This window comes from Prunus dulcis, chromosome 1 (genome assembly GCF_902201215.1).
Source record: "Prunus dulcis chromosome 1, ALMONDv2, whole genome shotgun sequence".
In the NCBI taxonomy this organism is placed as follows: domain Eukaryota; kingdom Viridiplantae; phylum Streptophyta; class Magnoliopsida; order Rosales; family Rosaceae; genus Prunus; species Prunus dulcis.
The window spans coordinates 40893378-40965133 of NC_047650.1; the positions used below are offsets into that span (position 1 = coordinate 40893378).

The window sequence follows — 71756 nt, forward strand, 5'->3', positions numbered from 1 at the left end:
GGAGCTTTATAGTGTCTTTTTTTTTTCTCTCCTCATTTTGGAGCTTTATAGTTTGATCCGCAATAATATGACTTTATTTTATCTTCCTTTTCCTTTTCTTTTAAGTTTTATTTTATTTTATTTCTTTTTTATGAAAATGAAGTCTACTCCAAAAAGAAAAATAAAACTGTTTGACTTTTAAGAAAAAAAATGATTGTTAGATTAATTTGAATGGAAAATGTATACGTTGACGTGCTATGTCTATAGCAGTCAATAATTTCTCTAATTTAACAAGTGTGAGAGAATTGATTGACGGTAAAATTTAATATGAATTTGAGGATCAAAATAAAATTCCGATACAAGTTGAAGGACTAATTTCGATAAAGAAAACCCATTTACAAAAGTTTTCTATATCCAACATCTCCAACTGACCAAACTAAATAGTAATAAGAAATTGAAAACTAAAGTAAACAGGTGTCATCAGCATGGAGGTACATTTCATAAAACAGCAATTGTAGCGGTACAGCAATTCATGCAGGAAAATCCAAAACTTCTTCCATCCGTCACCCCAAGAGCTTGCCACCAACACGTGTGCTCACACCTCTCATTCCATGTAATCGATTGTGGTGTTCATCATCATCATCATCTGCCACTGCGGCACTGCGGCACTGCTCTCTCTCTCTCTCTCTCTCTCTCTCTCTCTTGATCTTATCTCTTCCTTCATGTTATTAGTTTGGATCATCATCACCAGTTACAAAAGCAAAGCCCTTCTCTTGTGTTCATTTGTTGTAGTTAATAGTTTAGAGCTGTTTGGGTGTGGGTTTTGAGGCTTTTTTTGGGAACCAACCAAACAATGGATTTGTTGAACTCGGTGCTGAATTGGGTTGTGCCACCGGCAAGTTTAGTGATGATGGCGTTTGCTTGGCCAGCATTGACCTTCATCACTGGTTGTGAGTGGCTTTACAATACGTTCAACAGTGAACCTATGGAAGATAAAGTGGTTATAATTACAGGAGCTTCTTCTGGCATTGGGGAGGTAAGTCTCTCTCTCTCAGCCCTCCAACTTTCCTATTTTTGTGCTTTTTTTTTTTTCCATTAATCTGGATAATTTTCTAACATTTTTCAACCTGATATTTATTTATATATATTTAATTTTATAATTTTATTGCTTGTGATCATTGTAAATTGATAACAAGAGTTGGGCACTATTTTACAAAGCCGGAACCTAATTCTTAGCCCAAAGTTAAATGGGCCACTAGGTGAGGCCTAGAAAAAGTCGGCCTAGCTTGGCTCCATTTCATTTAGAGATTTTTTAAAATTAAGTACTTGAATTATTTCAGTCTAAAAAAAGGAACTTGAATTGTTTAGATTGAAGTTATAATTAGTTACCCCAACAGGGTGTAGCGGAGTGGAAAAGGATTTGACTTGCATACCAGTGATCTAAGGTTGGAACCCCATTTCACCTTTGTAGTGTGAGAAACCCCTAGTTCAGACCATCACATTTACAAAAAATAAAGAGAGTTATAAATAGTTATTCAATTGGACAAGGTCCTATGGATCGGCCCTATCCTGGTCCGTGGTAAAAAGTTGATATAACCCATCCTTTAGCCAATTTAGTTGTCCTAGGTCTTTTTGATAATAGCTCAAGTGGTAAAAAACAGTTACACTCACACACATGAGGTTCTACATTCGATTCGCTCTCCCCTCCCCCAACGTTACTTGTTTTGTTTTAAGAATTATACGCACTAGATCACAGATTTTGGTAGTTTGATAATAGTGGTTATAACTTCTAAGTGCATGATGCCTATGATTGCAGCAAATTGCATATGAATATGCAAAGAGGGGGGCAAAGCTTGTATTAGTTGCAAGAAGAGACAACAGACTGCGACTGATCAGTGAGAATGCAAGGCATATGGGTGCAAAGCATGTCATGATTGTAGCTGCAGATGTTGTCAAGGAAGAGGAATGTAGGCGATTCGTCAATGAAACCATAAACTTCTATGGGCGAGGTACTCAAATTTTTTGGGCACAAGTTTGGTAATTGAAAATGCCATATTTCTTACTACCAAAAGTTTTATTCTTGCAATCACAGTAACAAATTATTGTAGATATTCTTGAGTGATATGTACAGTATAGTGTCAATGCCATAGTATGGTAATAATGATGAATTGAAAACACAGAGGTGGTATAGATTCATGAGCATGAAAACTAATGACTGCATCGTTTCGATAACATTACACAACATTTCAGCACATTTATCTCATTAGCTCACCCACAAACTTCTTATCACACCAGAACAGCTCATTAGTATATTCCCTCAAAGAGAATGATGTTAACGGCTGAGATCAATACACATTAGCCATCTGCTGTTTCTGTAACATAATTGCATCTTTGAGATTTCTAGAATAGTCTCTCAATTGTACATGATACTATCTACACAAAATTCAATGAGAAGCCTTTCCTCCCTCTCTCTTTTTCTGTCTCTCTCTCTATTACTTTTCTGCATAAAATTTAAGCTGTAATTTAGTACAGTACGTTTGTGTATCACATGGGCCTACAACTACGAAAGTTACTGTCACGCAACAAGCAATTGAGATAGAATTCCACTAAGATAGAATCAGTTATGGAGCCTTATGGGATACCTGTAATTCACACTTAATTAATTTTGTGGTGCAATAGGGATTGTATATCACATTTGTATATCCAAAGACAGCAACTGTATGGATATACTTCTGGGTATCCAACGTCTATTGGTAAATTTTATGTGTTGAGCACAAGGTAAACACAGTTGCTTCAATAGCAGTTGTGGTTTTCTAGCAGCCATGGCTGCTGCAACTGCTGTACTAAATAATACAGCAGCTGATCATCACTAGCAAGATAAACTACTCTACTGAGCATGATTAATTCAAGGATCAGTATTCTCGGTTAAGTTATATAGGAATAGGATTGCATTGAATTGTTGGAAACTGCAAATATAATACTGCATAGTTCAGCTTGTGAAACAAATGCACTCAGTGTCTTCTTGGCAGTCAATTTTGTCTCTTTCAATCTTTATGATCAAGTTATAAATTTGTCAGAAAGGTCTAGTGCATTCATGCATGTCTGTTCTGAAAGTAAATGTCATCCAGGTAGAATCACGTTTAAAAACAAAATCATCATTTTTCTGTTTCAACCCTTTAAATTTGTGTCCAATTTTGCAGTGGATCATCTGGTAAACACCGTAAGTTTAGGACATACGTTCTACTTCGAGGAAGTTACAGACACCACTGTCTTTCCCCATTTGTTGGTAAGGATTGCAAAACTGAATGCACAGAACTCCAAAAATGTTGCTCTTCCTCACCTACGTCAAACCAATGGAAAGATCATTGTTAATGCATCAGTTGAGAGCTGGTTACCCCTGCCGAGAATGAGTTTGTATGCAGTGAGTATGCATTAATAAATCAGGCATTGCATGTTGTTGTGGGAAAGTTGAATAAGTTATTTTCCACATATTGCTAGAGATATGATTATTGAGTCACAAATATCAAACATCGTATTCACTGTCAAATTAGAATAAATAAAAAAGTGCATGTGATATGTACTACTATAGTAACCCATCAAATGCTCTCTGTGAAACTAATTTAGTGTCCTTTTGTTGTGCTTTGAATGATCACTAGGCAGCAAAGGCAGCTCTGGTAAACTTTTATGAGACACTCAGACTAGAAGTAGACCATGAGGTAGGGATAACAATTGCAACTCATGGATGGATAGGGAGTGAACTGACAAGAGGCAAGTTCATGGTAGAGGAGGGTGCCGAAATGCAATGGAAAGAAGAAAGGGAGGTAAGCTGTTAATATTTCATTATGTTGGCCCAATGAAGTACACACCATTAAATTGGACTAGCTAGTTTTAATTCCAGGAGCAGACCTGCTAATTAAAGAAACACTACTTTTACTATGGTATCATGTATGATGACAGATATATTTGTATTGTCGTAGGTACATGTGACCGGTGGGCCTGTGGACGATTTTGCAAGATTGATTGTAGCTGGGGCTTGTCGAGGAGATGCGTATGTTAAGTATCCAAGCTGGTATGACATCTTCCTGCTTTACCGGGTGTTTGCACCGAAGGTTCTCAATTGGACGTTCCGCCTGATTCTTCCAACACATGGCGGAAGGAGGACTTCCCTTGTTGGCACTGGGAGGCCTATTTCAGAAGGGTATGGAAGGCCTTTGTTCGAAGGCTCGCCTCCGAGGAAACTTCCCAGCACATTCGCCCCCCAGAGTCCCCAGCAGCTTAAAATGGAATGACAAGGAAAATAGCCATGTTGTTAGCCTCTATCTGGATATTCAGTTTGTTCAACTTGTGTTCTTTAGCCGTCACGGAGATTTTAGAGAGTAGGAACACAGTTATTGAATTCAGTAGTTCATGTAATAAACTCTTTCGATCAGCTTAATAAATTCCATAAAGAGCATATCTGATCTTAAGATTGATATGAATAGAGTGCTTTCAACATGTTCTCTTCGTTTTTCAATAATTCTCCTGCTCAGGTGAAGGATGTGACAGAGTAGTCGTTTGTTTTTCTGTTTTCTCATTTCTGATAGTAGACGAGAGTGTTATATATGTTTGCTTAATTGTTCTGTTGTATCACAAGTATGTTTGCTTAAAAATAATTCTTTTGTAATACTTTTCGTATTAAAATACATTTAATGAGCGTATAGCCGCGCGGCTATACTCTCACTCTGTGAATATATTAAAATATTTTAAGGGAATAGACGAATACAGTTGAACATTTAAGGAGTATAGCCGCGCGGCTATACTCTTTATATATTAAAATATTTAACAAGTATCGCCTCACAACTGTACGCTTTTAATAAATTTGAATATTAAATAGTATAGCCGTGCGGCTATACTGTTTACACACTAAAATATTCACAAAATATAGCCTCGCGGTTATACGCTTTTAATAAATTCCAATATTTAAATGGTATAGCCGCCCGGCTATACGCTTAAAATAAATTCGTATATTTAAAGAGTATACCAGCCCGGCTATACTATTTAAAATTCAAACGTGTATCATTTTCTTTTTTTAAAATATAAAAATAGTTTCTTCAAGTCAATAAATAGTTTTTATATATTCTTTTTTGTAATTAAATAATATCTTAGCCTTATTTAATTATTTTCATTAGTAATTATGTTTTAATTATTATTTCTTTATTGAGTAATTAATTAACTCCAAAAATTATATTACTTAATAAATAGTTTTTAATTTTTAATTTTTTTTACTTTAATTTTTCATTGGTTATAAAATTTTCTTAGGAATAGCTAATTGCTTAGTATAACTAGCCTATTTTGCATTGTTTTAAGTTTATTATTTTTCCTTCTTGGGGCTTTTTTCTTTTTCAGTTTGCTTAGTTTTCGTTTGGTAATTGCTTTTTGGGTGGACTTATTTGAATGCCTTTAATTCTTATAACTATTAACGGGTTGGCGATCCAAGTATGGGTTATCTTCTGGAACCTTTTGTTGACAAAACTTCGTTACACAGCTGGTGAAGGCAATTCTGAATCAAGTAGTGGAGAAAGTTCAGGTATGAGCAGTTGTAACGCTGACCCTGCTCATGGTCTGCAAATTGTTGGGATGAGTGCAACCATGCCAAATGCGACAGCAGTGGAAAATTGGCTTCAGGTAAGTAGAACTATAGAACATGAACTATGATCCTTCTTGAACAAATGTTTGACTGTAGGCAGTTTGTCATTAACACCTGCAGGTCCCTTAGTGTTGCCTATCTGTGGGTGTTTGGCAATTGATTTAAAAAATATAGATACAAAATTCTTTACTTGGATTGTGGAACTTAATAATGGGATCTTGAATTCCACTCTTAATGTAGTTGTTCTGTATATGATGAGTAAACATCTCATAATAAGTTCTGTCTTTCAAGGGAAAGTTAATGAAATAGTTAAGTCTTGTTTTGGTAGAAGAAATTTCTAGACACCAATGAATCAATTAGGTAATCAACTAACTTGATTTAGATTTAACGTTTACAGTGATTGAAAAGTACCACCATGTTTTAAAATTTTTGGTATTTTCGATTCTTATGGGCAACTTGATATTGGAAGAATTGTTTAACCTGCATCAAGGTACATCTCTTGTTCTCTCTTACGCGTTCCCCTTCTTTTATTCTCCCTAGTGTAGAGCTTCACTTTCTTTTCCTTCTCTTCCATTTTTTCATCAAATTTTCTTGTTGGATCAACTGGGGCTCTCTAGAAACCATGTAGTTTACTAATTGACAAACGACAAACTTCCTTCACAACTGATTTTTCTTACCGCAAATCCAAAAGGGATTAATTTCACAACACATCAATATCAATATAGGGATTATTTTCACAGAACAACAATACCAATATGAGGCTAAACTTCTTGTTGAATCCAAGAACAAAAAGTATTGGACGTGTGAGGCGCTAAAGTTAAACTAGAACGGGGTACTAAAACTTTCTGATTTCCCACCTTCATGGATTAACGGGGGAGGATAGCTGACCCCCTCTTTGCTTGGCGACCACGCCACGTCGCTTGAATGGAAGTTGCTGCCAATAACTCCTCTTGAGAGTTTTGCATCTCCTTGTTGAAATGCCACCAAAACCTAGAGACAACAGTCTTCAAGTCGTAGGCCATGAGAGCAAATGCTTCAACTTTTGTGTGAGACTTGACAATTCTGGTCGAGATGGGTAAGTCGGAAAAGGAGGTAAACTTTGATGCCCAATCTAAAAGTTCTTCTCCATAGAAATCATTTTTCCCAAGAAGACGAGTGCTTGAGGGAGAGCCACTACTCTTATTAGATGTGTAGTCCCATACAATGCCTTGCGTGATGAAGAGCATCTTATCAAGTGGTTCCCCTTCTCGAATAATATGGATGTCCTCAGTATACATGACTGGCTTAAGATTCTCACAGATTACTTTCAACACTTGTTCATCCACCGTTTGAAGCATTGGCACCTATATATATGCATGTATAGGTAATAATCAAATGACTAGGAACATGATTATTATATATACTCGAATTAAAGTCTTTTTAACTGCTTATCTACTGACATGATTACCAACTAACTCTTAGTCAAGTGATACTTCTCTTGCCAATGTTGAACGAAGTCTCAATCGTTGTTCAAAAATGTTAAAAAACTAGTAACATGATTGGTTTAGATTATCAGTTAGAGGCACTGAATTTTCTGATAGATAGAGGAGTGTATAACTTACTTTCTTTAGGATAGCCAAGCAGAGATGGTACTTGATATTGTTTTTATGTTCCAAAGGAAGAATAGAGAGCATATTCTCTACATGAACATCTTTGTTTTCTTCAAGCTTTCGTAGTAAGTTTTCCATGATCACCGTCTTCATTTCCTTTGGGAGGCCATTTTTAGATAACCATAATTCTATATCGAGATCTTTCATTTTCATCTTCCGTCTAAGTTTCTCTGATCTTGTAGTTGACAACTGCATATAGGTCTGTTCCGCAACAAGAAAGGTAATTCGTTAGTTCATGTCAACACCATTAATGCTGAGACTGATCATCCAATAGAGAAAAAATTTTAACCCCAAAGAAAAAGTTTACAATAGAGATTTATTCCAACACCAACCTGTAAATTTCCAATGAGATATAAGAATAGTAGCAAGCCAATTATAGAAATAGACACCGCAAAGAGGTTTTCCCATGCATAGGTACTGGTCTGGAGATTTTGACCAAGAGAACTGCCAAAATGAAAAAAAAAAAATTTATATATATATACAGCCCCAACAAACCAGTTAAGAAAATTCTGTTCAGATAAATCTTATGCATACCTTAGATTCCGTAAACCCCACCAGAAACAATTCAAGAACTTATCTAGATAATCCTTTGACCCCAACACCTTAGACTGAATGGCCTCAAGAAATATACCAAAATCAAATGTTGTTGCATTTGGTGGGTTTACAGGGCAAAATTTATTCAGAAATGTTACTCTAGATGTTACGTCTCTAGATGTATCGTCATTACAATAAAAAGTACTAGGTTCACATCCATCTGTTCTACAAGCGTACTGCCAGCAAGCTGTTTCTCGTTGAATAGAAAACAAGTACCAAAAGGCTCCGAGTACCTAATTGACCATCGAACTTTAGCTATAGAAAGTTCAGAAAATTGGGGAGAGGAGGGAAACAATGTAACTGCAAAGATTTAGGGTTCTTAATAAATATTACTTTAAAGCAAATTTTAGGAAGCCAAGACTGAAACTTACATGACTAGCAAGGATATAGAGAAAGAAATTGAATAAACCTTTAACCCATATTCCAGTCTCCATGCTAGGATTCTTGTTAAGCTTCTTACACGATAGGTAGATGCAAAGAACCCGGGGCACATATTGCAACAAAACAAGAGAGCTCAGGAACTTCCTTGTATTCAAAGATCTCGAGTCCCTCATTTTCAAAAAGAGAATTAAAATTACAACCTGCACATGTGACAGTAGTTTAAGCCAACAGAGTAGTTGTGATACATGTTCAGTAAATTAAGGTACCATCTAAAATTTATCACATTTGGTCAACAATTTCTTTGTTCTTGTCATAATCTGCTGCCTCCATGCAGCAAATACTACAATTTAAGGCTTCTCTTACCTGAGGAAGGGGAAGAACAGATAAAATGTCAATCAGGATGCAGGATCGCCAAATCTTCTTAGCTATAATCAAACCATCCTTAACTAGTTTCTTTCCTTTAGAAGAAACTACTTTGGATGCTTCAGAGGCCCCAGATGTGTCAACTTCTTTAACTAGTGTTCTAATTTGAAAAATAATGTGCACTATATAAGATAGGTCGGTGATTGATCTTAAAATAAGAGCAGCTTTCTTCAAATTTTGGTCCAATCCAAGGCACTTGCGATCCTCATCGATGATAGGAATGTAAAAGAACAAAGGATCCAGTGAGACTGCACAAACACATGATACTATAAATAACTTGTTCCACATTGGAAGGAACGACCCTTGTGGATCAAGAATTTCCTTCATTAAATTTGGCCATTTTTCCCAAGGTTCTCCATCTTTCATGGCAGATTTTCCATTTGCAGCTTCTAAAGACAGAGCAGTTTCTGGATAAATCCTGAAGAAGACAAACCCGAAATTCAAAATTTGCAATATTATGATCATATATTTTCATTGTGATCACAAACATGTTGCATCTTAATGAAGGCTTGACACAACAAGAATTTTCCTTACAACCATCAAGAAAATAACTAGATGTTTGGCTTGTCAAATGGTAAAGTCAGATACTTGATACAAAATAAATTCAAAAGAAGACAAATAGTATTAGAGAGTGAGAAACTAATAACCTCAGGAAAAAGGTTTTCTCCTCTGAGCGCTTCATAACTAAAGTTATTTCAGGGATGTCCACAGTTGAAGCTTCTTTGTGATACAATATCCTCTTCACTGTTTCATCCTTATATATTGCCTCTGAACTCTTGATAGAACTAAATTCAAGCATGCAAGGTACAAAAACATTGTTCACAATTTACTTTACATAATTGTTTTTTTTTATATATACAAATATTCTCTTATGTAGACGTCTGGACGTTATTACCGGACGCCATTGTACACATGGAGGAAAGCAGGGAGGTAGTAGAAAATACATTAATTGTACGACATGCAATGACAAGTTTTATATCAATTAAGATTTCATTAGGAAATTAGAAAATTTGTAAGTACTAAGGCTTAGGCAGAAAAACAAATGTAACAATAAGTTAGTGCCGTTTTGATCCTTAGCCTAAACAAAACAAAAAACAACAAAAGAAAATTGCGACTATGGTTGTAATTGCCTTGTCCCCAAGTATCAACAACAACAGCAAATTTAGTTTATTCCTATGTGAAATTTTTGCAGGTACCTTTTTCTACACTTGTGGATAGCAGGCGACTTTGACAACGAAGTGGTTGTGCCGGCTACAAACTGATCCCAACCGAAACATATATATGTTTCCACAAAAGGAGATGCTGATGTCTGAGATAAAAATTTCTGTTTGATTATAACTTCATAATTAATTTTGACTGCATTTGAAAAGTCAACAAAAGTAAAAAAAATTTATGAACTACACTTTGGGAATTCTGGAATTGGTTTGCTACATTAATTCACACACCTTGAACTCAAGTTGAGAAGAACTGATAGATGGCAGCAGTACCTCAAGTGGAGCTTCAATAAAGATGGGGCAAAGTGCTAAGAGGAGTGGCAGAGCAGAATGTGGCACCTTAAACTCGTTTTTTTAGTTATTTTGGTCCTTCAACTCTTGCAGTGTTCCAAATTAGTCACTCCATAGTATTTACTGTTGATTTTTAGAAAATAATTATATATAAATCCAAATTAACATTGTTATCCTTCAAATAGACGGAAAAATTCACATAATTTGATGGATGTACTAAATTAGGGGTTCGAAAACTCCCTAGGCACTAACATTCGAATTTGGTACAAGAATTCGGTCCGATTCGATCGGTTTGGCGGTTTGAAATTCCACCTTAGACATGACACCTTTTGAAATTTATAAATGCTAGCCTAAATACATGCAATGCATGTCAAGAGTAAAAAATTGTTCATATAAATTTGCGGCCACGTGGCATGTTAGAAGGTGGAAGCTACAAAGACATATTGCGACGCACGTCTTGATATACAGCATGCAATGCAAGCAAAGCAAAAACCAAATTCCACTCACTCCTCCATCACTTTCTTCTTCTCAGCTCAACCTATCTGAATGGATGCTTCTTCTTCTTTGCAACTCTCTCTCTCTCTTCCAAAACAGAAACAGAGAGTCAGAGTCAGAGTCAGAGTCAGAGTCAAGAGTTTCCTTCCTGTCAAGTCCTCAAAACCTTCGGTCCCTCGCGTTTCTCGGGGCCATGTACGCCCGCAAATCTCTATCTCTCTCTGCCAACCTCCAAATCACAACACACTACGTTACCCTCTTTTTTTTTCCCCTCTGTTTTTTTCCTTTCTTTTGTTTTTTATTTTTTTTGGATTTTCCATTCATGTCCTCTCCTCCCTCCCGTTCCTACTTCCTGGTTTCACAATCAACAAACCAAAGGCAGTTTAATTTTTATTATTTTTATAGGACATTAATCGATAATTAGAAAAAACAAACAGAAAAATCTGCAAACCCAGAAACGCCAGGCAGCCCAGCCAGAACTCCTGCAATCCACGAGCACTTCATTTCTTCATTTTCAGGTGCAGGGATTTCTGGTCTGGTTTTTGGGTCTCCTATCTCTTTGGGTATATATAAATTTATCTGTATTTCCTCCTATACATTAAAGCTTTGACATTGGGGTTTTGAGATTGGATTTTCCACACCTTCTGGTTTCTGCCACATTCTTTGATATATAGAGGTTTCTTTCTGCCTTTCCTTTCACATTTCCCGGATTCTGAAATTCCATGGAATTTGGGTATCTGGGTAAGGGTCAATAATCATCAAAAGGCTTTAGCTATGTGAATTCAGGTTATTTATTGGGTGGAAAGAGATACCCATATTGAGAATTTGAGGAGAAATGATGGATTGAAGGGAAACTCTTGGGTTTCCCCGGTAATGCAGGCAACATATTTGATTAATGATCTCACTCACATATTTTGCAAAAGGGGTGATTAGTTTGGAAGCATTGGAAACAGGGGATTTTGGGAGGCGCAAAAAACTATGGGCTGCATTTGTTCAAAAGGAGCCTCAGAACAGGAAAAGGTGGAGGATACTGACACGGTAGAACACCCTTTGAAGGATTATTCGGTTCAATTGGTTGCTCCTACCCCATCATTGAGAGATGACTTTGTAGCCGAAGTAAGTGGTCTTGGTGGTGGTGGTGGTGGTGGTGGTGCTGATGGGTCAGTGCGCTTGTTATCAAACACGGCCTCAAGAGCCAATAGGAGAAGCAATGCTGCTAATGATGAAGATCCTAATAAGAGCCAAGTCATCTCAAAACCTGGGAATTCTAATCATCAAAGATGGGCAACAATGGATATGGAAGCAAGTGAAAAGCAAACGGTGATGTCTAGGATAGTGAGCATGCCACATGGTGCAGAAGGAGAACAAACTGCTGCTGGATGGCCATCATGGCTAACTTCGGTTGCAGGAGATGCTATCAAAGGGTGGGTGCCTCGACGGGCAGACTCGTTTGAGAAGTTAGACAAAGTTAGTTCTAATTGCTATGCCTGCTCTGCTTCAATTCTGTTGTGGTTTCTATGTCATGACATGTTATGTGATTTCAAAGATAATGTTAATGACTGGTAAATGGATTTCAGCATGGGCTGAATGTTTAAGATAGAACAGCATCATGTGCATCTTTGTGTGTCTATATTTGTAGTTGTGTATTTTACATTTGATATAAAATTACCGTCTATGTATTTGGGACGTATGTACATTATTTATGTCAGGTTTAGTTTGTATTTGTAGGCAGAATTTTTGTCTCAGGGTGAAATAGCTGTCCAGTTGACTATTAATTCAGCCATCTTATGTTTAACATTTCCAATGAATGTTTTCTTTGCAGATTGGACAAGGAACTTATAGCAGTGTATACAAGGCTCGTGACCTGGAAACTGGTAAAATTGTTGCACTGAAGAAAGTACGATTTGTAAATATGGACCCGGAAAGTGTTCGCTTTATGGCTAGAGAAATCCATATTTTACGAAGACTTGATCATCCAAATGTTATGAAACTCGAAGGGCTAGTCACTTCAAGAGTGTCATGCAGTTTATATCTTGTCTTCGAGTATATGGAGCATGACCTTTCTGGTCTTGCAGCAACACGCGGCAACAAGTTTACAGAAGCTCAGGTACGCACTTTTGTTTTGCTTTCAAACATTTAAAGATTTTCATTGTGGCCATTATTTGTTTAATGAATCAGGTTGTATGGTTTGACATGTTTTACCTATGAATTAAGTACTAATTGAGTATAATGAGTTCTTTTTTTAATGTTAAAGATTGAAATTATCAAATTCTGTAACCAAACAGAGAAACAATCAAATTCATTTTCTATTTCCTTCCTGGGAAATATTTCAGTGAAATCAAGAGATGGGGCCCCTTCTTCTCTTGTACCTTTCTCGTCTGTCTATTTATTTACTTCGGCTTCTTATCATGAGTAGTCCCTGTACCATTTCAGACATATCATTTTCGTCCTTATTCTTTCAAGTCGATCAATGTCATCCCCATCCTCTCATGTAGCACATCAATGTCATCCTCGAAGTCAGTTCCGTCCAATTTTCCGTCAAAGGAATGCTATTTCAAGCAATACTAATGTTTGGAATTTCTGTGAACTTGTTATGTTGTCTGTACTCTCCTTTTTCTTCCGTTGAAATGCCATTTTGTCTCTGCTTTTACTGTTATTTTAAAACTGAAGAATACTTGTTTGCAACAAAATATTGTTAAACTATAATTCATGTGATGGAATTGCAGATTAAATGTTATATGCAACAATTGCTTCTTGGACTTGAACACTGTCATAGTCGAGGTGTCCTGCACCGAGATATCAAGGGTTCAAATCTTCTGCTTGACAATGACGGAGTCCTTAAGATTGGTGACTTTGGTCTGGCGACCTTTTATGAGCCTGGTCAAAAGGAGCCATTAACTAGTCGTGTTGTAACTCTCTGGTTTAGGGCACCTGAGCTTTTGCTTGGTGCCACTGCGTATGGAGATGCTATAGACCTGTGGAGCACTGGCTGTATCCTTGCGGAAATGTATGCTGGAAAGCCTATCATGCCTGGTAGAACAGAGGTAAAGGAGTTATTCCTATAAATCAAATGACAATTTGTAATGATGAGTTATGTTTACATTCTTAGTTTCATGAGTTACTCTTCTCCTTTTGTTTGCTTGGTTTATGATAAAAATTGCCAAAACTTATAGAGCAGTCAATTTATTCTGCATGGGTTTTCTTCGAGAATAAGTTATCAATAAGTTTCATATCTTCTAGTTTTATATATTTGCGCATACAAATTATCTGTAAATGTTTTACACATTAACTGAATTTTCTCTTGAGTTTTTATATAACTTACATAAATTTAGTAATAGTTGTAAAATCAAATCTGTTGTATTAAGTGGCAGTTAATATTTGTTATTTTTCAGGTGGAACAAATGCATAAGATTTTTAAGCTTTGTGGTTCACCGTCTGAGGACTTCTGGAAGAAAACAAAATTACCACATGCAACTAGTTTCAAACCTCAACAACCTTACAAGCGTCGTATTGCTGACACTTTCAAAGAGTTACCTTCTTCATCTTTGGCTCTTATTGATAGACTCCTTTCAATAGAACCAGAGAAGCGGGGATCAGCTGCTTCGGCACTTAGCAGTGAGGTAAATTCGAGTTTCTTCTTTTAATATTAAAACCATATATGCCTTCATACTGCTGTTTAATGCTATATATCTTCTGGTTTTGCATTAGTTTCACCAACTTGAAAATATTATATCATGCAATTGTTCCTATAGTTTCCAGAAATTTCATGTCCTCTGTGTTTTCATAGGAAAACAATGGTCTTTAGTTCTGGGAATAGCAATTTATTGACTAAATGAAGTTCTGAGAATTGAAGAGATATTTTCTTTAGCTTATTGGATATGGCTTCGGCTACTTAAGAAAAAAAGTTCCGTCCCATATCTGACTTTTTCTCATACTTTGCGTAACAGAAAAACTATACTTTGTCAAGAGCTGAGGGAAATGACAAAGGCATAAGGATCACTTATCTTGGCAGGAAATTATTGAAATACATTTAAGTTGTTTCTCTTATGCATATCCGAATTGTATAATTAACTGGGTTATCATACACGCCAATGTAGACCACATTTTGGAGAAATTGTTTGAACTGTAAGAAGGCCTTGGTATAGTTCATTTTTCCATTAAAACCTACGCAACCAATATTACCTCTAGTCAAGAAGAGAAAAGTATATTACTTGTTATATAGCTAACCAATTATTTAGAAAAAATTGAAAAAATTGCAAACATGGAAAATGATTTTTTGTTCATTGCTCCTGTCAATATCCTTTTGATATCATTTATGAATGTGGTTCAAGTGTAAATATTGTTAATTTAATTTGGATATGTTTATTTCAGTTCTTCACTACGCAGCCACTACCTTGTAATCCATCAAATCTACCAAAATATCCTCCAAGCAAGGAGTTTGATGCCAAGCTTCGGGATGAGGAAAAAAGGTACATCTCCAGGAGGCCTCTATTTCTTTGAGTCTCGTGTAGATATTGAAGATAAGAAAATATTAACAATCTTATTCATTTTAGTTTCTCACAGTTTTAGTTGTAATATTGTACTTCTCAGTTTATTTTCCTCTTATTATCCTTTCCCTAAACTGATAAGTTGATAGTATATTGGGAGAGAATGAATAAGTAGAAGTATTAGAAGTATTGTTAATTATTTTTACTTGAGGCAGGCTTTGTTTGGCACTTAGAATTATAGCTTCTAGGATTACTGACACGCAGGTGTGAATTTTGGATATTTTTACTCAACCCATTTTTGTAATATATGATGGTGATATGATGATTTATAACAGAAGAAAGTAACTAAGCTGTCACTATAGATATATAACTCTACTAGGTTCCAAATCCCTCCCAGCTTTTGCTTGGAGATAAGTTTTCTGAGTGAAGCTTAAATTAAAAACATCTGTCTCCTTTAAGATTAGTAAGAAGAAAATTTTATAACATTTCTCAAAAGGTGATGCTGTCAAAGTTCCTCGACTCTTATATATTCGATCTCTTATTATATTTCAGGCGAAAAGTAGATGCTTTTAAAGGACGTGGTACTGAATCTGTTAGAAGAAGTTCAAGAGATACCAAGGCAGTGCCAACACCAGAGTTTAATGCTCAGGGAGATGCATCTTTGCAGGTATTATAAATGGCTCAACACATGTACCCATTAATTAATTCTTGTACTTGATATTTTGAGTTTCACTTTGGCTAACATAAGTATAGCAGGGACAGAGAAACCTGAAAACCACAGGTCACAAGTACATGCCCCAACGAGACAGTGTCTCTGGCTTTGCAATGGAACCATCCGGAGGAGCTAGGCAGAATGGATACTCGCATTGTAGTTCAATGATACACCCTAGTGCAGTAGAATCATCATTGAATAAGACAGTTTCTACACTACATAAGTCAGAGCTAAGGACACAGAAATCTCACAAGCCTCAAGCTGGAGCAGACTTTTTTATTTCTTCCAATAAGAAGGATGAAAGAGTGTATATCAGAGATTCCAGAATGGTAAGGAATTGATTTTGTTTCTTCTAATGTTGTCAACTAATCAGGGATCAGACAGGACCATTTTAACACAATGTGGCATAGATTACTAAAGAATGTGCAATCTTTTTTGTAATTTTGCCCATATGCCCTTTTCAAATTCCTTTTCCTTTTTGTACTCTTGTTTTCTGATATAACGGTATTCTTGAATTATGAACCGCCTTATTTGTATGGTTTCAGGGCTATGTACCCAAAAACAGAATCCATTACTCTGGACCATTGGTGCCCCCAGGAGGAAACATTGAAGACATGCTCAAAGAGCATGAAAGGCAAATCCAACAGGCTGTACGTAAAGCACGGGCGCGTTGACAGGGGCAGACCAAATAGAGAACTTTGATAACAACCATGGAAGACATCGGTGGTCCTGAACAGTCGCTATTCTGCTGCCTCTCTTGTAACCATGCTATCTGCTCACCAAAAACAGCCACTTGCACCTGCCAAGTTTGCTAGTGAACTATAAAAGCCAATGAGAAATGTTAGCATGGAGGCTGAACCAAGATGAACGTAGTTATATATTCAGAAATGAAAAGCAATGTATGGGGTGGATGATATATTCTTTTGTACCGCTGAAGTGAGAAGCGATAAGGATTTGTGGGTTTTTTGTTGGTTACTCAACAATTATAGGTTTCGGGCTTTCGCCTTGTACAGAGGACGGATGTTGTTGATGTACATTGTAAGATATCGATTTTCTTTTCTTCATGATTCAGTTTTCTTGTAAGTTACGAATACGCTGGATTTTACGTGCTGATATGCATTCTGGGCTAATCTGTCAACAGTTTGTACGCAATAATAACCAGTTTTTGAGGCAACATGATCAACTCCAGCGATGCTACTCTTGCTGTGGAAAGCAGCATTAGAAGATGTATTTTTTTCCTTCCTATCTAAAAGGGGAAAAAAAAATTAACAAAATAGTTATCTCAAATATATCTTTAATGTGACACCAGACTGTAGGGATAAAATCATTTTTTACCACGTTCCAAGACAACCTATTAACATCCACAAATAATGAGACAAATATGGGGCACCGCCATCGTCCACTCGAAGCTTCCCTCCGCAATCCTAAAACAGCAATACAACCACAACTGGACGAGGCTCCTATAGTATTTCCCACCGTTCATGTAATGGGAAAGACGCCAAAGCAACAAAGCTGACAAACCCTAGTTGTGAGACTGGCGGCGCTAGAAAAACCCTAACCTATAGGACGTTATATTTTGCTAGTATCTTTTGATAAATAGTCCGTTCATTTTAGAGAGAAATGTTAGGAATTGAAAGGGTTTAGGGAGCTGATGAGAGAGGAGACCAATCCATAAATTAAACTTAGGGTAACCCCAAAAAAAAAAATTATCCTCGGACTGTTAATGGAATAAAACAATGAAACCAAATTGACAAAATTGAAACGTCCGAATCAAATGCCTTCTAACATAGTGATTAGAATGTAGTTTACCATTATTATTTGTAGCTAAAATGCATGGGAAGTATATGTAAGAAAGGAGGGGGAGGAGGGAGATGAAGAAATGAAAGCTAAATGCATGAAACAAAGACTTGAAAGGAAAAAAGCCAATTAAAACTATTTAAAAAATTTCCAATTGTTGTGAATTAAAGAGAAATTGGTGAGGGAATTGAGACAGAGAAAAATGTAGAAACTGATTTCTTCATTCTAGATGTTTTGATCTCTCACTATTACAAGAGGGATGTGTTCTATTTGTAGGCAAAGCCTTCCAACATGTGGGCTCCACCTTATAATTTACAACATTCCCCCTTGGAGACCACAAATGATATGGAATATGCCTCGTTAAAAACCTTGCCAGTAAAAACCCAGTGGGATAAAAAAAAAAAAAAAACTGGTCGAAGGGAAAAAGAGTACATAACCATGTGGAACATAAAATTCTGTGTAGATTGACACGGGTGCAACACTGCCTCGTTAAAACCTTGCCAGGAAAAACCCAGTGGGATAAAAACCTGGACGAAGGAAAAAGAGTACAATGTGTAAAGGTCTTTATTGATAGCACGCTCCCCCTGGTGCTTGGCATAATATCTTGAAGTCATACTGTTGATCATCTTTCTGAATATCATAGTTGACACTGCTTCTGTGAGTCAATCTTGAGCGACACTGCCTCGTTAAAACCTTACCAGGAAAAACCCAGTGGGATAAAAACCTGATGAAGGAAAAAGAGTACAGTGTATGAAAGTCTTTATTAATACCATGCTCCCCCTGATGAATATCTCTCCCTGAAAACTTCATGACTAGCTGTTTCTAGTAAGCGACTATAGAGATTTCCAGAGTCCGCATATCTAATAACACTTGGGCTATTTATAATTTCACTCAAAAATATGCCCGTATATAGTGTTATGCTTAGATAGCATCAAATATGCCTCACATCATCCAAAATGATGGAGTTGAGCTCTATCTGGAAAATACGATGTCCGGTCCAATATACTTCCGGAAAATCCTTCAAGTGTCCAACGAATAATCCGCATAAAAATGCTTCAATACTTTCTTAGTATAAGCAATAATCTCGTTGGCATAATGCTTGATATTTCAGTCTAGACAAATATTTCTGGAACTCTTGAGAAGCTTTAATGTGTTTGCAAACATATTAATGTACTCACTGAGGCAATTTATGCATATTAGTATTGAGTACGGATTTTGTGCTTCGGGCACATGTCATTCAGGGACTTGCTTCATGCAATTTCAATCCTATCAAGGATTTTGTTTAAAGGGATTAAACTTTATGACACATTATATAGCTTTAACCTAGCTATTTATACATCTTTAGGAACGCTTCTGGCAATATGCTCCGTGCCTTTAATAACCTTTAGAGATAACATGTTGGTCTCCATGTGCAATAAGGAGGGGCACAATTGAATTTTGAAAATATGGAGAAAACCCAACATTCCTTGTTTCTGCCAGAAATATTGTGTCATACAAAGTAGGTATATTCCCTTTTATTCCGAACACCCAAGTATAACTTTTAATATTAACATCTTTTGGGGTTCGTACTGTGGGTTTGTTCTTTCACGTTCATTCTCATCTATAATGGAATTGCCTCAGTCCATTTTGCCCAATGATATTGTCGACATTTAATAACTGAACGTGGTTCCAATCAACACAGCCCATTGATGATTTGAGTAGCTACTCCAAAATCAAAATTTGTCATTCATCAATTCATGATTCCACCATTCTCATGTGCATGCGCATGCATCAATTATAAGCATTTCTTTGCTTTTTGGGTACCCAAGCCACTGCAGGGGGCTTTTATTATGTGAGAATGTGGATTATAACCTCCATTGGAGCGTTATTTTATAGTAGGGCATGGATAATCTCCATTTAGGGAGTTGGAACATTTAGAACCCATATATCTGTCTGCTGCAGGCATGCCACAGATTAATACATACATGTCAATTAATTTCTGGGACTTTAACCCATACATTTTCCTACGCATTAGGCGTGCACAATATCAATATTGACATGTCAAAGGATTGTCCATTCGGGACTTCAATCCACATCATTTGCTATGCAACAGGCGTGCATCATAATTATCACTGCTATACCCATATTCTGTTCTTATGGGACTTTAATCTGTGCAGTGGATTATCAATGTATCCAACTTGCAATTTGTAAAATTTGCATTAATAATTCATGGATACATACAAGCCATTCTTTTGGAACGGACTTATCTCCCCATTTGGTTAGCTTTCAAGATAAAATATCAAATAAGTATATAAGCATAAAATAACACAAGTATTGCTTACATCCTTAGGTGGGAGAAACTTTTCTCAAGTATCATTCAAGCTCGTATCGGCCTAGTAAATGTAGTGCTTGATGATCGAGTTATATCCTGCAGAACCAAAAGTCACAGTTCTTCTCTCTGTCAAAAAAAAAAACAAATAACCCTCAGAGTTAGGATCACTTCATGGATTTTTTTCTTCAGATGTTCGTTCTAAAGAAATAAAAGTTCTTATGAACAGAGAGCTGCAAAAGAGAAAAAAGGCAAAAAAATTGTGATATTGATTGCAAGATAAGGTAAGCAATCAAGAAGCTGGTGGGAGCAGACAACAAGCTCTCAATTTTCCTAGTCTAGAAGGACCTCAGGAGATTAGAGCATAAGGCCGCCTTCACAGTTCCCTGATCTTGCAGAAACATGATCAGGGATAGTCTTGCTTCCTGAATGGATGATCAGAGATAGTCTTGCTTCTCAGGCATATTAAGTGCTTACTGATAAGAAAAACAAGTAGATATGGCATCACTAGGTATGGAGTAAACTGGATGTCTTCTGTAAAGGAAATTTCGTTAGTAACACATTTATACACAAATACAATGAATAGATAGAACCGGTGACTTTCAAATTAACCATAGGAAAACTTGCGAGATTCTCGGGATACTTCTGAAAAAGTAGCTCCGTGAAATCCGTAAAACAAGATCGGCTTTGACGAAAATAACACTTGAAAGCGCCGAAAGTGCCGACAGGCATTATCAGAGGCCACGTGAAGTTTTGGACTCTGGGAAAGAAAAAGATAATATGGGGATTCGAGAAGATATTGGGATCCTGGAAATGTTGCCACATTTTTGTCTATAGATATTGCCTTAGCAAAACTTGATTGGAGCAACTGCGTTTCAACTCAACTTCCTTCATTTTCTGAAACTTTAGTTTTGTAAGACTTTCTCCAAGCCTTCTTAAAATGGCTTCCTCTTCTTCCTGCCCAAATTATTTCAATTTAAATGATGCTCCCACAACAACCAGTGACGCCAAAGTTTGGCGTCCATCCTTTGTATCTCAAAATCGTCATCTCACAGTTAATGATTCTGTGATGATGAATGATGCTACTGCTGTCATAGTAGCTAGGAATTTCATTACTCCAATGGATGAAATGTTGTTGGCAGGGAGGTCTGAGGAAGAGGCTATTGATGACTCAATGGTTTTTAGCATTCAGAGTGCTGCTTCTGTTTCCAACATGGCTGATCGTTTGCGTGCTAGAGCAAACGAGGTTGAGAGGCTAACAACTGAAAATTCGTCTCTTCAAAGACTGCTTCATGAGTCTCAACAGGAGATTGAGAAACTTAAAGGAGAGAATAATTCCTTGTTGAAACTGGTGAGTTCATACTCTGTTGATACACTGAGAAGGCTAGACATGCTGCAGGTCTCAAATGAAAGAATTTTGGGAGACCATGAGAGGCTCATGGCTAGGCTGAAGAGGCACCGTCCTCTTCCTTCAGAGGCTTCCAGAACATAATATAATTTTATAGATTTTACAGGGCCTGCACCTTCATTGCAGGTGGAAAAAATCTATCTATTATATGCTCCTTTCCTGTTATAATAATTGCGCACGTTCTTAAACTTGCACATGTGGTTTTTGCATCTTTTCAAAATGACGGTTTGGAACCTTGTGCCTTATAGGTTCAAATAACCACATTGTCTCTCCCAAATTTCATATTTTATCGCATGGTAGCCGGGAACTTTTGGCCTGGGCTAAACACAAACTCAGAATTTATTTGCCCTTTTCAAATGGACATGAAATATAAATTGAGTAAAAGCCATGATAATATCGCAATATAGTAGTGAAGAGCATTAACTACTATATACCCACAACTTCAAGTTCAGGATCTCTCATATGTTTGGATCCATGAGCTTCCGACCCAGATATAATAAAATATGTGGGGAGTCTCAACACATCATTTGAGGTTTATATTGATATTATCCATTTGGCGATGTATTCTTAACAACCGGAATTCATAAAATATATTTCTTCCTTGAGGTGTCGATTATAACAAAATCGAACTTTATTAAATTCATCATTCTCTTATGCCAAAGAAATATGTGGTGTACCACAATTCGCAATAATACCTCAAGGGTTGTCCATTTAATTGTTGGAACTTCAGGTTCTCAACACTGTTAGATTTTTAACTTCAGGTCAAAATCACATATTCTCATGGTATGGACATTTTTACAATTTTCTGTACATATTTCGGGACTTCAAGTCCTTACATAATTGTCCATATTTTGAGGAACTTCTGGCATCTCATTTAATTGCTCATTCATGAATTTAAGGAACTGCAGGTACCCTTTTGTATATAGTGACGGTTTACCCAAAATGGTTAATATTTATGCATACGTCACTATTCATGTGAATAGTACTGTTCATCAAGTCATGAATACATATCTATTCATGTGTACAGTACATCTGCCAGTACAGTTATCATCCATGTGTACGGCACTATGAATCAATACGGTACTGTTACATCATTAATGAACTCCAGGTCCTTATTCACATGTCAGGGATCAAGGACCCTCAAGTCCAATCACATGTTTACAAATACAGTACCGGAGAGACTGCCAGCTCTCATATTAATATCATCATACAGCACAATTAATCCATAAAATAAATTTGCTGGTAAATAAATTACTGGTATGGACGATAAACCCGCACCATACTTTAAATAAATGTAAATGTGCGGTAAAATAAATTCATAAATTAAATTACTTGCTGTATGGGCGTTAATTCCGCACCATACTTTAAATAAAAGTAAATATGCGGTAAAGGAAACGTGCTTGTATGGGCACTAATTCTGCTCCATACATTTAAATAAAAGTAAAGGCGTGGACGATAAACCCGTACTACCCTTTTAAATAGATACTGTTGTATAAATTAAATGTGCGGTAAAGTAAATTCATAAAGTATGAGGGTTAATTCCACATCATACTTTAAGTAAAAGTAAATTTGCGATAAAGTAAATGTGCTTGTATGGGCACTAATTCTGCTCCATACATTTAAATGACAGTAAAGGCGTGGACGATAAACCCGCACCACCCTTTTAAATAAATACTGTCGTATGGGTAATAAACCTACACCATACAATAAATAAAATGCAGTAAAGTAATTTCATAAAGTATGAGGGTTAATTCCACATCATACTTTAAGTAAAGGTAAATTTGCGATAAAATAAAACTAATTATTTGTGGGTTCATATCAACACCACAATCAAATAATATAGTAGATAATATTATTATCGCTTGTAGAAGGCATCATGATTGTCTCTCAAATCAAATACTTTCCACCTATAATCTGTATTAAATAGTATAAATTAATAATAAAATAATCAACAAGGGAGCTTAGCCTTCTCGGATGTCCTTCTCCTCGGTAATGACCACATGCCAACCCACGCGATGTCTAGCCCAAAAAGAAAAAATCCTTCATCATTGCACCATGCATTGTCTCCCACCAAAGAGACATTAAAGAAAGAAAAATTAATTCTTTCTCCCACAACTTTCAACACTTTCGGCTGACACAATTTCTGGCAGCAACTATGAAGACACATGTGGGGTGCAATTTAAGCCAGCAAAGTCAACAATAGTTGCTAAATCACATGCCATCAAATTTGAGTCAATTCCAACATTTTAGTGAACAAGAACATAACAATTTGGATCCTGTTGTTGAGTTTTGTTTCAGACCAGAGAATTGTTCTTGCCTCTCTCGGCGTCTGGCAGCAGGAACCCAAGTGCTCATGACGTGGGTTTGGCACTGAAACCCTCGGCTCTTGCAGCAAGTTCTGCACCTCATGTGAGAGCAGTCTATCTTGGCTTGGTTCCCGCAGTCTTGGCAATTCATGCCGAGGCAGTGATTATGGTGTGGATGAGAGGTATGTCATGATGATTCTGCAAGCTTGTCTGTGAAGATATCCACCATATTTCTTTGAGAGCTCGAAGAGAGCGATGTGGGGTTCCCAATCCAAGGCAGCCTTGGTGGGGATGGTGGCAGTTTGAGTTTCTGGTTTTTCCCACTTGACGAGGATGATCTTGTAAGTGCAAACAAAATGAATATTGAAAGGAAGAGAAGAGGAAGCAGGAAAAGATTGCTATGTAGGTGCTGCCATATTTGATTGAAAAATGAAAATACAGCCATTGCTTTAATTTTGGGTTATGGAAACAGAGGATTGGGATTTTGAAGAAGGATCGAGTGTGGACGAGGCAAGTGGGAATATTTATTTATCTTGTTGTCTGTTTGTTTGTCTGTGAAGAAATCCAGTGTTTTGGATACCTCGTCTGCGTGGGCGACAAATACTGCCAGAGAAGATGCTGCATCTGCCTGGGGGAAAATCCAGCAAGCCTCTACTTGAGTTTTGCGGAGAGAAAGATGGAGAGCGTTGAGGCTCTGAATTTAGAGATAGAGAAATCGTGCTGATAACGTGTTGTGAATTAAAGAGAATTGGTGAGGGAATTGAGACAGAGAAAAATGTAGAAACTGATTTCTTCATTCTAGATGTTTTGATCTCTCACTATTACAAGAGGGATGTGTTCTATTTGTAGGCAAAGCCTTCCAACATGTGGGCTCCACCTTATAATTTACAACACCAATTGGTTTTTAGTTTGTATTTATGTATCATTCCTAAGACAATTTACAGTACTGTCAAAGAGATTCTGCAGTACATCTCTTGAGCTAGATAAGAAGACATTGCATACAAGAACCACACAAATAGCAACTTCTTTATTGAGAAGGAAAATAGAAAACCGAGAGAAAGAAAAGGAAAAAAACAACAAAAAGGAAGAAATAAAACAAGATGTACTAACTTGAAGAGCCAGCAAACTTTCTGTACAATTGGCTTAACATATACATTAACTGCACGACTCGCTTTATAACTCTAGAACTAGTTTTTGTTTAGTGAGCACCAACGATATTATAAATTAGACTACATATCCTGCTGCTTAGGCTTTCGACTCAATTCAGAATACTGGCCACCCATTAGCTGCAAAATTTCTTCCCACAAACTTTCTGACGAAGACTCTGATGAAGCCCCGTAAATCAAATTTGAGCTGCAAGCAGCCACGTACCAATAATCCGATTCAATCTCCTCTGTCAACTGATCCAGCTGCCACCCAGCATATCCAACAAAGAATCTGAAATCCTGGGGCTTAACAAGACCCTTCTTTACTAGCCCAGCAGCTTCATCCAGGCTGTTACGAGCACCAAAACAAAGGCCAGGGATCACTTCTTCAAACCCAGGAAGCTTTGTCTTGCCCGCTGTTTTTAACAAAAACATGCTTGCCTCGAGAGGCCCACCAAAATGCAAAGAACAATCAGAAAATGTGGTTGCAAGATCAAGATTTGTGGGCTTCATGTGTTTGATCCTTTTGTGGAGTGGCCTGTTGATAACAACTCCAAATGGCCCCTCTTCTGGGTGTCTGGTTCCTGATCTGAGGAGAAGAACAACAGTTCTTTCAAAGGTGCGCACTCCATCAAGCTTTTCTGTGGCAACCAGGACACAGCCTGTCTCAGGTACGGAAATAGGATGAGCCCACTTCAGGCCAAGAGGTTTTGATTGGTAGGGAGTCCCACCTTGGTTCTGAGCATCAGATTCCGCTTGTTCTCCCTGTTGAAAGTTTCCAGTGTAAACTTGACAATTTATGGAGGATCATCAGAGATTTTATTTGGTAACGATGCTAGAATTACTAACATCCTGTGAGGACCAACATAACTTACAAGCACATTATTTGGATCTGGCCATTAGACTTAATAAATGCTAGACTTCAGATAAATATGATCCTAAGAAAGTGCAAGAAAATTTTACACAGGCAACGTAATGCTAGATCAGGGGGTATTCCAGGAATATCACTTGTTTCTTTCCCGGAAGGAAACTCCCTAAATGTATATGGAATGATGCACTAAAAACCAACAGGCCACAAACCAATACCAGTTGTGAAATAAAGAAGGAAAAAAAAAAGAAAAAGAAATCTATGCTAGGGTATTTACACTTCTACAAGGCTCTGCATCATCATCAACTTAGAACAGTAAAGACAATGAAATACATAAGGGGGGAGCAACGCAAGACCGAAAAAAGTTTATCAAAGGAAAACACAGGAAACACGGAAAAGCAGTCCATCAGGTGAATGGTCCATGTTAATGAAAAGTGGACAGGTTGGGTCAAATGTTGATTTCTCATTTTGGAAACCCGGAAAAACCAACTGATCTACATAGATTTTCTATCTGTGTATTTGTAAAAACTCAAATCAGAAGGTCAACTCAAGCCCATCCATGTTACCTTTGCATACCCTCTTCTGCCCTTCAGCCTCCTCCCACATATCTCCTCTATTTCTCTATCTCTCTCTCCTGATTTTTCAATCAGATTTCTTTTACTTAGATTTTCAAATAAGTTGGAGATTTTCTTTGTGTATTTGTGTAGTAAGATATTTGTGATATGGTAGGTCTGTGTCAGTGAGTTTTGCTTTATCTAAAAAAACAGGAGTATCGGTATGGGTCATGTGGCTGAGAAACCAAATTTAACTGAGAGAGCAAATAACACATGTAAACTAATCAATAACAAGATGTTTGGAAATTCTATAAGGCTCATTATCACCTTGAAATAAAAAAAGATTAACTAAAAGGGGAGAGGAGTGAAACTTCCTATATCTGATGAGTATCCTATAGGACACAATGATTACACATTTTAGTTTAAGAGGACATTAGCCCTTCAGGAAAGTAAAACATCACCTGCCACCCAGTATATAGCTTTGCTCTGAACTCTCTCCAATCCAAGTTTATACGATAATTTTTCTGGGAAGAAGTGTCTCTGAAGTTTTCTGAAGAATCGTTTTCTTTTTCACCATCACCTTCTGGAATAGAACGGTCACCATTTCCTGTATGAAATATCACCACCATACATGACGTCATACATTAAGTTGTAACAGAAAAACAGTAGTTAGTTTTGCAATAGGTACAAAGTTGGTCAGGACCCTAGACCATGCTCAATGAAAGTAATACGTGAAAGCTAAGACCTGCCTTCAGGTATACATACATACATACATACGGAGGATATGTATTTTGGATTGATTTAGGATTTTATGAAGTAAAAACAACACAAGAAAGAAAGAACCATGTAGATAATCACTTAGAAAAAAGGTAGAACCCGTAGAGCTGTAAGTGTAAGGGAAAGTAATATTATTTAAAATCCCAGCCACAAGCCGAGGATATTCTCTCAATAGAATAAACGGAAATAGAATAGATCATTAAGCACTTGGGGTTAGCCCAAGTGATGAAGGAGGGTGGGTGATGAATTAGGATTAGGATAGCTCAAGGGTTCAACTCCCTCCACAACCAATAAAAAAACAGAAAAGATCATTAGCTTCCTGAAAGCAGTGAAGATATATATTAAACTGGACAGAAAATTTCAAATTAAAGACACTTTACCCTTCTGGCCATTCTACACCTGACTATTGGGATCAACAAAATCTAGTAAACTACCACCAAATACATGATCCTTTAAAGCAGTAACCATATATGCTAAAAATCTACAGCTTGGAAAAGTTTTAAGCTGAGAAGTGATTGGTGAGCTAAACCAATAGAATTGAGTACCCAGGGAAAAAAAAAAAAAAAAAAAAAAAAACACTAACATTCAAGTTGGTGTAGATTACAAAATGGGTTTCTGCAAAGAAATATAAGTTTACAAGGGAACCTTTCTCTATTGTTGGATAGAACATATTCATAGGCTCTTTGAGGTATAGGAAGTGGTGTGTGGAATTGAGAACAAGGATTATATCCTGTAAATTCTAAACAACGAGTTAGTAGTTGTATCCATTGTAAAGAAAATCTAGATATTAACTCTTCTTTGCAGGAACGCAGTATCTACAGATACTCCAGTCCTTGCACGGTTTCCCTTGTTATTTTAAGCAAGCTCTGATAATGATAGGTCTCAATTTCTTGACATTTCAAGATCAAACTAATAGCTCTTTGACCAAGAATTGATTTTAAAACCACAAAATGCACCAAACAATCACTGTCTATCACAAGTGGGGACACTTATGTGCCAGACTCTAATTCGACGAAACAAATGAATCTTTTGTCAATGTTGTCCAAACAGTCAAGTAAATTGTATAATGCTGTAAGAGTAGAAAATATGGACACTGCGCCTAATATAAAGCATTACACATCTCTACCTTGGATGCTAAAATTAAAAATAGAATAGCATCGTAAAAATGACAAATAGATAGGGGACAATGATAAGAAGCTTGGCTTCCTTCTAGGAGTAATCTAGCAATACCACCAACTATCACTGTCTTGAAAACAAGAAATGAGGTTGGCAGTTTAGCTAGTCTTAACATACTTAACTCCTTCAAACATCCAACACAGCTTGATACTGTCTTGAAAATGCTGAGAACTTGAGCAGAAATACAATAAGGCTTTACATAAATTTACCTCGAATATGAGTTTCCTTCCTTCCTTCCACCTTTTCCCTTCTTCCAAAGGGAAAAAAGGAAAAAAGAAAAAGAAAAATAGGGTGTTGCGCAGACCAAATTATGCCACCGTACCCGCATCGTGTCAACTAACCCCATGACCCAGCCCAGCTCAATATGCACAACATAGATTTTGGATCTACTATGTCTACTAACAATGAAACTTTAACGGGTTGAGAAATAAGAAAGCATCTGTAAGCTATATAGTTACTCCAAGAGGCAAACAATTGTGATGAGAGATATGATTGATGCTGGATGAGTTGCATTATCTAATGCCGCAAAGTATAGTTATTAGCATATTGCAAAAGGCACTCCCTTAAGACATAATTTATACAGATCATCTTTACAATGTTAACTACTTTGAAATAATATTAAAAAATATTTCATATGAGTAAACAGTGGCAGTTTGCATCCCTTTTTGCCAATCTAATTTGGCACCCAGTATACTAGTTATGTACATCGTATATTCCAAACCCCAAAGGCTTTATTCAGTTGCTATGAACAACTAAATAAAAATAAAAAAGCAACAGTTTAAGAAGTTTTCCTCTTTGCTTTTTGGCTTTTGAAACCATAAAACCCAAGTTGCATATAAACATTTTATATTTTTCAAAAACTAGTTTTTAGTTTTAATCAATGATCACATTTTTCTCCGTGTTATATCTTTCCAAAGCTAGTTTACTGTTCTCACACTTGTCATAGAGAACCGTGGCCAAGCATAGCTACTTGGTCCATGTTAAACTCAAGATCCCCTATCCAGTTCTTAGCCTCCACAACTGACAACATTCCTGCTCGGACATACCTGGGTGGCATGCAACACTCTACCCAGGAGCTGAGACTTCTTCTCAGGCATACAAGAGACAGCACAAGCGGACAACTGTAGCATAAGCACACTTTTGGATAAACTGAGCCAGCTAAGACAGGGAAACTTCTAAACTTTTCTGTCCCATACAGCACTAGGAACAAGTATTCATTCTGATGCATGGTAGCTGGCGGCACAGATGACCATCCTAGTTCCACCAATTTAACGGCTCGGACTAGAACATCTCCCAAAGTTGTTCCTTAAGAAACAGGTAAAAGCTTTCAAACCATAAATTTATCTTGTCCCACCAAGCTAGAAACAAGTTTGCAAGGAGATTGCCTAGTATGATAAATGCGGATCTCCAAGGACCTGTTCCACCCATCCAGGTAAAAACTACCAAAATGTTCTACAAAGGAAGCTTCGCTTTTTACGAAAGCAGTAGTGATAGAGGCCTAATCCCATGCGCACCAAGGGTATCTGATGATTATAAGCAGATAGCTGAAGCAGACCCTTTACCAGCAGCCCCATGATGGGCCAGCCCCTCAGGCCTATAAATGCACTCCCCAACTAATATTTGGGCATTCTGTTTTCTTAGGTTCCAAGCCTAAAACTTAGTGTTTAGCTTAAACATCAGAGAATCCAAGTTCAGTTGACGGTAGATTTCGACATCTACATGCTCCAGCTCCCCGGAACCCAAACAGAGCAGAAAGTCAAACTTCACAATTATAAACGTTGAAATTTCCCACTATGCTCATCTATCACCACGATCACAAACCCATAAACACAAATCGAAGCAAGATAAACCAAACGCACCAGCAATCAAAATCTAAGAAAACAAAATTCATAGCGACCAATCACATGCAATTCAATTCCACTTCAGAAAGCATACCTGAAGAAGAGGAAGAGTTAGATGAATTTCCATTATTGTTCTTCTTCCCCATGGCTCTCACAACCAAAGAACGAAACCCATTAGAGGAAACCCTGCGCTTCGAATTCAAGACCCCACTCTCAAAGTCCCTCCCATCTTCAACACCAGCCCAAGAAGGCCTCACATTTCCGAAGTTCCAACAAATGGGTTTCTCAGTAAACGAGTTCCTATGCATAAAAGGGCTTCTGTTGATGTTCTTGACGTGCAGGGAGCACAGATCCATGGCGGCCTCACCAGCAGAACAGTTTTCCGGGAAAAAGAAAATATGGGTCTGCAGAGTCTACTGTTATTCTCAACGTTGGGAACGATGAGAAAGAGAGTGAGAGAGTGGAGGGCGAGAAAATCGGTAATGGATATATAAAATGGAAAACCAACAAAACAAAGACACCAATCAGAAACCAGAGGAGAGCTGAAAACGACGGTATGCAGCAGAGAGAATATGCTTTATTTTAATCGAATTGTGTGTTTGTGAGGCAGTGAGAGATTGCAGTTTCACAGCCTGGTGATTTTAGTGTGGTTACATCTAGGGGAGTTGCGTGTGCGCTGGCGGGTAAAGTTGTAAACTAACGCGCATTTGCAACTGCTTCTTCACCATGTCTCCGCAATGAGCATACTTTCCTCGAGCATGTTTTCTAAAAGGGTGGTGATTTTCCCACTCTTATTTTATTCACTTATAAAGTTTGTGTTATTCATGTAACACCTTTGTTGAGGCCCAAAACATCTTAAGAGGGGCCCAAGCCAAATGTGTAAAAAAGAGGATTGGGCCAATTCGCATAACAGAAAATCAGGCACCATTCAATCAAGATGAAGCCCATTATTCAGAAGCAGAATTCTACACCGAGTGCACAAATGCCAGAAGCAATCCATCCAAAGCCTTTGGAACATACCTACACTCTTAGACTGAGCAACACAAAACTCATGAAAATTGTCAAACGAGAGAGGAAAAGGCATGCTGAACTTAATAGTCCTGTTATACTCAGCCATAATGCTTGAAGATTACACTGTCAGATGCAGGCATAATATACCACTTATGACGGGTTTGAGGGCCTGACCACGATTTGTGTGTCACACTTTGAATGTTGAACTTGTTACTAAACATATGGTGCAACCAAAAAGAAATTTTCACCCGGAGATTAAGATGAAATCATGGCAATTCATCAAGCCAAATCAAACATCCTACTTCATTAACAAATATGGTTCATATAAAAAAGAAGCCTGGCTTGATAAGGATATGTGTTGATTTTCGAGACCACAAAAAGGCATGTTTGAAAGATGAATTTCAACTTCCCAACATGGATATTTTGATCGATTCAACTTATAGGCAAGGTCTATTGTCCTTCATGAATTTAATGGGTGCAATAAAATTAAGATGTCTCCTAGGGATGCTGAAAAGACAGCTTCACCATGTTTGAATTTCTACTATATCATAGCTATTTACCAACGAGCTATGACGATTGTGTTCCATGATATGATGGGCAAGGAAGCAGAAGAGTACTAAGCTTGGGCACAGTTCGATAATCGTGCATTAGAAAAGATGTCGACCACTACATCGGATGTCGTCGTCGCGGCGAGGAGATGCAAGACCGACTATAATTGGCATGCCGATAAATCGGTGCAGTGTGACAAGCATCAATGACAAAGGACTGAGAGAGAGAAGTTGAGGGCACTAAGACCACTTCGTGGGTAGGGGTATGTAGAGGAAGAAGATGAAGAAGAAAAGAAGAAAAGAAGAAGCCGAGGATGAAGAAAGAAGCAAGAGATGGAGAGAGATAAGAGAGAATAAAACTGCTAGGAGAAAATAAATCTGTGGAAACTAAGGAAGAGATAGAAACCTTTTTAATGTTTTTAATTCTTTAAAAAAGTAATAAATATTATTATTATACCAACTTCACACAACAAAAATGATTAATCTAGCGGTATTTGAGCATTATACTAACAACACGCCTAAGGTTCGAGTCCCCCAGCACGTACCAAATTTTTGCACTTGATAGGCAACTAGGGCTGGGCATTTATACCGAAAACTCGACCAAACTGGCTGAACCATATCGATTCTAGCAGGATGGTCTGATTTTTTTAAAGTAATATTATTGAAATCGATAAGAAAACTGGCCAAACCAATGGTGAACGGGTCTTGAAACGGATAAAATTTTCCCAAATTGGTGACACCTAAACCGGACTACCATTATTACTTGGTTGATCTTGTGATGAAGTCCAAAACTAGTAAAGGCCATTGAGGAGTACTGACGAAAGTGTTGGTGCAGAGGTGTCAACTATACAGCTTGATGATGAACTCCAAAAAATGCGCATTCCGTGTTTCATCCGACAAATTTATGGGGTTCCTAGTACACCAGCGAGGCATTTATGTTGATCTACAAACGACTAGAGTCATAAGTTCCCTCATACCACGAACTAATCCAAAAGAATTGAAGAGCTTCATTGGAAGGTTATCATACATCCAATGTTTCATTTCTGGTCTAATGGTTGTGACAGGTGTTCAAGGATTGAAATATCGGCTGATACACCGATATATTGGTATTTTCAACTGTCGACACCGATATTGGGGGGTAAGGCCATATCTTCCCCTGTATCGACGTTATATCCCCCGATAAGTGCGATATCCCTGATATTTTCTGATACCCATAACAGAACCCAAAAAAAAAATCAGAAGTTTTGAAGGCAATTGAAGCAAATTGAAACCCAAAAATAGCTAATCCTTGCCCAGAACCCTATAATTTATTAATATGAAGAATCTATGCACAGTTCACTGCCCACACACCTCCAATCCATCTAAAGAGGACATGTCGATCAGTTTTGGATCTATGAGCATATGAACTAGACCTAGTACTAACTCAAATGAATCTTATGATGGCTATGGTTATGTCATGTCTTATTATAGTGGAACTAGTTATGGAGCTCAAGATGATAAAAAAGATTATGGACCTACTAGCTAGTTAATCCTAACTATCCCATATATGGGAGGACAATGGGGAGCTCAAGAGAGACCTATGTGCACCATGTTCAAACGTGGCTTACAAACTGCTCGGGTTACATGACTTGGTATGACTATTGTATGAATCTAGATGGTTGTTCTTCATTGTTTGAACCTCATAGGAGCTCTTCACTTATGTAGATGGACATTTATCTAAATTGTAATCCAATGTTTAAACTAACTATGGATTTATGCATGGTTTTTTCATTCTAATTAACATTTTATTTTCGAACTTTTCATTTACGCGCATTACATACAACTTATATTTCATCATATGTATATCTTATTATTAGTAAATTTTGAGTTTTATTTGTTCAATACATTCATCTATGAAAGTTTTACACCAAAATTATGTGTTTCAAGCTGTTTACCATGAGAGCACATATCTCAAGGATTCCACAAAAGCTTTATTTTGCCTCAACAAGCACTAATGTAGGTGCCTTACTTGCCAAGATAACAACGACGGAGAGGAAAATCCTATTTACTATATCAGCATACAGTTAAGAGGATATGATACACAGTATACAAAGGCAAGAAGTACCCAATGATTTCACTACCCTTGGAAGTGAAAGCAAGATTCCGCTTCTCGCTTACTAAAATGGTTTTTTCTTCCGATACCGACCTTGCATGATGATAAATGGAAGGAAGCAATCTTTCACAAGAATTCGAGTGAAACATGCTAAAGAAGGAAAAGTAATGGTTCTAGTAAGTTTGATAGGCTTTAGAAAAGCAGCAAAATTTCTCTATATCGTCAATGGAAGGAAGCACCTCATCTTGACTCCAAAAGATTTTATGTAGTACGAAAGGATCACAATGGTTAGGTGCCAAGCAAGCACCCTAATCAAGCCTAAACTATCGTTTTACCCGATGAGGTGAATAATGAACAGAGACCTCGGAGTGGTCATCATTAAAAGTAGGCAATGGAAGACCTACATTCAAAAGTGTGTTGTTTTTTCAATTAACGGGCATGTGCAGGTACCAAATGAGCCTTAAATCCTCCGTTCATGTCTCCATAAAAACCCTTTCGGCACCTACTGTAATGTCGAAAAACAAAGTTCTGAATGTTATCCATAAACTTGAGGAATTTCAAACAAATTATAAGGGCAACCTACTTTATGGCGAATGAATCATGATCAACATATAAGAACTTTGTTTTATTTTATGGTATTATGAAATTGATGTATGAACATGAATAGTTTGTCTTATTTAATATAGGGCTAAATACTTTTTTGGTCATCACTGGATTTTATACAAAATTTCAATTTGGTCATTGAGTAAAAGATGTAGCCAAATTGATCACTGTATTATCAAAAATTTACAATTGATTTCATTAAGTTCTGTTAAGTGGCCTCAGTTGATGTTTTCATTTTTAGTATTTTTAGGAAGCACATGCAATCTTCTTCCCTCTACTCAATGATTTAGGTATATGTGCTATTAGGGTTTAACAAATTAGGGGAAGTTTGGGTTCAAATCAAAATTGTAAGGTCTAAGATCACAGATTAGATAATATATTGAAGCCTGAATTGATTGATTGCAAGCAATATTGCGAGTTCGGATGTCAAAGAGATGTAATCAAGGTGAGGGCTGATGCACGATGACAATGAAAGTTATTTTGGCGTGTAATTACTTGGGTGAATGGGAAATTGCAGACTCTATGGTTAACTATGTTGAAGAAAATCATGTTGGCATTGATGTTTACTGGGGAAACACTGCGATAGATATGTATGGCAACATGGTTTGGCGAATTTGGCCCTGGAAGTATTTGATCAGATATGCACGAAAGAAACATAGTCTCATGGACTTCCATGACCACTGGTTACTCTCAAACTAACCATCATGCCGAGGCGGTGAGCATTTTTCAAGAAATGACGGGAGCTAATGTGAGACTAGATGGGCAAGTGTGCTTTCTACTTGTCACTTGATGTGGGAGACTCTGTCCACCACTACATAAGGAAGCATGGTATGAAAGCAGATATCTATGTAGGAAACGACTCGGGTGGTTGTCATTTTGACAGAAGATCAACTTTTGGTTTTTGTGTCTTTTTTTAGTGCAAATTTGATTTGTTGGACTTAGATGTAACCAATGGTAGATAGAAGCTGTGCAAAGGCATAACATATAGCCTTAGCACAAGCTTCTACAGAAGTCATTTTGGTATGCAAATTTCCCAAGGATCTTCACTTCTATCTCCATAATAACTCAGTGTCATGGTGTGACAATAAAAATGCCATTAATTTTGGGTTCTAACTCTGTCTTCCATGCTCAAACAAACCATAGAACTGATCACCAGTATAACTATTTTGGTATGGTTTATGCCTTCTACTTCTTAGATAACCAACGGTTTCTTTTGCTTAGTTGTGTACACCGTGATCAGCTTGAGGGGGTATTGAGACAAATCGTGGTTCCTAGTCACATAAGATTACTTTGTTATTCAGTTGTTTATCGAGTGCAAGGGGCGGGCACACTTCCTTGACCAATTGTCTAACCTACAGTTGCTATTTGTTTGGTAGATTATTCTTTGTACACCTCTCATAGTTACAACATTATTATGTTACGAGGGAATCTAAGAAATACCTTGTGTTGTATTTGTCATATTAGTTAGAATCATGTATAACACCACTTGATTATGTCTTTATATGTTTATTGTGTAAATAATAAATATAATTATTTGCTAGGTCAAATTATCTACGTCTTTTATTACGTGCAGCTGGTGCATGGCTGAGAGATTTCATGACTGGTTCAAGTCCCATAACGTCAGAATCGCCTGGATATTCCAACATCTAAGCCATAAGTCTAAACACGTGGTTAAAACATTATCCTCTTGTTATCTCTAAACACGTGGCTAAAACATTGGAAGCTCCTGAACTCCTAGTACAAAGAAAATCCACAAATTTTTTTTTTTTTCTAGGGTTTTCTTTTTCAATGTTGAAGACCATTAGCTTTGTCTTTTTCTTATTAAAAAAGAAAAATTAGCTTTGTCTTAGTTGAATTTTGGAAATTAAACAAATCTTAAAATATGATCATATTCAAAGGCAAAAATCATGGACAAATTGGTACCAAATAGGAAAGACGTTAGTTTCTTTGTAGATTAATTAATTATAGTTGTTTTACATTACAGAATTACAGATAAGGCTTATCTGGTTTTTCCTTTATTTTCTCGAATACACTGCTGAGCTCCAACTACCTCACTCTGGTTCCAGGACTAATTCAAGACCCGCCAGCTTAGGATCTCTAGATACAGAAGACTCCATTTTATCCATACATTTTTATATTTAAACCCAACAGAGTTTAGTTCTGAGAAAAACTGTGTTTGGTAACAAATCAAAGGGACAATGACCAACCCAGATCAGTCAAGTAGTGCTGTTCAAGCAGTAAGTGCAGATGTCTTTGATATTATATTCAAACATGTCCATTTTTGTTTCTTACACTGTTTTGAATTTTTCTAATTACAGTCAAAATCTAATATTGTTATGAAATTGAAATCCAGGTAAGCCAGCCAGGGTATACTAGCCCTCAACTCCCGGCAAACAACCCAGAGCCTACTAACCCTCAGGTTCTGAGAAATACCATTAGACCAAAAGCTAATCGGTTGTTTTCTGACTAATTTTTTGTTTGTGTTTCTTAAAGGAATCTAACATTGCAATGCAATTATAAAATCCAGGGAAATGCTGCAAACGCAAATGAAGAAGTGGCTGCAAGAACTACCCAGCAGGAAGCTGACATAAGTAGCTGGCTGCCCATAACTGCTAATAGGAATGCAAAATGGTGGTACTCAGCTTTTCACAATGTTACAGCTGTTGTTGGGGCAGGAATTCTAGGGTTACCTTTTGCATTATCACAACTTGGCTGGTAAACATATCTTTCTTTCTACGAAGAATAAACTTATAAGAGTAGAGTTGCGGATGAAATAGTCAGAGAGACCATATATAAATAATTGAAATTACACTGTCACATCAGTTGGGATCTAAAGTTTTTGAAATTTAATTAAATCAATACGGCATGGGCCAAATCAATCAAATCCGAAAGAAACTTGATTTCTTTGTATATTTAAACCTTAATTTCCCCATCTAAACTCATTTCTTATTGATATTTACACAGGACCGCTGGAATTCTAGCCATAGTTATTTCATGGGTGATCACTTTCTACTCATTCTGGCAACTGATTATATTGCATGAAATAGTGCCCGGGAAGCGTTTTGATCGATACCCAGAACTAGGGCAGCATTGCTTTGGACCAAAGCTAGGGTATTGGATCATTATGCCACAGCAGTTGATTGTACAAGTGGCTTCATCCATTGTGTATTCAGTGACGGGTGGGAAGTCATTGAAAAAATTCTTCGATCTGGTCATTCCAAGCTGGGGTGATGTTAGACAAACATATTTCATCCTCTTCTTCACTGTGTGCCAATTAGTGATCTCCCAAACTCCAAATTTCAATTCTTTGAAAGGCATTTCTCTCATTGCAGCAGTCATGTCTTGCGGGTACGCTATATTTTTCATATTCTTTCTTTTTTGTTTTCTAGTTCTTACATTTATTTGTATGAAATAGTTTTTATCTGTTCCATATGGATGTTAATTTCTGGAGGGGAAGGCGTTCAAGCCCTCTTAAAACCTCAGTTTTTAGTTCTAATTTGAAACATAAACTAAAGTTTCATATTGGCTTTCTTTTTGTTTTTCCCCGAAGAATGTTATGTGTAACATATTTACAGATCACATTATAGATTATGGAAAAGTTTCATTTATGTGAGAGATGCAGTATTCAATTTCATTTCATATAAATACAAGGATGCAAGATTGTATTCAATTTGTTGAGACTCTAAGCAAATATACAATTTAAAAATATTTTAAAAAAATGGGTATTATATATAATGGTCCGGTATATATTAGTTCTTCTTTGGAATATCTAATTGAGGGTTGTGTAAAATGTGGATTAATTGGATGCAGTTACGCCATGATATCATTTGTGGCATCCACAATCAGGGGTGCCCATCACCATCAACATGTTAATCATGGAGTTCGGTCTAATGCAACCCCTGGAAAAGTTTTTGATATGCTGAATGGATTTGGAACAATAGCATTTGCTTTTGCTGGGCATAGTGTGGCCTTGGAGATTCAAGCCACAATCCCTTCAACTCCAGAGAAGCCATCAAAAGTTGCCATGTGGAGAGGTGTTGTGGTTGCTTACATCATTGTGATATTTTGCTATCTTGCCGTTGCAATCTCTGGCTTCTGGGCTTTCGGCAATACTGTAGAAGATGATGTTCTCATCTCACTAGAGAAACCTAACTGGCTCGTTGCATTGGCCAACATTATGGTGTTCTTTCATGTTATAGGAAGCTATCAGGTGAAGCTAAACCGTTACATTAATTCAAATTAATTAGAAGATGTATTATATAGACTAAAGAAATTGTGAAATATTCAATCAATTGCTAATGGTTTCCTTTTTCTGTTTTGTATTCAGATCTTTTCAATGCCTGTGTTTGACGTTATTGAGTCATATTTAGTAGGAAATTTAGGTTTCAAACCCGGACGACTTTTACGCCTCATTGGTCGTAGTTTGTACGTACGTAAGTACCATTTCAATTTATACAAAACTACTCATATACATATCACGTTCATGGGTAATGCATTGTTAAGTAAGACTAAGTTGCATATGTGAGTCTCTCGTACACCTTATCACTACTGGAAAGATATTAATGTGATCGATCATGTAATCAGTAAATGTGATACATATTAAAGATTATAATTTCTTTATTTGTAACTATATAAGTTTTGGAATTCAACTTCAATTTCCTATTGCAACTTGACCAAAATTGATTGTTTGGAATGTTTATCCAGTCTTAGCAGGATTTATTGCAATGTGCATCCCATTTTTTGGAGGATTGCAAGGACTATTTGGAGGCCTAGTGTTCTCTTCGACATCATATTATGTAAGTCAATAATAAATATACGAGATGATGATTTAGTCTCTCACATCTGCAATACTCTACTACTCACAAATGAGGAGTGCATGAGATATTCGGTGATTTCAAAGTGCCAAAATCATCACCGTGCATATATCATATATACACTTCACAACACAGAGATAATCTACGCTGAAGTTGTTAAGTAATATCACATTAGTTAATGATTGTATTTAGTTATCTTGATCATGATAATTAGTAAATACAATAAAATTTGGTGACTTTGGTGCAGATGCCTTGCGTTATGTGGCTTGTCACCCAAAAACCAAAGAGATTTAGCGTTCACTGGATTGCTTCATGGGTATGTTAAGAAATATTGGTCCATCCTAATTACCAAGATTTTCAGTAATTAATCTGTTTTAGCTGCAAGTTATCATTTTCTTTATCATTATTAGCAAATTTTCAAACTAACTAAGCATTATACTTATATATTATATATGTGCTTGATTTCAGATATCGATCATTATAGGAGTGCTGCTGGCAGTTTTTTCACCCATAGGAGGAGCACGTCAAATTATTGTATCAGCCAAAACTTACAAAATCTTTTCTTAGGGCTCAAATATTTGTTTCTTTAGATAGATTGAATAGATAGTCTGTAAGATGTGGTTTGCCGATGCAAAACTCCACAACATGTAATTCTTTTTCTTTTATGTTCTGTATTCTTGTTTTTGGAGTTTTGGAAGACAAAAACAAGAATGCAATGTTGGATTGGAACTCAGTCTTATTTTCAATTAGAATTCATTATTTTATTTCAGCAAAATTTTAAATTGTGAGAACTACCCGTTATTTTTTTGGCTTTTGAAGGGTTTGAAGTTTATTCAAGTATTCACGAGTGTATATTTTAGAGTTTGAAGTTTATTTTTGTTACTCTTTTATGTTTTCGAATGGTAACTTTAAAGTTCGGACTTTTGGCATGAGAATTTCTTTGGCCTTACATGGGAGTTGAGGTATAGTGTATGAGCTTGATGTTAGTTGAACCTCTCCGTAATTTTATGAAGAATTTATAGTTAGTATATTTGTATTGTATTGTATTGGCCCCTGAGAATATTGTATTTGTAGCATTTGTGGTTGACAGCCCTTATACCTAAATTATGAATGCAATATTTCGACATTGGCAAAAAACAAAATGATTACTTTAAAGTTTAAGGTACTAAATAACTTCTTCTTCTTTTTTTAATTTGACTCGAATCACAAACTTTAGACTTGCGACTCGGAACTATGTAGCGTAGATGTTTTAATTTATATAATAAAAAATTAGTTGTATTTCGAAATAAATAAATAAGTAAAGTGTCAACTCAAAAGTTCAAGCATTCATGGAAAAAGCCATGGGTTTTTTTAAGATCAATTAGGCTCATTTTTTTGGGGTTATATCAAAATTCGAATGAATGGCCGTAATATCTCTTTGTTATTCTTTTTTACCAAGAAAATTAATTGGACAATTACCATTTATAATACAAACCGACCATTTCCTTCCCCAAAATCTCTTACACCCTTCCACCAAAAGATAAAATACTCTACACACCACCTAAATTTAAATTTCTTCTCCTTCAACGTTGGTGGTTCTCCTTCTTCTTTTTGCCCCATTTGTGTACCTAGGTAGCAGGGGTTTATGTAACTACGTACCTACCAATTAGGTTTAAGTGTTGAGTTAGTCTACCTATTAGAGCATTTTCACCCATGATGCCACGGTAAAGGGCAAGTAAGGGCAGACACTATTCATGTGAATAGTGGCAGCCCTTGCAAAAGGTAAGTTGTGTTTCCACCTATTGCCATGACAACCAAAAGGCAACCATATTCACATGGGATTAAATTTATTTATATGTATGAGATTAATAATAATAAAATTGCTAGGTATGTATAAAATAAAAAATAAAAAAGTTTCAGAATTTTTTTCGATTTTAATTTTTTTTTTTTACATTGATGACGTCATCACTAACGTCATCACCCTTAGGCAACAACTCAGGCTGTTTTTGCCTTTGCGCCTGCCCAGACTTGTGGAGCCCACATCTGCCCGGGTTGCTTGCTGCGCGCTAGAAGTTGCTTCGTAGGCCTAGTAGGCCTCATGCTCGAGCTGGGGTGTAGCCCTGGAAGTGCTCTCAAAAGGGAATGATTCGTGAGTTTTTTTGCATATATAAGTATGCTGATTATGTCTTCCTATTAATATAAGGTAACATAATATTTTTTGCATATATAAGTATACTGATTATGTCTTTCTCTTAATATAAGGTAACACAATATTTTATGTCAATGCATGCATGTTTTAGATAAAGACGATAGATTGCATTTATAATTGAGACACAAAGGCCATTTGCCACAAGAGCTACTACAAATATAGATAACCACTTAAGGTTACTACAAATAAGGTTATTACAAATACGAAAGCGCAGTAACCACAAACGGTTAATCCAAATACAAAGGACTCCACTGGCAACATCAGGCGCACAAGTGCACCTCCACAAATAGCCATAGAGGGCTAAAGAAATTATGACATAAAAGTCCCAAGCCTGCAAAAAGTCAAGCATAGACCACAACACATATAACTACAACTACACACTACAATCATTAAACTGTCACAAGTAAAAAATTACAAATAGAGACTACGTGTAATAACTCAAACCTAAATTAATATTTAATTAATAATTTATTAAAAGGAAAAGACAAGTTTGCCATTGGACTAATTTATTAAAGAAAAGTTGACTTTTTGACCGAGAAGGAATTTGACAATTCCACACACACCGTTGCGTAGAGCACGACGAAACGAGTCCGTAGACATGAAGTGGACTTGACTCGGAGCTTTAATGACGAAACGACGGTTAAAATACTACGAGGGGCAAAACGATAATTTAAAAAATTAGATTTTTTAAAACCTCACTTCTCTCTCTCTCTCTCTCTCTCTCTCTCTCTCTCTAGCGCAGCACCTGCTCCTCCATCCAGTTTTTTTTTTTTTTGCACAGCCACCGTCACCACCACAGGCCGCCATCGGCCACAAGATCGGACCCAAACGAACGGCCACCACCCCCTCTTCCCTTTCCGATCGATCTCAGCCCCTGGAACCGCCGGATTCTGTCGGAAAAAGCCCAGAATGGCGCCTGTTTTGACAGAAATTTCGCCGGCTGCGTTCGTCGTCGTCCGGCCACCAAATCGGACGATCCAGGTATGGATTTTGAACCTCTCAAGCTGTTCTAGCTGCCTGTTGGGTAGGATTCACTCGATTCTCAGCGTAGGTAATTGATTTTCGAATTGGAACTTCGGCCAGTTTTGGGATCTCGATTCCGGCCATTTTCGGTCAGTTTTTGGGGTAGTTCCAAGAACAAAAGTAGCTCCAAATAGGGTGTTATACCTAAGGTAGGAGTTTGGGGCCTTGGTTTTGAGATTTTCCAGCGATACGTAATCGCTTTGGGCACCCAGCGCTGCCGACGCGTGTGGCGGCCCTTGGGCGAGGGTAGTGAAGTGGCACTGTGTCTTGATGAGATCCTTAAGTTGTCACGAGCGCGTCGGGATTCTTGGATCTCAATTTGGATACCGTTTGAGCCTCGAATGGATTTTACATATTGTGCGATTTCCGGATTCAATACTGTTGAGCCGTTGGATCGTAATCAGTTTCAGATATGTTAAATTGGACCATTCTAGGATCGTTTAGGATTCGACGGATTGGGAACCGGAGTCCCGGATACTCCACAATCGCGAACCCTAGGGCTAGGGTTTAGAAATTGTGCGATTGTACAATTGTGATCAATCCGACCGTCCGATCGAGACCAAACCATCGGGACATGTGTCCTAGATATATTGGAACTTCTAGAGGCTTCCGGATCATATTGTGAGGTCATGGACCCGCGGGGTCCTGGGTTGACTTTTGGGACTTTAGCGCTTTTTGAGTCCTAAGATACTGCTAAACTATCCCAAGTGGAAGAAAAGCTTTTATGGGCATAGGAATAACTTTAATTTGACGCACGTACTTTTAGGAGCCGGGGGTCAGGATTTTTAAATTAATACTATATTGTATTAATAGAATATTATGGTCATTGAATCAAGCACCCCGGCACCAGTTGATCCGCAGGAGAGACCTTCAAGAGGTCCAGCGAGCACGAACTACCTGTGAGTGGACTCTTTGTTTTTATAAATGAATTTAAGCAGTTCCGTTACAATTATTGATCTTGAATAAGTTTTATTCAAAGATTAGTGTTTTACAAGCTGTTATATGCTTCTAAATATTTTGTTTTGCATGCTGCCGAGTGGAATACCCTTTAAAGGATATAGGAAAAGAAATTCTAGTTAATTTCAGATAAATGGCAGCAGAATTTCAGAGGTTACAGAAATTCAGTTATTCAACAGATTTTCTTCAGAAACTTTGTATTTTCCTAAACCACCTTAGGTACCCAGATATACAGATGTTGCCTTCGGTAAATACGTTGCCTTCAGATTAAATGTTGCCTTCGGATTGTATTGGTTGCCTTCGGTTTAGTCGACATGTTTGACAGTTGCCCCACGAGTTCTTTGGTACTCGAACTCGTGTGGAGCGAGTAATGCGGATCAGGTGGACTACGGTCCCCTAAATCCTACGAATTGCGGCTCGGACTGACCTTGTGTCACTGAGACCTGCAAGTACGTATCACCCATGGTGATGCGAGGAATTGACGGATATTAGTAATTGACGAAAATAAGGGGTACACCTAGGCGGTTGTTTTAAACTATTTTCAATGCCTTAAGAACTTAATGTTAACCATGAGTATGATTGGCTTATATACATGTATAATTATATGAGTGCATTGATTTCAGAAATAAAGAGAATAATTTAGTTTGTATAACTGTTTTTACAGTGGAGTTAGTATGTTCATATGCTATTTTCTAAACTTTGTTTTTGGGTCCACTAACCCTTTTTAATGTTTTGCTCTCCCAGGCAGTAGACGTGCACAGGGATCTACCACTGGGCCGTTTTCCACCTTCCGCTCTTTCCTTTTTGATGTAGGACTTTTGTTTTGTAAAAGGATTGACTCCTTGTAAATTCTTAGTAGTCGCTCTGATATTTTGCCATAGACTTAGAATTTAACTGTTGGAATGTATATATACGTATACTGGCAGTTGGTTGTATATATATGCTTGTTTGGCAGTTACAAGGGAGACTCTGCCGATTTTTCGGTAGAAGTCAACCTTGTTATTTTATCGTGCTTTGTATAAAAGGGCAATTAGGTCATTTGTGCCTGACATCCGCCAAGTGTTGGAGCGGAATTTGGGTCGAATCCTGTCACTATGAACACAACAAACTCAAAAATAGTTGATACACTTATTACAAACTAAAATTAAAACACACGAAGTAAATCAAGAGCTGGAACACAATGCATGCATGTTGTTGTCATATATACATGTGTTCTTCATCTTGACCTCTTGGTTAGGCAAACAGGCAAACTATATTATGTGCATTTTACCTATAATTAATGCTGTTTTTCTTAATGTATTAGAGTTATGATTTTTTATTTTATCCTTAAACGTTAAAAAGTAAAAATTCAAGAGTAACAATGCCTATTTTACTTTGAGGACTTTAAATTTGTTTTAATTATTTACCTTTAAAGGTAAAATAGACATTGAAAATAAATAATAAATAAAAATTGGGCCTCGATTACATGAGTGTAATACATTGGTTTTTCCCAACATTTTTAGCATAAAAGGGGTCTATATTAGAACAACGGTAAGCATAAAGAATCCAAATATAAGAAGTTATAGATATGGCATGTGTATGTAATTGTATAGAAATGTAAAAATATAAGGGAGATTCACTATTATACCCAATATGGGGGCCCAAATTATAAAAATACCCTATATAAAATGGACTTTAGAAACACACCCAAAGCCCATTTACAACATAACAAAAAAGTTTTAACTTCTTATAAATTACAAAACTGCCATCAATTTCTTAAAACAAGCCCAACCCCAAAATCTCATAAAAATACCCAAAGCACTCAATAGGGCATCAAAGTAATTTAATAATCAATATTAAATTCAATAAGGCTAGCTATCATTTTTTGGGTTTTTTTTGGGTTTGTTTATAGGAATTCAATTGTGTAGGGTTTATTTATAATATTAGTGCTAGAAATGGGTATATCACTAAATATCTCAAAATATAATGAGAGTAGTATTTCTAATAAATTTTGCATGGTTGCATTGCGTGCTTGTACTCACTACACATTTGTATGCAGTGGCGGAGCCTTGTTTAGGCATGAAGGGGCCTGGGCCCCCCCAAATTTTTTACTCCATTTAAATTTTGCTTTTGCTTTCCTACACATTTAGGAAGTCTATATAATAATAGTCTAATAAACTATTTGTAGTCCCCTCACAAAAGAAAAGATACGTTTCTCTCTTTTTGCAAGTAAAAGAGTAAGTGATTTCAAATAGAAAGACCAAGTAATTTTGGGCCCACCAATATATTAATAAAAAATAAAAGTAGCCAATCAAATAAAGTTTCAAAAAATCTCTTTTATCAAATAAGAAGTAGACTTTTACTCAAATAAAAAAGGATTGAGATTTAAATTTTTGTTCCTATATGAAGCAAAGTTTAGCATTGATTCAATTACATATGGTTTTTGAGATATGAAAGAACAACGAGTGTTATTTTGATGCCTAATTGAATAAACAATTGTTTTGTGCCTTTTATTTTAACAAACATTGTTAAGGTTGAAAATTTGAAATTTTTTAATGTCTTATTTGGTTTATATGTTGGCCCCTCAACACATAAATTCCTCGCTCCGCCACTGTTTGTATGCAATTTAATACAGACCAAACAATTGTTTCAATTGCACCCCATAATATGGTTTTGTTATACTAGGCATCTTATCTATTTGTATATATAAAGGGATAAAGGTCAAAGAAAATCTCTTGCCAGGCACGTACCAATGCTCTCAATAATATACCAGACAAAAATAAAATAAAATAAAATACACAACTACCTTAGTCTGGCAAAAGAAGATAAAGGAAGTGGTAGTTGATTGGCTTTAGGGACCTGCAGCACTAAGGGACCTATAGGTGTTAATGATAAACTGCTCATTTGTTCAAGAAGGATCATATAGTTAATGTTTTATAGTTCTACTTGTTGGAAGTTTGAATAAAATTCAAGGACTTCGGTCTCATATTGGTAGAAATATGAGAAAGTGAAGTCTTTATAAGTGTGGTAGTCCTATACTTTAGTAAACGGAAGTTGAACCAAGTAGAAGCCAATTAAGCTTCAAATTCGATTTGAACATTAAATATAATATAGATAATACATAATATTAATTATCAAAAAGACAGACCTTGGGCCTTGGGCACTTCAAATTTAAATCAAATTAGTTGATTGCCTAATTGATTCATTGCCTAGTTAATTTACTCATAATTAAGACAATTTTATCCCAAAGAAAATAAAAGGAAAAAGAAAATTTGAATAATTAATTACTATTTATTAAGTAATATAATTTATGGAGTTAATTAAAATAATTAACATTAATTACTCGCTAAAGAAATAATAATTAAAACATAATTACTAATGAAAGTAATTAAATAAGGCTAAGATATTATTTAATATAAAAATAAAATAAAATAATTATTTATTGACCTAAAGAAACTTATTTTTTTATATTTTTTTTAAATGATACACTTTTCAATGTTTAAAGAGTATAGCCAACCGGCTATACTGTTTACATACTTTAATATATGCAAAGTATGTACTTTAGGTTAATAACTTTTTATTTTTAAAATTTAGTAATTAAGTAATATCTTAGCATTTTTTAGTTAGGAAATACATAGTTTACTACTATAATGGAATGTATGGTGGGAGAGTAAAGTATTACATTGTGGATGTAGGTATGATAGGTGTATAGTGGGCATCCATCTTATCATGAATTTACAACAGTTTCGAAATTGAAAGAAAAGGAAAGGATCACTAAAACGAAACCAATTATCGTTGCTACGAAAACTAATACTGCAGTTGACGGGTTGGAACTCTCTGTAGATCAAAGTGACAGATTGCTCGGGCCGAAAGTAAAAACTCACAGGGTCTCTATATTTTCAATGAGGGTTTTTGTGACATTGTAGATGCTAGCTTTAAACTAGAAGACTCGCCTCTATGTAATATCGATTGAAAACTAGCAGGTTTTTGTTTCGTTTTATTTGATCCAAAAGCGATCAGATTAAATAAATATGGGACATTCAATGGTTATAAAGTTGTAATGTTGTATTGGAGAGTGTAATGAAGGAAGCGCAGCAACTGTGCAAGTTATTGGGTTGGTGAAAACCATTATTTGTTCTATCCACAACTAAAGCAACAATCAAGACACATGAATCAAATATGATTTCAACCACATGCTCGTAGCTCATAGGTATTAGGTTCGATTTTCCCCTCTCCCAATATCACTTGTGTAAAAAGAAATAATAAGCCTGAAATTGAATCAAAGTGCATGAAATATATGTCATAGAATAGGATCCATTAATTAAAGCGCTGAACAAGAGGACACCTCCTCATGCAGCAGCAGCGTCCTTCAAAAACTTTGTCTTGATTTTGTAGAGTGTGGCCACAGCTTCTTTCATACTTATCCTCTCTTCTGGTGATTCTGTTCTGCACAGCAAGCAAGAGCTAATCTCATAATGGCTGATAAGCAATCCCTCTTCCTCACATGATCATGATCTTCCTGCTCTGTCCCAATTCCAAGAAAATTGGCATCCACAACTTCATCTATCTTTGCATCTGGTAATAATAGTGAGTTTGCATCCCCACTAAACATCTCATCTGTTGGCTTTCTTCTTGTGAATGTTTCCATTACTACAATTCCGAAACTGTACACATCGCCTCTTATTGAAATGATTCCTTCCATCCCATACTCTGCAATATGAATTTTATTTCAATTTTGTACATAGATATGTGTGAATTATATTCATGTGTATGGTGAAAATAAAATTATAAGTTAAGTTCTTCATAATTAAGGACAAGACGTATAAAATTAAGACATATTAAACAAGGTTGCAAGTACACTGGAGCCATATACTCCACTGTGTGAATTATATTCATGTGTATGTTGATTTTGTCAAGTCATAGATTTTGAGATATTGTCATGTGTCCTCTTTAAAATAGAAGTCAAACTTTTTTTACAGTTGGATTTATTTCTTAATTTTTATCTTATGAAATAAAATTAAGAAATTTGGAAAACTTCAAACTTCTCTTCACCATTGACAGTCATGTTCTCTTGGACCCCTTGTGGTCATCCACCCTTAGATTTAGGGTTAAGAAAAATTTACTTTAAAATATCTTTTTTCTTTTACCTTTTAAATTTCACTTAACAAAAAAAGAAAAAACTAAAATCTAAAAACCCAAAATCTGTTCTTCTTCCTCCCGCTGCCCCTACGTTCTGCTTCCTCCCATTGTTGCAGCAACAACAACTCCAACTCCAGCGTAGCCAGCAAAAATCCAGAGCGACTTATTTCCTCACACTTCAACAAGGTCACTTTCTTGTTCTTATTCAGTTTTTCACTCAATTTTCGGATTTGAAATCATGAACCCATATATGGGAATTTCAATTGAATTTGTGTTATTTTTTATTTTGGAACTATGTAACTTTTCCTTGTACGCATCTGAACAAATATCAGTCTCTAGTTGGGAAAAGAATAAACCCTTTGATTACTAGAAATTGAGAATGAATTGAGTAAACTAAGACTTGTATATTCTTTGTGAAGGTCATTTACAATTGAAATCATGAACCCATATTTGAGAATTTCAACTGGAACAAATATGAATCTCAATATGGGGTTCTTGCAACTGGGGTTCTTCTATTCGAGTTTTTCCTTTGTCAAACATGAATCTTAATATGGGGTTCTTGCAACTATGCTGTTTGTTACTCGTTAACATGTGAAAATCTGTTTTTCTTTTTCTTTTTCCAGACCTTCATTTATTTATTTCTTCCATTATTCGAGTTTTTTCTTTGTTTATTACATATGTTTGTACTAATTTTCTTATGATACATTTAAGTGCAGAGTGATGGCAAATGCATTAGATGTTCTAAAGATGAATTTTATATCCCTCAGGTTAGAGATGAAAAAAAACCAAAAATTGAGTGAAAAACTGAATAAGAACAAGAAACCGACCTTGTTGAAGTGCGAGGGAACAAGTCGCTCTGGATTTTCGCTGGCTACACCGGAGTCGGAGTTGTTGTTGCTGCAACAATGGGAGGAAGAGGAACGTGGGGGCAGCGGGAGGAAGAAGAACAGATTTTGGATTTTTAGTTTTTATCTTTTATCTTTTTTTGTTAAGTGAAATTTAAAAGGTAAAAGAAAAAAGATATTTTAAAGTAAATTTTTCTTAACCCTTGGATTAAATCTAAGGGTGGGTGACCACAAGTCCCCTGGAGGGGTCCAAGAGAATGGGACTGATTAACTTGAATGCTGAATACAACTTAATAGTCCTGATCTCTTGGACTATAAGGGTCCAAGAGATTTGTGGTCACTCATCATTGGATGTAAATTCAACGGTTCACTCACTCTTGCACTCCTTTTTAAAAACTTTTTTGAACTATTGGATTAATATCCAACAGTGGGTGACCACAATCTCTTGGACTCCTGTGGTCCAAGAGATTGGGACTGTACAAGTTAAATAGCAAAATAACAAACCAACTAAGCTAAATAATAGGAACAACTAATGCACGACTAAACCATGATATTCAGCCACTAATCATGACTCCATGACAACTTGAACTCTCCTATTAAACTAGCAACTAAACAACCAAGTCCCTAAAGAATAGGACTTCCACAATTTAACAAGATAATCATAAACATAATAAATAGAATAATAAATATCCTTAACAAAGCAGGGGCAAAGCACCCAAGAGGCCGTAGTTGCAGACTTGCAGCAAACACACCAAGTAAGAAGCATTGAATTTCCATCTATATATTATTGTCTTTAAAATTTAAATAAAATTATACCAAAACAAAACGGCATGAAATATATGTCTTTTTTCATTTAAAAAATAGTATGACTTTACCTCTTTCACACGTGGGCTTAGGCCTCTTTGCCACGTGGGCTTAGACCATGGGCCGGCCTTTATATATATAAATATATGTATATAATAGTACTATTTTTTTGAATTTAAAAAAAAAAGTATAGCCGTGCGGCTATACTCGTTTTTTGCATTTAAAAGTAGTATGGCTTTACCCCTTTGACACGTGGGCTGGAGCTTGTTTGCCACGTGGGCTAAGGCCATGGGCCGGCCTTTATATATAATAGTATAGCCGGCCGGCCATACATTTTTTTGAATTAAAAAAAAAATAAGTATAGCCGTTCGGCTATACTCCTTTTTTTCCATTTAAAAAATAGTATGGCTTGGCCTCTTTGCCACGTGGGCTTAGGCCATGGCCCCACCTTTATATATGTAATAGTATAGCCGCTTGGCTATACTATTTTTTTAATTTTAAAAAACGTATAGCCGCGCGGCTGTACTCGTTGTTTGCATTTAAAAGTAGTATTGCTTTACCTTTTTCCCACGTGGGCTTAGGCTATGGGCCCGCCTTTATAATAGTATAGCCGCTCGGCTACACTATTTTTTTGAATTTTTTAAAACAGTATAGCCGTGCGGCTATACTCGTTTTTTGCATTTAAAAGTAGTATGGCTTTACCACTTTGACAAGTGGGCTGAAGCTTCTTTGCCACGTGGGCTTAGGCCATGGGCCGGCCTTTATATATAAATATAAATAAATATATATATATATATATATTAGTATAGCCACCCGGCTATACAATTGTTTTGAATTTAAAAAAAAATAGTATAGCCGTTCGGCTATACTTCTTTTTTCCATTTAAAAAATAATATGGCTTTACCTCTTTCCCACGTGGCTGAGGCCTCTTTGCCACGTGGGATTAGGCCATGGGCCGGCCTCTATATATAAATATATATAATAGTATAGCCGCTCGGCCATATTATTTTTTTGAATTAAAAAAAAAAATAGTATAGCCGTATGGCTATACGCCTTTTTTTTCATTTAAAAAATAGTATGGCTTTACCTCTTTCACACGTGGGCTTAGGCCTCTTTGCCACGTGGTCTTAGGCCATGGGCCGGCCTTTATATATAAATATATATATATTAGTATAGCCACCCGGCTATACAATTGTTTTGAATTTTTTTAAAAAAATAGTATAGCCGTTCGGCTATACTCCTTTTTTCCATTTAAAAAATATTATGGCTTTACCTCTTTCCCACGTGGGCTGAGGCCTCCTTGCCACGTGGGATTAGGCCATGGGCCGGCCTCTATATATAAATATATATAATAGTATAGCCGCTCGGCCATATTATTTTTTTGAATTAAAAAAAAAATAGTATAGCCGTATGGCTATACGCCTTTTTTTTTCATATAGGAAAAATAATATAGGAAAACACACTTGCATTTAGTCTCACATTGGAAGGGAGTTGTTTCCTTCTATGGTTTATATAATTAATTGTCAAAAATAGTATGGGTTTACTCCTTTTTTCCATTTCAAAAATAGTATGGCTTTACCTCTTCGACACGTGGGCTTAGACCTCTTTGCCACGTGGGCATAGGCCATGGGCCGGCCTTTATATATATATATATATAAAAAATAGTATAGCCGGCTGGCTATACTATTTTTTTTGAATTTCAAAAAACAGTATCGCCCGGCTGCTATACTCGTTTTTTGCATTTAAAAAGTAGTATGACTTTACCTCTCTGACACGTGGGCATAGGCTTCTTTGCCACGTTGGCTTAGGCCATGGGCCGGCCTTTACATATATATATATATATATATATAGCCGCCCGGCCATATTATTTTTTTGAATTAAAAAAAAAATGGTATAGCCGTATGGCTATACTCCTTTTTTTTCATTTAAAAAATAGTATGGTTTTACCTCTTTCACACGTGGGCTTAGGCCTCTTTGCCACGTGGGCTTAGGCCATGGGCCGGCCTTTATATGTAAATATATATATATTAGTATAGCCACCCGGCTATAAAATTGTTTTGAATTTTAAAAAAAAATAGTATAGCCGTTCGGCTATACTCCTTTTTTCCATTTAAAAAATAGTATGGCTTTACCTCTTTCCCGCGTGGGGTGAGGCCTCTTTGCCACGTGGGCTTAGGCCATGGGCCCGCCCTCATATATGTAATAGTATAGCCGCTGGGCTATACTATTTTTTTGAATTTTAAAAAAAAGTATAGCCGTGCGGCTGTACTCGTTGTTTGCATTAAAAAGTAGTATGGCTTTACCTCTTTCCCACGTGGGCTTAGGCCATGGGCCCGCCTTTATATATATACATATATATATATATAATAGTATAGCCGCACGGCTATACTATTTTTTTTTGGATTTTAATAAAAAGTATAGCCGTGCGGCTGTACTCGTAGTTTGCATTTAAAAGTAGTATGGGTTTAGGTGGGCTTAGTCCATGGGCCCGTCTTTATATATATATATTGTTATAAATCTAGAGGAATTGGAGAGGGAATTGAGATAGAGAGAAAATGTAGAAACTGATTTCATTACTCATTGAATGTTTCTGTGTTCTTCTCAGATCCTATATTTTCTTTGCATAAGAGAGAAGCCTTTTATAGGCAAAGGGTGAGTAACACCCGTGAATCTACAATACACACCCGTGAATCTATAATACAATCATGCACCAAAGTCTACAAACAAATAGTAAGTGGGCTCCACTACTTTATACTTTACAACACTCCCCCTTGGAGACCACATGTCCCTAGATCGGTTGCCTCATTAAAACCTTGCCAGGAAAAACCCAGTGGGATAAAAATCTGGTCAAAGGAAAAAGAGTACATAACCATGTGTAACATAAAATTCTGTTATATGGACATGCGTGCGACACTGCCTCGTTAAAACCTTGCCAGGAAAAACCCAGTGGGATAAAAACCTGGACGAAGGAAAAAGAGTACAATGTGTAAAGGTCTTTATTGACAGCATGCTCCCCCTGATGCTTGGCAAAATATCTTGAAGTCATACTGCTGATCATCTGTCTGAATATCATAGTTGACACTGCTTCTGTGAGTCAATCTTGAGCGACACTGCCTCGTTAAAACCTTACCAGGAAAAATCCAGTGGGATAAAAACCTGATGAAGGAAAAAGAGTACAGTGTATGAAAGTCTTTATGAATACCATGCTCCCCCTGAAAACTTCATGACTAGCTGTTTCCAGTAAGCGACCATAGAGATTTCCAGAGTCCGCATATCTAATAACACTTGGGCTATTTATAATTTCACTCAAAAATATGCCCGCATATGGTGTTATGCTTAGATAGCATCAAATATGCCTCACATCATCCAAAATGATGGAGTTGAGCTCTATCTGGAAAATACGATGTCCGGTCCAATATACTTCCGGAAAATCCTTCAAGTGTCCAACGGATAATCCTCATAAAAATGCTTCAATACTTTCTTAGTATAAGCAATAATCTCGTTGGCATAATGCTCGATCTTTCAGTCGAGACAAATATTTCTGGAACTCTTGAGAAGCTTTAATGTGTTTGCAAACATATTAATGTACTCACCGAGGCAATTTATGCATATTAGTATTGAGTACGGATTTTGTGCTGCAGGCACATGTCATTCAGGGACTTGCTTCATGCAATTTCAATCCTTTCAAGGATTTTGTTTAAAGGGATTAAACTTTATGACACATTATATAGCTTTAACCCAGCTATTTATACATCTTTAGGGAATCACTTCAGGTGATATGCTCTGTGCATTTAATACCCCTTAAAGATAACATGTTGGTCTCCATGTGCAATAAGGGGGGCACAATTGAATTTTGAAAATATGGAGAAAACCCAACATTCCTTGTTTCTGCCAGAAACATTGTGTCATACAAAGTAGGTATATTCCCTTTTATTCTGAACACCCAAGTATAACTTTTAATATTAACATCTTTTGGGGTTCGTACTGTGGGTTTGTTCTTTCACGTTCATTCTCATCTATAATGGAATTGCCTCATTCCATTTTGGCCAATGATATTGTCGACATTTAATAATTGAACGTGGTTCCAATCAACACAGCCCATTGATGATTTGAGTAGCTACTCCAAAATCAAAATTTGTCATTCATCAATTCATGATCCCATCATTCTCATTTGCATGCGCATGCATCAATTATAAGCATTTCTTTGCTTTTGGGTACCCAAGCCACTACAGGGGGCTTTTATTATGTGAGAATGTGGATTATAACCTCCAATGGAGCGTTATGTTATAGTAGGGCGTGGATAATCTCCATTTAGGGAGTTGGAACATTTAGAACCATATATCTGGCATGCTGCATGCATGCCACAGATTAATATATACATGTCAATTGATTTCTGGGACTTTAACCCATACAATTTGCAACGCATTAGGCGTGCACAATATCAATATTGACATGTCAAAGGATTGTCCTTTCGGGACTTCAATCCACATCATTTGCTACGCAATAGGCGTGCATCATATTGATCACTGCTATACCCATATTTTGTTCTTATGGGACTTTAATTTGTGCAGTGTATTATCAATGTATCCAACTTGCAATTTGTAAAATTTGCATTAATAATTCATGGATACATACAAGCCATTCTTTTGGAACGGACTTATCTCCCCATTTGGTTACCTTTCAAGATAATATATCAAATAAGTATATAAGCATAAAATAACACAAGTATTGCTTACATCCTTAGGTGGGAGAAACTTTTCTCAAGTATCATTCAAGCTTGTATCGGCCCAGTAAATGTAGTGCTTGATGATCTAGTTATATCCTGCAAAAGCAAAAATCACAATTCTTTTCTCTGTCAAAAACAAATAACCCTCAGAGTTAGGATCACTTCATGGATTCTTTCTTCAGATGTTCATTCTAAAGAAATAAAATCCCTTATGAACATAGAGTTATAGAAAGAAATAAAAGATACAAAAATTGTGATATTGATTGCAAGATAAGGTAAGCAATCAAGGAAGGAAGCTGGTGGGAGCAGACAAGCAGCTCATCAATCAAGGAAGGAAGCCGGTGGGAGCAGAAAACAAGCTCTCAATTCTCCTAGTCTAGAAGGACCTCAGGAGATTAGAGCATAAGGCCGCCTTCACAATTCCCTGATCTTGCAGAAACATGATCAGGGATAGTCTTGCTTCCTGAATGGATGATCAGAGATAGTCTTGCTTCTCATGCATATTAAGTGCTTAATGATAAGAAAAACAAGTAGATATAGCATCATTTTGTATGGGAAAACTGGATGTCTTCTGCAAAGAAAATTTCGTTAGTAACACATTTATACAAAAATACAATGAATAGGTAGAACCGGTGAATTTCAAATTAACCATAGGAAAAAGTTGCGAGATTCTCGGGATACTTTTGAAAAAGTAGCTCCGTGAAATCCGTAAAGCAAGATTGGCTTTGAAAATAATACTTGAAAACGCCGAAAGTGCCGACAGGCATTATTAGAGGCCACGTGAAGTTTTGGACTCTTGCGAAAGAAAAAGATAATGTGGGGATTCGAGAAGATATTGGAATCCTGAAAAGTTGCCACATTTTCGTCTATAGATATTGCCTTTGCAAAACTTGATTGGAGTAAATACGTTTCAACTCAACTTCGTTTCAACTCAATTTCCTTCATTTTCTGAAACTTTAGTTTTTGTAAGAGTTTCTTCGAAACCTTCTTAAAATGGCTTCCTCTTCTTCCAACCCAAATAATTTCAATTTAAATGATGCTCCCACAACAACCAGTGACGCCCAAGTTTGGCGCCCATCCTTTGTATCCCAAAATCGTCATCTCACAGTTAATGATTCTGTGATGATGAATGATGCTACTGCTGTCATAGTAGCTAGGAATTTCATTATTCCAATGGATGAAATGTTGTTGACAGGGAGGTCTGAGGAAGAGGCTATTGATGACTCAATGGCTTTTAGCATTCAGAGTGCTGCTTCTGTTTCTAACTTGGCTGATCGTTTGCGTGTTAGAGCAAACGAGGTTCAGAAGCTAACAACTGAAAATTATTCTCTTCAAAGAATGCTTCATGAGTCTCAAAAAGAGGTTGAGAAACTCAAAGGAGAGAATAATTCCTTGTTGAAACTGGTGAGTTCGTACTCTGCTGATACACTGAGAAAGCTAGACATGCTGCAGGTCTCAAATGAAAGAATTTTGGGAGACCATGAGAGGCTCATGGCTAAGCTTAAGAGGCGCCGTCCTCTTCCTTCAGAGGCTTCCAGAACATAATGTAATTTTATAGATTTTACAGGGCCTGCACCTTCATTGCAGGTGTAAAAATCTATCTGTTGTATGCTCATTTCCTGTTATAATAATTGCGCACGTTCTTAAACTTGCACCTGTGGTTTTTACGTCTTTTCAAAATGACAGTTTGGAACCTTGTGCCTTATAGGTTCAAATAACCACATCAAATCTCTCATATTTCCATGCATGTGAGCCCAGAATTTTTTGGTCTGGGTTAAACCCAAACTCATAATTTATTCGCCATTTTCAAATGGACATGAAATATGAATTGAGTAAAAGCCACGCTAATATCACAATATAGTAGTGAAGAGCATTAACTACTATATACCCACAACTTCAAGTTTTAGGATCTCTCATATATTTGGATCCATGGGCTTCCGGCCCAGATATAACAAAATATGTGGGGAGCCTCAATTCATCATTTGAAGTTTATACTGATATTATCCATTTCACGGTGTATTCTTAACAACCGAAATTCACAAAATATATTTCTTCCTTGAGGTGTCGATTATAACAAAATCGAACTTTATTAAATTCATCATTCTCTTATGCCAAAGAAATATGTGGTGTACCACAATTTGCAATAATACCTCAAAGGTTGTCCATTTAACTGTTGGAACTTTAGGTTCTCAACACTGTTAGATTTTGAACTTCAGGCCAAAATCACATATTCTCATGGTATGGATATTCAATCCCCTTAGATTTTGAACTTCGGGCCAAAATCACATATTCTCATGGTATGGACATTTTTACAATTTTCTATACATATTTCGGGACTTCAAGCCCTTACATAATTGTCCATATTTTGAGGAACTTCTGGCATCTCATTTAATTGCTCATCCATGAGTTTAAGGAACTGCAGGTTCCTTTTTGTATATAGTGACGGTTTACCCAAAATGGTTAATATTTATGCATACGTCACTATTCATGTGAATAGTACTATTCATCAAGTCATGAATACATATCTATTCATATGTACAGTACATTTGCCAGTACAGTTAATATTCATGTGTACGGCACTTTTAACCAATACGGTACTGTTACATCATCAAGGAACTCTAGGTCCTTATTTACATGTCAAGGATCAAGGATCTTCAAGTCCGATCTCTTATTTACAAATATAGTACCGGAGAGACTGCCAGCTCTCATATCAATATCATCATCAAGGATCTTCAAGTCCTGATGTAATTGTATGATGAGGATCAAGGAACTTCTGGTCCTGATCTGTATACTGTAAAAAACTCATCATACAGCACAAGTAATCCATAAAATAAATTTACTGGTAAATAAATTACTTGTATGGACGTTAATCCCGCACCATACTTTAAATGTGCGGTAAAGTAAATTCATAAATTAAATTGTTGTATGGACGTTAATCCCGCACCATACTGTAAATGTGCGGTAAAGTAAACGTGCTTGTATGGGCACTAATTCTGCTCCATACATTTAAATAACAGTAAAGCAGTAAAGGCGTGGACGATAAACCCGCACCACCCTTTAAAGTAAATTTACGATAAAGTAAATGTGCTTGTATGGGTAATAAACCTACACCATACAGTAAATAAAATAATTGCGGGATGAATAAAATAAAGACAATTATTTGTGGGTTCATATCAACACCACAATCAAATAGTATGATATTATTATATTGATATATCAAATCATTTTATATTCTTTCTACCTGCAAGCTACACTGGTCAGGAGTATTAAATAATATAATTAATTAAAGGAGATAGAGTGAGGCAGGATACTTATCCCTTTATTTCGGTGGGTGTTCGCATGTCTGGCAATAATTCTTTGTTTTGGATTGGTGCTGGGTTGAAGTTTAGTTGGGAGATAACTTTTCATGATTGCTAGCATACAAACAAAAAGAGGAGCGCCTGGTCCAGCCATGTGTGCCCATGCAGGTCCACACTAGAAAGCATCCCAGCTATTGCAGCTAGCTACCTAGGCAGCTCAAAATTAAAACACTTAGAGAAGGATGGAAAGACGACCTTCTCTGCCCCAAAACAGAGCACCACAACCATGCACGTTCTTGCCGGTGACGGCTTCAACACCATTGCATGCAGCAAGACCTCCCTCGAGCTCCAGTGCCCTGGCGTCGTCTCCTGCGCAGACATCATCTCCGCGGAGCTTCCGTCTTCGAGCTGAGGGAAGCCAGGCGGCCTGGCCACCGGAGACATGGCTCTTGCGAGCAGTTGAGAGGACTTGCAGTCTTCGTCGTCAGCCCTGGTTCGCCAGAGAAGCTCTCTTCGCCGTCAGCCCTGGTTCGCCAGAGAAGCTCTCCAGCTGGCTCATCCTCCTCATCGGCTCCGTTGAGGGCCTCGTCATGTTTCTCTGTGTTTGTGAGAAGGCTATACTCTCTGTAAGATGGAGGGTTCTTAGGCCAGATTTCATAGTTGACCTTTGGAAGGAGAGGAAGAGGAGACTAGCACTTGTGATGGCGTTGCAGTCGCTGCTGTAGGGATTGGACTGAGCTCCGGGTTGGCAATTGTAGCAGGAGGCGCCACGCCTAAAGCAAGGGACAGTGTTCCTCTGCATCGCACCGTAGCTGATATACTTGCTGGTGGCTAAGATGCGGCGGTTGATCTCAGAGTCCAAGTCAAACTCCTCATCCCTTGCAGCCAAGCACTCTGCTATGGAGCCCTTGCAGGCTGAGTTGTTGGTGGGCATCCATGAAAGGTTCTGGTGGTAGGTGGCTGAGCCACGATGATGATCAAGGGAGACTTGGTTATGGAGTCTTTTAGGTTCATCATCAGGGAATTCACCTTGTATATTTGAGAGCGAATTCGTGCTGATAACGTGTTATAAATCTAGAGGAATTGGAGAGGGAATTGAGATAGAGAGAAAATGTAGAAACTGATTTCATTACTCATTGAATGTTTCTGTGTTCTTCTCAGATCCTATATTTTCTTTGCATAAGAGAGAAGCCTTTTATAGGCAAAGGGTGAGTAACACCCGTGAATCTACAATACACACCCGTGAATCTATAATACAATCATGCACCAAAGTCTACAAACAAATAGTAAGTGGGCTCCACTACTTTATACTTTACAACATATATATATATATATATATATAGTATAGCCGCTCGGCTATATGATTTTTTTTTAATTTTAAAAAAAAGTATAGCCGTGCGGCTATACTCCTTTTTTGCATTTAAAAGTTGTATGGCTTTACCACTTTGACACGTGGGCTTAGGCTTCTTTGCCACGTGTGCTTAGGCCTTGGGCCGGCCTTTATATATAAATATAAATATATATATATATACATATAAAATACGCGGATAAAATAAGTATAGCCATTCGGCTCTACGGTTCCCCCCCCCCAATTTTATAAACAATATATATAATAGAAAAAAAAGGCTTCACTCATTTGACACGATATTCACATAGCTTTGGGGATGGGTGGACTACGCAAAACAACACTTGCCCGAGCCATTTTTAACCAATTTTATCACAGCTTTGAAGGTAACAGCTTACTTTTAAATGTGAGGGAAACTGCAAAGTAACCAAATGGAGTGAAGCGTATGCAAGAACAAATTCTTTCTTACATCTTGAAACGAACCAAGATAGGGAGAGTTGATATCAATGTTTTAAAAACAAGACTTAGATGTTGAAGGGTGTTAGAGTTTGTATAGGAAATGGAGTGGTTGGTGTATTGCATAGTTCATGTTCGTTATTAACTAATCAGGTGTTGATATCAATCTTAATTCATGTTCGTGCGAAGTTTGCTCTGAAATGGAGTGGTTGGTATAGTGTATTGTTCTAGAGATTGGATTTCTCTCAAAACCCACCATATGACTCCTCCCACCATATATTATGATGTTCACCAAGTTTTGGACTCAATCCAGTATCGATTGGTCCGTGAAATTGGACAATTCAGGTTCCCGCGAAGTTCGTTCTGAAATAGAGTGGTTGGTATAGTGTATTGTTCTAGAGATTGGATTTCACTCAAAACTCACCAAATGACTGCTGCCACAACATTATGATGCTGCCCAAGTTTTGGGCTCAATTCGATATCGAGTGGTCCATGAAATTGAAAAATTCAGGTTCGTACGAAGTTCGTTCTGAAATAGAGTGGGTGGTGTATTGCATAGTTCTAGAGATTGGATTTCACTAAAAATCCACCAAATGACTCCTCGCACAATATTACGATGTTCCCCAAGTGTTGGTCTCAGTCCGATATCGATTGGTTCCTGAAATCGGACAATTCAGGTTCGTACGAAATTCGTTGTGAAATGGAGTGGTTGGTGTATTTCATAGTTTTTGCTATTGGATTTAACTCAAAATCTACCAAATGACTCCTCCCAACATATTATCTTGTTCCCCAAGTTTTGGACTCAATCCGATATTGATTGGTCCACGTAATTGAATAATTAAGGTTCGTACGAAGTTCGTTATCAAATTGGGTGATTGGTGTATTGCATAGTTCTTGAGATTGGATCTCACTAAAAACCCACCAAATGACTCCTCCCATCATATTATGATGTTCCCCAAGTTTTGGACTCAATCTGATATCAATTGGTCCTTGAAATTGGACAATTCAGGTTCGTACGAAGTTCGTTCGGAAATGGACTGGTTTGTGTATTTTATAGTTCTAGAGATTGGATTTCACTCAAAACCCCCAAATGACTCCTCCCACAATATTATGAAGTTCCCCAAGTTTTGGACTCAATTCGGTATTGATTGACCAATGAAATCGGACAATTCAGCTTCGTATGAAGTTGGTTCTGAACTGGAGTGGTTGGTGTATTGTATAGTTCTAGAGTTTGGATTTCACTCAAAACCCACCAAATGCCTCCTCCCACAATATTATGATGTTCCCCAAGTTTTGGAATTAATCCGATTTCAATTGGTCCATGAAATTGGACAATTCATGTTCGTGCGAAGTTCGCCCTGAAATGGAGTGGTTGGTATAGTGTATTGTTCTAGAGATTGGATTTCTCACGAAACCCACCATATGACTCCTCCCACCATATATTATGATGTTCGCCAAGTTTTGGACTCAATCCGATATCGTTTGGTCCATGAAATTGGACAATTCAGGTTCGTACGAAGTTGGTTCTGAAATGGAGTGGTTGGTGTATTGTATAGTTCTAGAGATTGGATTTCACTCACACAAAAAAAAAAGCCAAATGACTCCTCTCACCACATTATGTTGTTCCCAAGTTTTGGACTCAATCCGATATCGATTAGTCCATGAAATCGGACAATTCAGGTTCGTACGAAGTTGGTTCTGAAATGGAGTGGTTGGTGTATTGTATAGTTCTAGAGATTGGATTTCACTAAAAAAAAAAAAACCAAATGACTCCTCCCACAACATTATGTTGTTCCCCAAGTTTTGGGCTCAATCTGATCGATTGGTCAATGAAATTTGACAATTCAGGTTCGTACGAAGTTCATTCTGAAATGGAGCGGGTGGTGTATTGCATAGTTCTAGAGATTGGATTTCACTCGGAACCCACCAAATGTCTCCTCCCACTATATTATGATGTTCCCCAAGATTTGGAATCAATCTGATATCGATTGGTCCATGAAGTTGGACAATTCATGTTCGGACGAAGTTCGTTCTGAAATGGAATGGTTGGTGTGTTGTATAGTTCTAGAGATTGGATTTCACCCAAAAAAAAAAACCAAATGACTCCTCCCACAATATTCTGATGTTCCCTAGGTTATGGACTCAATCCGATATCGATTGTTCCATGACATCGGACAATTTGGGTTCGTACGAAGTGCGTTTTGAAATGGAATGGTTGGTGTATTGCATAGTTTTAGCCATTAGATTTCGCTCAAAAGTCACCCTACGACTCCTCCCACCATCTTATGATGTTCCCCAAGTTTTGCACTTAGTCTGATATCGATTGGTCCATGAAATTCAGGTTCGTACGAAGTTCGTTTTGAAATGGAGTGGTTGGTGCATTGCCTAGTTTTGGCAGTTGGATTTTACTCAAAACTCACCAAATCACTGCTCCCACAACATTATGATGTTGCCTATGTTTTGGGCTCAATCTGATATCGATTGGTCCATGAAATTGGACAATTCAGGTTCGTACGAAGTTCGTTCTGAAATGGAGTCGGTGGTGTATTGCATAGTTCTAGAGATTGACTTTCACTTAAAACCCACCAAATGACTCCTCGCACAATATTATGATGTTCCCCAAGTTTTTGTCTCAGTCTGATATCGATTGGTTCCTGAAATCGGACAATTCAGGTTCGTACGAAATTCGTTGTGAAATGGAGTGGTTGGTGTATTTCATAGTTTTTGCTATTGGATTTCGCTTAAAATCTACCAAATGACTCCTCCCTACATATTATGATGTTCCTCAAGTTTTGGACTCAATCTGCTATTGGTTGGTCCACGTAATTGAATAAGTAAGGTTCGTATGAAGTTCGTTATCAAATGGGGTGATTGGTGTATTGCCTAGTTGTAGAGATTGGATTTCACTAAAAACCCACCAAATGACTCCTCCCACAATATTATTATGTTCCCCAAGTTTTGGACTCAATTCGGTATCGATTGGTCCATGAAATCGGACAATTCAGTTTCGTACGAAGTTGGTTCTGAAATGGAGTGGTTGGTGTATTGTATTGTTCTAGACAATGGATTTCACTCAAAACCCGCCAAATGACTCCTCTCACAATATTATGTTGTTCCCCAAGTTTTGGACTCAATCCGATATCGATTGGTCTATGAAATTGGACAATTCATGTTCGTACGAAGTTTGTTCTGAAATGGAGTGGTTGGTGTATTGTATAGTTCTAGATATTGGATTTCACTCAAAACCCACCAAATGACTCCTCGCACCATATTATGATGTTCCCCAAGTTTTGGACTCAATCTGATATAAATTGGTTGTTGAAATTTGACAGTTCAGGTTCGTACAAAGTTCATTCTGGAATGGAGTGGTTGGTGTATTTTATAGTTATAGAGATTGGATTTCACTCAAAACCCACCAAATGACTCCTCCCACAATATTATGATGTTCCCCAAGTTTTGGACTCAATCCGATATCGGTTGGTCCATGAAATCGGACAATTTAGGTTCGTACGAAGTTAGTTGTGAAATGGATTTTGCGCTGACAATATGGTCATGAAAAATGTGTATTTAATGTTGGGTAATTTGCTTATTTTCCCAAACTTTCCTATGAGGAGGAAAACAAAACCCAAGGGGGGAGGATGGCTTCACTTTCCCCTATACTTTCCCATGTACAAGACAACTATTTCTCAAGTCTGGACTTACCATACATGGGAAAGAAATTAATTTCTCATCCCCAAGCCATTTTTCTCATAAACCAAACGGAGCCTACAGGTTATAAGCTTCAACCTTTAAGGATTTTCATAACAAATCTTCCAATCTCATACCAAGGAAAAAAAAAAAAAAAAAAAGGATCCATGCGTGTAATTTCTAGATTAAAATCTCACTTTTTACGCATGCCATTATCTAAGGACTAGGTATTACTACACACGAACAATCTTACAATTATCTGCAATTCGTCCTCAATGGCCAAAGACTTTATATCAAATGAACAATAAGACTTACATTTCTTCAAAGAACTAAATTATGTGGATTTCAACTTGCTCTCACTTATATGTTTGTCTCTCTCCTCCTATTGTTTAGCTTAAGGTTTTAGGGCGTGGTTGTCTAAGAACAATAAGGTAAACATGCTTACAAAAAAAGATGGACAGCTGGGATGGACATATGCGAATGTGAGCTTTTACACATTGCCACTAATTTTCTCCATGATTTTGTTGAAATCATTAACAAAATAAGAAACTTTAGTAATTGAAGCGAAAGAGACTAATTATCAGAACAGAAAATATGAAAAGAGAAGCTCCCAATCCAAACTTTAAGTCACAAGTTTAACAGTTTACTTTAAAACAAAAGCAAGTTGCGAAACAATCCCCTGATTTCCTTGTTAAACATTAACCGACCCATTATTGATGAGGATTGAGAATCTAAGAGCATATGGACGATGGATCTCTCTCTCTTTTTGAAAACAAAAATCAACTTCATTATCCTTAGTGAATTTGTTCTGGATTAGTTGTGTTGAATTAGTTCAGCTTACTTACGCAATCGAACATCAAACCTAGCTAGCTAAAAAGAGAAAAAGAAAGGCCACAACGACAGTACTGTAGTATACGTGAAGAATCTTATGATCTATAATATTCTGTATTATTGGCCATCATTTTCAATCCTTATAAAAGAAAACTTGCTTCGCCATAATTTCAGGTTGTTCTCAAGGCAGGCAGAGAGAGTACGTAGCTTGGCAAGAAAGGTAAGGGCACTTCAAAAGATTCTTTCTCATCATCTATATGAGGAAATGTGTTCTCATCAAGTCAGGGGACAAGGCAAATTAGCAACCTTTATACTCAGATATATTATTCCAAGCAGATATACATGTAAATATATGTGAAGAATATTATGATAATGATCAATATAGAATCTGTATCATGATCAGAGGGGTATCGATCGACCATCCAAAGAAAAGGATATCCTCTGCATATATGCATGCCAACAACTATAAAAGGAGACCATGAGGCAATGAATAATCAAAGCAAAGACACAGATATCCCAACTAAAAATCAATCAGTGAGACAATGGCTGGAACTGGAACCAATGATATTAAAATTAAAGGGTTCGATTTGAGCAACAACAGCGGCAACACGTCGGGATTAACCCACTTCGCCAACAGAGCTGATGGGGGCGACAAGGGCGACAATAAAATCGAGGTTGAGGGTGCTAAAGCGCAAGATAACAAGGGAAACTTGAAAGTACTTACCGATTTCGCCCAACGCGGTGAAGTGGGCAGGTCGGATCGCCAAGAACTACTCAAGCCTCAGGCATGAAATTGAAGAAGGCCATACCATATATGTGCTGAATTATCTACACAAAAATAAGAGCTGATGTTTTATCTGAGGCTCCTTCCTTGGTTAGGCCTCGTTATCATGTGTAATATTAATATTATTATTCTAATAAAATAATGGCAGCTTATTATTAAATATATCAAAATTCTATACGTATAACTTTTAGATTCTTGAGTGGGAAACCCTAGCTGCATTTTGGTCCTTTTTCTTCTTGCCGACAACCAACCACAAGGAAACTAAAGGGGGAGGTGGCCACTGCCCCTCCCCCCGTTCGCCCATCTTCTCCTTTCTCTCCTCATCTTCCCTTCTTTTTCTCCCATCTTTCCCCTCCTCTTATGCCCTCTTCTCTTCCCATTCCCCTCCCCATATAGTCTAGATCTGTTTGGATTTAGGTTTTGTTTGTTTGTTTGGTTTGGTTGTTTTTGCAGTGTTTTAGGTGACTGGTAGTGACGTTGGATTGTGTCTATTATCGGGAGAGTTGTGATATCTGGTGGCTGATTTTTGTCTCTATTTCAACGACAGCGGCAGTAGCGACACTAGTGATAGTTATTGGATGCGGTGCTCTTCTTTACTCTGCACTTACCAAAGAACCATGCTTGGCCATAGGAAGTTTTCTTTGTCAGGTTCTGAGTTGAAGTGGAGTGCTTCTTAGGGGTTCTTTTATTGTTGTTTTTGTGTTCCTTCTGTGTTCTCTCCTGTTTTCTTTTATGGTATGCCTTGTAGTTTGTATGGGTGTCAAAATACAATGACTTTGCTCATAGAAGGCTTTTTTTTGACAGTTGGGATGTTCTACGGTCCTCTCCTGTGGGTTTACTATTTGGGGTTTCTGTTGTCCTCTCATGTGGGTGTACTATGCTGGTATCTAGTTGAGGTTCTCGTCGGAGTTCTTTTTGTTAGTTTTCGTTTTTGATTTGTTCTCTTATTGTAATGGTCCATAAAGCGATTAGAATTGAACTCTCTTGTTAGTCCATGACATATGTGGTACTCTTTTCTCCCCGGGATTTGTCCCATGAGATTGTCCTAGGAAGGTTTTAACGAGTTACTATATCATGTTGCTCTTTGTACGTCTTTGGTTCTATTAATAAATTCTCTTTCTTAAAAATAACAAAAATAAATAAATAAATAAATAAAAATTTAGATTATTGATAACTATGTCAACAAGAGAAAATGATTAAAAAGTCCTTTCTCCAATTCGTGATGTTACAAAATGAGACTTCAAATTGTAAAACTATAGTTGGATACGAGTATAAAACTGAACCAGGCAATGTATGGGCCAGAGTGACCAAGGATGTACGCCAGTGAACTAATGGCAATTTCTCGTTGCATGCACGCATATGCAATTGAAGAATGCCATAATAATATGTGTTTTTACTAAATTATCTGCACTAAAATAAAAACTGAGGCATTATCTGAGGCTCCTTCCTTGGCTAGGCCTCATTTTCAATTTTGATTTCAACTTTGATTTCGCTTAAACTTTGATTTTGAGCTAGACTGTGATTTCGACTTTGATTATGATTCTCTCCCAATTCGTGCCTTAAGAATCAGTTTCTCCCAACTCTATTTACCAAAACCAAAAACTCTAAACTTTTCAATTCGTCTGGCTACTCTCAGAGTTTCATGCCCTAGTTTCCTCTCGCCAAAAAGCCAAAAAGACTTGGCTTTCATGTAATGCTATACTCCTCGATTGAACAAGCTACGTCTTCAAATTCAGCTTTCTCACTTCCTTTCTCTTTACTTTCTTTTCTTTTGTTTTCCAGCCGGGAAAATCATGGAAGCATTACAAATTTAAGAGAATATTCTAGTATAAGGGTCCAAACTGTACTATTTAGGTATTTTCATTTTGATTAACTAGAAATTTGGTGAAGAAAAAATAGAGTTCCTGTTTTAGTGTTTGATTTTCATTATAGTGAGTTATGTGAAATCGAAATGTTTCTTGTGTGATTTCATCTGACAGGACCCGATCCTAATTCCACTTTGGAATTCGAGTCGGACCCTGTGCATGTCCGACATTTGGCGAATGTCGGGCACAAAAGACCTTTTTACCCTTTCTGTTACAAACTACGTTTTAAAACTTCCCTAGACTCCTACCGAAAATTCGGCAGGGTCTCCCCTGTAATTTGTTCAAACCCAAAAATTTTCACATGTTAAACAAGCAGTTATATTCGCACCAACAGCCAGAATAAGTAAATAAAACATCCAACTGTTCTGGTTTTCACTCTAACCAGATATCAGAGCAGTTACTAAATATTTACAAAAATTTAAGTGTTTTACAACAAAATCCTACGTTTCGTGGGTGGCGCAGGAGCTAGAAGAAGGTCCGGTGGTGGATTCCTGTGCACGGCTACTGCTTGGGGGCGCAAAACATTTGAAAGTGTGAGTGGACAAAAAGAAAGTTCCAGAACATAATATGTGAACATAATAACCCCCATTATATAAAACAATTAGGTATGTAAATCTGAAGTTCGACTGTATTCAATACAAGCATTCGTATAAACATATATATATATATATATATATGCAGATGTAAAACATGCTCAAATGTAGGGAAAACTTGCATAAAATTACTATAATCAAGATTTGCATAAAGCACTGAAATTCCTTTAAAACTACCACCTAGGTGTACCCCTGTAAATCCGTCAACTCCCCAGGCAGGTCTTGGCGACACACAGTCTATCCGAGCCGCAAACTGGCAGGATTCAGGGGACCGCAGTCAGCCTGATCCTCTGGCAGGCTCGGTGACACACAGTCAACTCGAGCCGCACTGGCAGGATTCAGGGGACCGTAGTCAGCCTGATCCGCAAATCTTGGCAGACCTCGGCGACACCAAGTCAAACCGAGCTGCAAATCCTAGCAGACCTCGGCGACACCAAGTCAAACCGAGCTGCAAATCCTGGCACTCACGGTCCGACCGTCCCCGAAACTTGTAAGGCAAAAGTCAAGTGCACTGACAAAACTGAAAATAAACTGGATGTCCGTAGACATCGGTCTAACTGAGGGTAATAACCACAACTGGGTACATGGTGGTTTTAAAATAAACTATTTTAGAAAATTCTGATAATTAACTGTAATTTGATAAAACTGAACTAAGCTGCTATTTCCTCAGATATAAATATCAAATTCTGATTTTTATATCACTTTGGCATATTTAACTAAGCAGCATATAAATAAAAGTATTTTACTGTACAGATCATGCTCGGAAAAACAGTCAATAAAACTTATTCAAGATCAAATAATGAAATTCATTTATATAAAACATTTATGAAAGAAAATTCCACTCACTTCTGGTCCGAGCTAGCTGGACCCCTTGAAGGTCCCTCATGTGGTTCGATCTGGCCCCTGGTGCCTGATTAAACCATGAATATTAAATTAATAAAACTGCTCAATAAAAGTACTAAATTAAAAACCCTGACCCCCGGCTCCTAGAAAGGCGTGCACTCACTTTAAAGTAAATCCTATGCCCACTTTGCATTTCAGACATTTACAACGGTCTTAGAAGACTTGAGACCTCAAGAAGCGATAAACCGCCAAACCGGTCGATCCGGAACCCCGTGGGGTCCATGACCTCCAATGGCCGATCTGGGATTTCCTAAAGGTTCCTCACAGAGACAAACCCATATCCTGCTGGTTTGGCCCAAATTGGATGGTCAGATCGACCACAATTGTGTAATCGCTTAAATTCCAAACCCTAGCCCCAGGGTTCGAGATTTCGGAGTATACGGGACGTCGATTCGCGATCCGTTGAATCCTACACGATCCTGAAAATCATGTAGAACGACATATCTGAAATTGAGTGCGATCCAACGGCTCGACGGTACTGCATCCGGAAATCGCATAATATGGAAAATTCGTTCGGGGCTCAAACGGAATCCAAATCGAGATCCGTGAAATCCTACACGCTCGTGACAACATGAGGATCGCAAAAATACACAGAGTCAATACACTACCCTCACCCACGCGCCGCCACACGCGCCGGCAGCTTGGGTGTCCAAAGCGATAACCACTCGCCAGAAAAACTCAAAACCACGGCTCCAAACTCCTATCCTAGGTATAACACCATATTTGGAGCCACTTTTGTTCTTGGACATACCCCAAAAAGTGGCCGAAAACGGCCGATCACGGAGGCCGAAACTCGGCCGAATTTCAAGTCGAAAATTGAGTCATCTACGGCTAAAATCGATGAAAACCTGTCCAACCATCAGCTAGAGCACGAAAAATAGGTGAGAATCCATACCTTACTCGAAAGATTTTGTTGAGAATTGAAGGAGAACGAAGGGTTGGAAGTTTAGCCCAAAACCGGTCGGTTTTCTTGGTTTTCAAGCCAGCTCCGGTGGGCGCAAGGGTGGAGACCGGTCGGGATGCGACGGCGGGGGCGAGGCGTTTCCAACGGTACCGACGCCGTAGGTCGAGGTGGTCGGTGGCAGTGGCTAGATCAAACGGAAGGGAAGGGGGGGCGCAGGCGTCGTGGGAGGGAGGAGAGAGAGAAGAGATAAAATTTGACTTTTTGTCCAAATTACAGTTTTGCCCTTCGCGGTATTTTGACCGTATTTTATTCCTTACAACTCCGATTCGAGTCCACTCCGCTTCTACGGACTCATTTCGTCGTGCTCTACACAACGGAGTAAGTGGAATTGTCAAATTCCTTCTCGGTCAAAAAGTTAACCTTTTCCCAATTAAATAATGTGAGGGCAAAATCGTCTTTCTTCTAGTGTAAATTAATAATTAATTTAGGATATTTTGTTTTGGGTTATTACAATCACTGCTTTCAAATTGGAAATTAAGGATTTGAAGGTTACAAACTACTATGTAGACAATTTTTGGGAATTTAAGAGGCAGTACAGTGTTTGTATAAGTCTTGAGATAGGCCAATTTACCACGCTCGATTTCTATATATAATTTTTTTTTAAATCATTCTTTCGTTTTATTTATTCTGTTAATTTGTCATCATGGGTAATATGTGTTTGTACCCAATTTTAGTAAATGGACTAAAAATGGTTTAACGGGTTAAAAGAATATTTTGAAGATAAATCCAGGCCCATTAACATTTGTTTTTTCTCAAAAAAGTCATCTCTTTCTTAAGGGCTTTTTGGAATAAATCGATAGGAAGGCCCCAAACTGTGAAGGATCATATCCTTATCTCGCACTAAAGGTTAAAAATCGATAAACGTGTTTCCTAGGCCCACGTGAGAGGCTGAAGGGGATTATCACATTTAATAACGACTTGACCTCCTTCTCTCCCAGTAAGAAAACAAGTCATACAGAAGCCACCAAAACCAGAGGAGGATCAAATTGCCAGCCAGGTCTTCTAGTACGAAAGGGTCAAATCAAGAGAGCTTCACAAAGAAAACTGACGGTTCCTGACAGAAGCCCTCCATCATTCCCTCTATGAACCAGTTAAGATCAACAAACCAACAGCTGACCTTGAACCACAAGCCAAAGGTCTTGTCGCAGTTTCCATCATTATAAGCTCCTTCCTCCTCTATAAATAAAGAAGGGGACTCTCTCCCCAAAATCAAACGCAACGTCTCAAAAAACACTTAAAAACTCTCAAGATAGCAATCTGCCTACTCTCTTTAGATAACCAGACGACAACTCCTGTGTTTATCTCTCGTAGCTCTGCCATATTCATGGTATGATTTTCTTTTAAAAGTAATCTGTTTCAATTCTTGTAATCACTTAACTGGATTGAGAAATCTCCAGTCTCTCTTTCCTTGCTTTGTAATTCTGATTTAAAGATAATTGATGGATTAGTTGAAGAAGGTTCTGTTATTTAATCTCAATTACACTTATACCAAGTATAAGTTGCAGAAAAATCGTCTTAAATAAATCCACTTAGTTAACTAAAAATGAATTATGGACCATTTTAGTATATAAAATTGAATTCCCGCCTTCGTCCTTTTATAAAAGTCCAAAGAACCAACATTCGGGATGAAAAGCGATTGGGGCCTGAATGAAATAGTAACGATAGGAGGGATAGGAAGTTGACTTGGGCCCGAATTAACTATTAATCCAGCCCGTGCGATATAGATATTTTAACTGGTTGATAAAACCCAGATAGGGTCTTACTATCCACGATCTTGGTCTCTCTCTCTCTCTCTCTCTCTTTTACTTGTTCAGGTATCGCTCATACTTGTCAGGTTGACACTCACGAAGGAAAGAATATTGAAGTCCTCTTAACTGAGGCATAGAAAAGAATCAATCCAGGCTATTACCCCCCCGGAGCACAATGGCTTGAGAAGAAGTCTAGAAAAAGACGTGTAAGTTCCATCAAAATTAACCATCATAAGCATCCATACCAGGTCTATTAGGTTGGTCCTATACCCAATAGTGGCACGCCTAGGTAACACCACGAATCAGAATTGAGAAAAGTTGACATATATGGCCTCAACTGGGCCCGCTCGCTTTTGGCAAACTGATTCAACTTTCAATTTTGTTCAGAAATTGAAGGAGTCCTCTCTGTGAGCCAAGAAACACCATCTAATCGGGGCATTGGTGTTGATCTAACTAAACCTCTTCGTTTCTCCAAGCAAAGATGACCCCCGTGGGCGGCGAAAAGGAACGGCGAACGGAAA

General features: G+C 37.3%; 5 protein-coding genes across 7 annotated transcripts; 3 read left to right on the top strand and 2 right to left on the bottom strand.

Annotated features, from left to right (window-relative positions):
- The first annotated feature begins 672 nt into the window (after positions 1-672).
- LOC117615536 (11-beta-hydroxysteroid dehydrogenase-like 5) lies at positions 673-4499 on the top strand. The gene is made up of 5 exons (XM_034344636.1): positions 673-1015; positions 1796-1988; positions 3180-3400; positions 3636-3800; positions 3957-4499. The coding sequence occupies exons 1-5, from the start codon at positions 833-835 to the stop codon at positions 4266-4268; spliced, it is 1074 nt and encodes a 357-aa protein (XP_034200527.1). The 5' UTR covers positions 673-832; the 3' UTR covers positions 4269-4499.
- Positions 4500-6471: 1972 nt separating this feature from the next.
- LOC117620063 (cyclic nucleotide-gated ion channel 1-like) lies at positions 6472-9066 on the bottom strand. Its single transcript, XM_034350157.1, has 6 exons — positions 8593-9066; positions 8220-8429; positions 7789-8081; positions 7587-7698; positions 7207-7455; positions 6472-6948 (listed from the first exon to the last, which is right to left on the bottom strand). Exons 1-6 carry the CDS (start codon positions 9016-9018, stop codon positions 6472-6474), a joined length of 1767 nt encoding a protein of 588 aa, XP_034206048.1. The 5' UTR covers positions 9019-9066.
- Positions 9067-10665: 1599 nt separating this feature from the next.
- LOC117613676 (probable serine/threonine-protein kinase At1g09600) lies at positions 10666-16981 on the top strand. Of its 3 annotated transcripts, none has more exons than XM_034342260.1 (8): positions 10666-12119; positions 12475-12759; positions 13379-13696; positions 14045-14272; positions 15024-15121; positions 15692-15806; positions 15893-16180; positions 16397-16981. In XM_034342260.1, the coding sequence occupies exons 1-8, from the start codon at positions 11631-11633 to the stop codon at positions 16523-16525; spliced, it is 1950 nt and encodes a 649-aa protein (XP_034198151.1). In that variant the 5' UTR covers positions 10666-11630; the 3' UTR covers positions 16526-16981. The 3 variants fall into 3 exon arrangements, with proteins under 3 accessions (XP_034198151.1, XP_034198157.1, XP_034198162.1); XM_034342266.1 differs by having other exon boundaries at positions 15896-16180; XM_034342271.1 differs by having other exon boundaries at positions 11997-12076.
- Positions 16982-24669: 7688 nt separating this feature from the next.
- Positions 24670-30628, bottom strand: LOC117628276 (UPF0301 protein MAB_4928c). The gene is made up of 3 exons (XM_034360697.1): positions 30126-30628; positions 26699-26844; positions 24670-25580 (listed from the first exon to the last, which is right to left on the bottom strand). The coding sequence occupies exons 1-3, from the start codon at positions 30385-30387 to the stop codon at positions 24900-24902; spliced, it is 1089 nt and encodes a 362-aa protein (XP_034216588.1). The 5' UTR covers positions 30388-30628; the 3' UTR covers positions 24670-24899.
- Positions 30629-36483: 5855 nt separating this feature from the next.
- On the top strand, positions 36484-39666 carry LOC117620072 (lysine histidine transporter-like 5). Its single transcript, XM_034350168.1, has 9 exons — positions 36484-36522; positions 36639-36704; positions 36813-37000; positions 37250-37633; positions 38096-38495; positions 38613-38718; positions 38990-39081; positions 39347-39415; positions 39568-39666. Exons 1-9 carry the CDS (start codon positions 36484-36486, stop codon positions 39664-39666), a joined length of 1443 nt encoding a protein of 480 aa, XP_034206059.1.
- Positions 39667-71756: the final 32090 nt, after the last annotated feature.

Bases quoted from the DNA above. Each gene is read 5' to 3' on its own strand.
- LOC117615536 (XM_034344636.1), top strand. From the start codon at position 833: ATGGATTTGTTGAACTCGGTGCTGAATTGGGTTGTGCCACCGGCAAGT. The intron at 1,016-1,795 runs GTAAGTCTCTCT...CTATGATTGCAG, and splicing joins CTTCTTCTGGCATTGGGGAG to CAAATTGCATATGAATATGC. The intron at 1,989-3,179 runs GTACTCAAATTT...CCAATTTTGCAG, and splicing joins CATAAACTTCTATGGGCGAG to TGGATCATCTGGTAAACACC.
- LOC117620063 (XM_034350157.1), bottom strand. From the start codon at position 9,018: ATGAAAGATGGAGAACCTTGGGAAAAATGGCCAAATTTAATGAAGGAA. The intron at 7,699-7,788 runs GTATGCATAAGA...TCATTTTGGCAG, and splicing joins TGGGGTTTACGGAATCTAAG to TTCTCTTGGTCAAAATCTCC. The intron at 7,456-7,586 runs GTTGGTGTTGGA...GTTGCGGAACAG, and splicing joins ATCTCATTGGAAATTTACAG to ACCTATATGCAGTTGTCAAC.
- LOC117613676 (XM_034342260.1), top strand. From the start codon at position 11,631: ATGGGCTGCATTTGTTCAAAAGGAGCCTCAGAACAGGAAAAGGTGGAG. The intron at 12,760-13,378 runs GTACGCACTTTT...ATGGAATTGCAG, and splicing joins ACAAGTTTACAGAAGCTCAG to ATTAAATGTTATATGCAACA. The intron at 15,122-15,691 runs GTACATCTCCAG...ATTATATTTCAG, and splicing joins CTTCGGGATGAGGAAAAAAG to GCGAAAAGTAGATGCTTTTA.
- LOC117628276 (XM_034360697.1), bottom strand. From the start codon at position 30,387: ATGGATCTGTGCTCCCTGCACGTCAAGAACATCAACAGAAGCCCTTTT. The intron at 26,845-30,125 runs GTATGCTTTCTG...TATTTCATACAG, and splicing joins TAACTCTTCCTCTTCTTCAG to GAAATGGTGACCGTTCTATT. The intron at 25,581-26,698 runs GTGATGTTTTAC...AACTTTCAACAG, and splicing joins AGCTATATACTGGGTGGCAG to GGAGAACAAGCGGAATCTGA.
- LOC117620072 (XM_034350168.1), top strand. From the start codon at position 36,484: ATGACCAACCCAGATCAGTCAAGTAGTGCTGTTCAAGCA. The intron at 36,705-36,812 runs GTTCTGAGAAAT...TATAAAATCCAG, and splicing joins CAGAGCCTACTAACCCTCAG to GGAAATGCTGCAAACGCAAA. The intron at 39,082-39,346 runs GTAAGTCAATAA...ACTTTGGTGCAG, and splicing joins TCTCTTCGACATCATATTAT to ATGCCTTGCGTTATGTGGCT.